General features: G+C 41.2%; 1 protein-coding gene across 1 annotated transcript; it reads right to left on the reverse strand.

Annotated features, from left to right (window-relative positions):
* Window positions 1-27,897: 27,897 nt before the first annotated feature.
* On the reverse strand, window positions 27,898-37,052 carry LOC118902018 (60S ribosomal protein L4-like). Its single transcript, XM_036865880.1, has 2 exons — window positions 36,140-37,052; window positions 27,898-27,908 (listed from the first exon to the last, which is right to left on the reverse strand). Exons 1-2 carry the CDS (start codon window positions 36,606-36,608, stop codon window positions 27,898-27,900), a joined length of 480 nt encoding a protein of 159 aa, XP_036721775.1. The 5' UTR covers window positions 36,609-37,052.
* Between the last annotated feature and the right edge of the window lie 35,037 nt (window positions 37,053-72,089).

Raw genomic sequence — 72,089 nt, forward strand, 5'->3', positions numbered from 1 at the left:
AAGGATCATTCACAGTGTGCCTGTCATTCAGCTCACAGCCTCAAGTCGCCCCCTAGTAAACGTAGGACTCCATTGAGTCTATGACGCAAAAACCTCCCTTCTAACCGCCAAGGCACTCTGCCATGCCTGAAATCCTACCAGTGGAAGTGAAACACAAGTGCACTTCATGAGAAGGATTTAGTTAAAGGGCTGGTCTCCACTCACACTTAGAAGTCCCTGAGAGACCCAACCTTTTTTTTAACAGGCCCTTCAGCCTCCGCTAAAATACAATTTCTAGATTTCTCCAACTACTATCTGCAGTCCCCTATACACTTTAAGCAGTGCTGGAATACAGTAGATCTCAATCAATGTTAGCTATTATTTATAGACATAAGAATCAGAGTGTTTAGAAATGTGCTTTTGTAAGTAAGGCCCAAGGGTCTTTCTTAGCAAAAATCCCAGGCATTCCCCCAGACTACTGGGGTTTGTTTGCGGGGGTAGAAGGCATTGAAATCTTAATGACTTCTTGGCTGAGTGGCAGACAGAAAATTGAAAAATGATGGCGGCTTGAGAGAGGGATGGGCAGAGATAGGGACACTGCTTAACTCATGAAGCTTTTAAATCGCTCTATTGTCTGTTCAGTCTATATTCAGATAAGATTTACACTTAGCGTAACCTTTACTCCGAAAGTTCTCTATTTGAAATGAATTGTCATCAACTGGAAAAGAAAAGGAAATTGTTAACCCCTTTTTTGACACCACATCCATCGACCCTACGGAGACATGAAGGAGCTTGTCCTCTTTAGGGAAGCCCAGAAAGCAGGTCCCAGAGATCAGATCAGGTCAGACCTTGGGGCTGGAGCTATGTTGGTGTTCAACCAGTTGTAATTCCTGGCGTTCTGGGAAATGCTTCAACTTTCCTCAAGTTTCAGTGAACTTTTGGCTAAGTTTACTTCACCTCAGAGAACAAAGCAGCAAAAGTATCCCCAAATGTGTAAATTACTATAGGACTTTCCTATGTAAAGAACTATAAATAAGGAAGGGGAGGCAGGGAGGAACTTCTGCATTTCTGAAGAGAAGAATCCTCACCTGTGACCTCAGTGGCTTCTTCCTTAGAGCTCAGGGTGTTTAATTCCACATTAGTAGGCAATTCTAGGAAAACAAAATGGAGATCGGGAATTGTCACAGACATATGCTGGGAATCAAGTACACTGGACAAAAGCAGGCTTTCCCTCAGAAATGTAAAAGAGGGAGCCTACCAATTGCTGCCCAGGCCTCCTCTGAGGACAGATCCCTCACTTACCAAAAGTCCGTGTGTTCTCCAGATACATGTCAGTTGTTGTTTCTGCATCTTCAGTGAAGTCATGGTGCGTGGTCAAGTCTGACAGGTCAGTGGTCGACTCTAGGCCAGTGGTCGACTCTGGGTCAGTGGTCAACTCTGGGTCAGTGGTTGACTCTGGGTCAATGGTCGACTCTAGGCCAGTGGTCAACTCTGGGTCAGTGGTTGACTCTATGCCAGTGGCCAACTGTAGGCCAGTGGTCGACTCTGGGTCAGCAGTCGACTCTAAGCCAGTGGTCAGTTCTGGGTCAGTGGTCGACTCTAGGCCAGTGGTTGACTCTGGGTCAGCGGTCGACTCTGGGTCATCGGTCGACTCTAGGCCAGTGGTCAATCCTGGGTCAGTGGTCGACTCTAGGCCAGTGGTCGACTCTGGGTCAGTGGTCGACTCTAGGCCAGTGGTCAACTCTGGGTCAGCAGTCGACTCTAAGCTAGTGGTCATTTCTGGGTCAGTGGTCGACTCTAGGCTAGTGGTCAACTCTGGGTCAGTGGTTGACTCTGGGTCAGTGGTTGACTCTGAGCCAGTGGTCAATTCTGGGTCAGTGGTCGACTCTGGGTCAATGGTCGACTCTGGGTCAGTGGTTGACTCTATGCCAGTGGCCAACTGTAGGCCAGTGGTCGACTCTGGGTCAGCAGTCAACTGTAAGCCAGTGGTCAGTTCTGGGTCAGCAGTCGACTCTAAGCCAGTGGTCAATTCTGGGTCAGTGGTCGACTCTAGGCCAGTGGTCGACTCTGGGTCAGTGGTTGACTCTAGGCCAGTGGTCATTTCTGGGTCAGTGGTCGACTCTAGGCCCGTGGTTGACTCTGGGTCAGCGGTCAACTCTAAGCCAGTGGTCAAGTCTGACAGGTCAGTGGTCGACTCTAGGCTAGTGGTCAACTCTGGGTCAGTGGTTGACTCTGGGTCAGTGGTTGACTCTGAGCCAGTGGTCGACTCTAGGCCCGTGGTTGACTCTGGGTCAGCGGTCAACTCTAAGCCAGTGGTCAAGTCTGACAGGTCAGTGGTCGACTCTAGGCTAGTGGTCAACTCTGGGTCAGTGGTTGACTCTGGGTCAGTGGTTGACTCTGAGCCAGTGGTCAATTCTGGGTCAGCGGTCGACTCTAGGCCAGTGGTCGACTCTGGGTCAGCAGTCGACTCTAAGCCAGTGGTCAATTCTGGGTCAGTGGTCGACTCTAGGCCAGTGGTCGACTCTGGGTCAGTGGTCGACTCTAAGCCAGTGGTCAGTTCTGGGTCAGTGGTCGACTCTAGGCTAGTGGTCAACTGTGGGTCAGTGGTTGACTCTGGGTCAGTGGTTGACTCTGAGCCAGTAGTCGACTCTAGGCCAGTGGTCGACTCTAGGCCAGTGATCGACTCTAGGCCAGTGGTCGACTCTAGGCCAGTGATCGACTCTAGGCCAGTGGTCGACTCTGGGTCAGTGGTCAGCTCTAAGCCAGTGGTCAACTCTAGGCCAGTGGTCAAATCTAGGCCAGTGGTCAACTCTGGGTCAGTGGTCGACTCTAGGCCAGTGGTTGACTCTAGGTCAATGGTTGACTGTAAGTCAGTGATGAATTCTAGAGGAACCAAAAAGAAAAAAAATAGCTCAAGTACTTTCTTGTGAGAATGTTTTCACCATCTCCACACCCTTCCATTCCCAGCTAGATCTTTTTCCAGGGAAAACATGGAACAGCAAAGGGTATATTGAATCAAACTGGTCTCCCCACAAGTTTCTCTTCTACCAAGTGCTAGAATGTCCAGAAGACCAACTGCCACCTAGGAATGTGCTCACTGTCCCCTACTCCACCCTCCTTTGAGGGGTCGGTTTAGGAAGGAGCATTTGATGTTGTGCCTCTATATGTGAATCAGTCAGACTGCAATGGAATGAAATTTCAAAAACTCCCCTATGTAATTCTTTCAGTTTCCTGAAAACTAAAAATATAAGTGGGGGAAAGGAGCAAGGAAAACAGCTATTTCCAAGGTGCATAAGCAAGAATGAAATGGACTCTAAAATGGGGACTCCTACCATTTTCATTTAATGGGCTACAGCTCTTCAATTTCCAGTCTGTCCCAGAGAATGCACAATCCAGACATTTTGGGTCTTGTGAACCATAAAAGCATCATAACCATGAAGGCCTGATGAGCCTACAACCTGGGTCTGCTTGGGGTGCAGTGAAAGACCTACAGTCCTCGTGGCTGCCTAGTCCAGCAGGTTGTGGGCACCCTGCCAATGAGGTCAAAATCATTAGCTTTCTAATTTAGTCATTTGCTTTATCATTCATTCATATGCAGTAGAGAACCCAAACCCAGCAGCGGATAAATTGAGAGCTACCAGAGGGAGAGCTGGGAGGAAGTGGAGGGTAAGGTCACCATTTTAATGCAAGTGAATGAATACCCCTCCTCTTGAGAAACTGATCTGAGTTCAGGAAGGACTAGAAGAGAAAGAGCCTTGCGGGGAAAGAGCCGCCTTCTGGTTCAGGAGACACGGATTCCTTCCTCTCTCAATATGACTCACAAGTTTCTGCTCCAGACCCACTGACTCCCACTGCATGTGACCCAGCCAGCGGCTAAAGCACTTTGAATCTTACTCTCCAGTAAAGTGAGAGTACACCCAAGGACTTTTTAACCTGAGTCAAATAGAGTAAAGCCTCTTTAGCACCTGATAGTTAAGGGGACCGCAGGGAAACCTCAAGAGCCCTCTCATCACCAACCCTAATTCCATTTGACCCAGCCTGACTACCTATATGAGGTGGATTCAAAACACAGCCTTAACCAAAAAAAAAAAAACAAACACAGCCTTAATCTTAGCCAAGCCACTCAACTTGCCCAAGGCCTCAGAGCTCAACCGCCCAGCCCCACCTCACTTTACACGGCCTCAGTCTCTGTCCCTCTGTGTGCCCACACACACACGCACGCACACACACACACACACACACACACACACACACACACACACACACACACACACACGGTGAATGGACTTTAGCCCTCTTCTCCAGAAGACCTCCCGACGTGCACTCACCCTGAAGCAGTGCGGGGTAAGTCACCGCCAGGGCGAAGCAGGCGGAGAGGAGCAGGGCCTTCTCGAGCATGACGCCGATGCCGGGGCAGGGAGCGCGGGAGGCTAGCGGAGGTGGGGAGGCCCCAGGGTGCTGGACCGCAGCTCTGCTGGGCATTTATTACAACCTCAGGCCCAGGTCCCTGAAGGAGGCATTCCCAGGGGGTTGGGAAGAAAAGAGCCTCGCCCACAAGCGATGAGACTGCCCTGAAGCAAAGGAGGGGAAAGGGGAGTGGGGCGAGGGGGTGGGCGGCGGGAGGGAGAAGTAGTAAGGAAGAGTTCCGAGGAAACCATCAGTGAGGTCCTGGGCGACCTTAGGGTCCTTTGCCCCATTACCACTAGGGGCAGGGCTTCTAGTTCCACCGGATCGCAGCACTGCCCTCCTGACCCAAGGCTGCAAGTTTGTCCTCTAGGCTGGAGCCAAAGAATGCTTTACTGAGCCCCCGAAATGCCACTGTGTGTCAGGTGCGGGACTAGGAATAGTAGTGGGGTCTGCTGGTGACGTTGACGCTGAGGGAGAGCCCTAATGCGAACAGTCTTCTAACTCTAGCGGGTCCCTGGAAGAGAATCGTCGATCAAAATGATAATAACTGGTGCAACTATTATAATAACAGAAATACCTAAAATTGTAAGATTTCACATGTGCCACTATCTTATTGGATTCTCACCACGGTCCTGTGCAGGAGTCGTTATTGTCCTCATTTTTCTGGTGAGGAGCCTAGAGGCTGAGAGACTCAGTGACTCAGATTCACCTGAAGAGACTCACGCTCCGCGGCGATGCCTTGAACACGCAGGACCTCTTGGCTGTGAGGACCTGGCTCCTGCAGATGACCTTCCCAGCCCGCTAGGGGGCGGTATGAAGCTGCGATGCGTCCTTGGCTGAGCACTGACTAACCCTCCCCGTAGATGCAAAGCAGGCCGAGAAGACCCAAGGTTGTGGGGCTGGCTCACCTAAGTAGGCCTCAGAGCCCAGTGAAGTCACCACCATTACCTGGAGAGGAGGCCTTTACACATACGCACAACTCCCATCACAGGGTCAAACCCCATGGGGCCTTTTGGTTTCAGTTTTCTTTACTTAAAAGGTCACAGCTGATTCCTGCTCCTCAGAAACCACAGGGCTGACAGTACCACTGAGGGAAACCTCTCAGTAATAGTAATAATAACAGCTAATATTTATCGGGTGCTTAACTATTGCCATAGGCATGTGTTACTTTAGCCTAACACCAAACCTCAGGCAATCTTATTATTCGCCTTTTCCAGATTAAGTAACCGTGCACAAAGAGGTTAAGGAACTTATGAAAGGTCACACAGTAAATGTTATAGAATCAGGAAGCAAACCTGTGGGCACTCTGATGCTGGGGCCTCTGCTCTCAACCAACTCTACCGTTTGTGCCCCTGGCCCCGTTATCTCCCTGAGCTCATAGTTTTGTCCTGGGAAGTGTGACAACTTTACAGTCTTCTCCTTAAAGGCAGAGGGAACACACACACACACACACGAACACACACACATTTTGTTTTTCTGGAAACTAAATTTCCTTGGCAAGGCCTGTGCAATGAAGTGTAACCAAATACGATAGGAGCTTGGGAAGCAAGAAGCTCACGAAAAACTTGCAGGCAAATAACACCAGCAAACAATGAACTCAAATCAGACAATAATGCAGCAGGTCGCCAGCCAGTGGATGAAGGGGAGATTTTATCTGCATCAGCCACAATATGAGAATATTTCCTACCCTAGAAAACTGGAAGAATCGATTTTCCTATGTGCAAGGTAGAATCTCTGGTCACTTTGAGGAGAGCTGGACTTAGACCTTAGTACTGAGGGGACAGAAATGACCAACTTCCTCTAGAAGGTTTGTTTCACAACTACCTAAAAATATAGACACTGCTTTAGATGTTCTTCCAAAGATACTGGTACCATTTTTGTGTGCCTCAGTTTCCCCCAGAGTCAGTGGAAGAGCAGCTTCTTGGTGACTACCACATTGAAATATGGGAGCAATTTGGTCTCCCTTCATGAAGATGTGTTATTATTTCTCATCACTTGAATATACTTAGGTCATTAACACAGTGGGTCCCAGAGAGGTCTCTGCTAAGGTGAGATCCAATAAAATTGTCAAGTTATAATTATAAGGTCTTTTTTATTAATATGGGATTGTAGTTCTGTTTTACAGTATTAAAATATTTTGGCTTTCTTAACTTTTTCCATTGCTATCAAATTTTATAGAATTATATAACATCAAGGCTTGAAGGTATATTAAATTGTACCCAGCTCAATCAGATATCCAATGTCTTTTTTTAAAACATAAGAGTAATTTTTCCTTAATATCCCTGGTAATGGGGAACTCACTACATTGAGGAGAATAGTTCATCTTTGGACAATTATTCCTTCCAATAGAGAAAATATGTCTTCCTGTAATTTCAACTTATTTGCCCCAGTTTTGTTCTCTGGGGCCATATATATAAAATTAGGTCCTTTTTCCTCTCTTCAGATGTCAAAAGTGGCTATCATTTTACTTTCAAATTTCTTCACCATTCTAAAAAAAGTATAAGTTTTTTCCTGTCTTATTCCCTCAGATTTCTCCAAAACCTAGCAAAGTGTCTGGCACATCAGAGGTGATAAAAATATTTATTGATAAATTAATGATAGATGACTCCTGGTCCTTAGACTCTGATCGCATTAGTCTATGGTCTTTTGAAAAGGAAACACTGTAATTGAAACAAATTATCACAGATTTGATCTAATTAGAGAAGGAAAAAAAACTATCACCATCCTTCCTTCTGGAAAATATGATTATATTAAATTGATTTGTGCATTAAATGCCAAATTAAGTGCTAAAAGGTAAGTCTGGCAGAAAGTGTGGAAAGTTTCCTGAAAGCATTAAAGAAATCCAAAAGCCTCTGCATCTACTTTCTCTAGAATGAGATAAGTTTCTGGCAAGTGGGTTGAGCTGGGAGTGAGTGACATCCTGCAGATGTGTCTCTGTCCCTTCCTAATTCCCACCCTCAACAGACAGAAGCCCTGAAGCACCTGGGAGCATGGAGCCAGGAATTTGACCCAGAGCAAGTGCTTCTTCCATTCTCCATTCCAAACCCCCACAGTCATGCTTCCCTTAGGGGGAAATTTCCAGAGAGCAAGACAAGTTTCTCCCTTGAGGAACAGGGCGCTTCTTCCATTCTCCATTCCAAACCCCCACAGTCATGCTTCCCTTAGGGGGAAATTTCCAGAGAGCAAGACAAGTTTCTCCCTTGAGGAACAGGGCGCCCAGGGCGCCACCTGACCTTGCAGATTAGATACTGATAAGGGCTAGCCTAGTATTTTAGGGCCTAGTCAAGCATTTTTCTGGCATCTGGTCAGAGACCTAGCAATTACACTAAGTATCTTGAGCAATTCAAAAGAAATCTCAAAATTGATTCCTTCTTAAAAGCTTTAACCATGGAGTAAGTTTATTTATTTATTTATTTATTTATTTATTTTTATATTTATATTACGAAGGCAGCTTATAACAGGATACTAAGAACTCTAATCCAGTGCCAGAGATACAAAAAAGTTATTTACTTAACAAATGTTTACAGAGTGACTGAGAAATGCAATGACTAAAGCAGAAGAGGCACTAGACAAGAGGTCAAAATCACAGACTCTGGGGTCCAGCATCCTGGACTAGATCCAGTATATCCTGGCTCTGCCAGTAATAATTAAGCAACCATGGGCAAGTTACTTAACTCATAGTACCTTAGTTTTTTCTTTTCATAATGGACATAAAAATAGTTTTTACTTTGTTGGATTGCTGTAAGGGTTAAATTAATGTATTCGTGTCAAATGCCTCAAATAAGGAAAACCATAATAAAAATTAGCTATTATTATTATTAGGTGCTGAAGATGAAAAAGGCCCAGGTCTCCAAAGAGTTGATAATATTATTTTAGGGTGGGAACATAAAGGAACATCCCCCTGGAAAGTTTCATGGGGAAGATGGGACAGTTAGGGTAAGATTCACCTGAATTTAATAAACATATTTCTGGGTTTATAGAGAGAAAGAAGGTAAATGGAGGGACTCTAGGCAAAAGAATAATGTGCATGAATAGTAATGTTCCAGTTGTCCGTCATGTGAGCTATAATCAATTTGGGCACATAGAGGAAAACTATGTTAATTGCTAGATTCTAAACCACTGAAGGCTGGAACCATCCTAATCAACTTAGCATTACCCACTCCTACAGAGTCTGTGATGGTTGCATAGCGATTGCCAAATAAATGATGATTCATCTGTATTGAACTGTAACGTAGGGTAGGTGGGAAGGCATCATCAAATCCATCATTTGAGCAATAAAATAGTGGCTAAAAACTTGAGTTCTGGACTGTGAATCCAGGTCTTTGTGAACACTTGGGCTTGCCCAAGTTACTTTATCCTTCAAAATGCAGGTGATGATAGTAATTATTTCACAGGGTCATTATGAAAATTAAATGAACTCATGCATGTAAACTTGTAACTAGCTTATAATAAATGATCGATGATTGGCAGCTATCATTATTATAACTTGAAATGGACCTTGAAGAATAATTAAAACTGTAAGAGTAACTATTCTCATTCAAGAGAAGTTCCTGACTGGAGAACATAAGGGAGAGTATGAGAGGAAAAGAGGGTAGAAGGAAAGAAGTTTGTGAAAAACAGTCTGAAATGACATTTGGGACCAGACCAAGGAACGCTTCAAAAGCTGAAGAGATGAGTCATTATTCTGCCAGCAGAAGTTCTGGTAGAGTCATGCTTTAGGAAGACTAACCAAACCTGCACAAGAAAGTAGGTCGGCTATGACACAGCACAAGCAAGAGTTACTCCAGATTGAGTAGAGTGGTGACCCTAGGCATGAAAGGAAGGATGCAGATACTAAAGACATTACAAAGGTGAAATTAAAGGGGCTTGGTGGCTGATTGGATTGGCGGGGAGGGGCAAGTCATCCCCACCATAAGTTATGTATATGCTCCCAAGAGTTGGCTTTAATTCCTCTAGGACATGAATTCCCAGAGTCAAAACGCCTATGCTAAAAATAAAAGGAGACAGAAGAGGAGGATGAGGAGAAGGATAAGTCCTGAGATTCAGCTGAGAGTCTTGCCTGGTGGTGAGTGAACAAGTAAGAAAACACACTGTGGTGTAGCAGTAATGGATCTCACTGGGTTAGAATAAAGTTTTAGGGCCCATGTTTTCTCTGGTGCTAGTACACATCCTTATGGGAAATTCTGGGACTGACTACAGTGTCTTTATCTGTTAAATATTTTGCCTCAAGATTGGACCCTTTTAATTCATGGTGGGGGGGGGGGTGGTCCATAGCTAATTGATAAGAAATAAAATAGTTATAACAATGAGATTTCACCTCAAACACATTAGTATTATCAGAAATACAAACAAACAAAATAATGAGTGTTGGCAAGGACGTGGAGAAATGGGAACTCTTATGCACTGTCGTGGGAATGTAAAAGGGTGCAGCCATAATGGAAACAGTATGGCAGGTCCTCAAAATATTAAAAATGTAATTGCCTTACGAACCAGCAATCCCATTTCTGGTGTATATCCAAAAGAATTCAAAGCAGGATCTCAAAGAGACATTTGCATACCCATGTTCATAGCAGTATTATTCACAATAGGTAAGAAGTTGAGGCAAACGTCCAGCAATAGATGAATGGATAAAGAAAATGTGGTTTACAAATACAACAGAATATTATTCAGCCTTAAAAAAGGAAGGAAATCCTGTTGCATGCTATGAACAAGGTCACATGGATGAACAAGCAAGGTCGTATGGATGAACCTTGACGATATTATGCAAAATGAAATAAGCCAGTGACAAAAAGGCCAATACTGAATGATTCCACTTACATGAGGTATCTAAAGAAGCCAAACTCAGAGAAACAAAGTAAAATGGTAGTTGACAGGGGCTGGGAATAGGGAGAAATGGGAATTGTTGTACAATGGATATACGGTTTCAGTTTTGCAACATGAAAAACTTCTAGAGATCTGTTGCACAATAATGTGAATATACTTAACACTATTGAACTGTACACTTAAAAACAGTTAAATGACAAATTGTATGTTATGAGTTTTTTACTGCAATTAAAATTTCTAAAAATAGTTATAAGTTAATAATGGCTAAATGACAATGATCGTGTACCAGACACAATTCAAACTATTTTCCAAATTCTAGGTACTTTACAAATATCATTTTAATCCTCATAACAATCCTAAATTATTATCACTGCATCCAGTTTACAGATGAGGAAACTGTGGCTCAAAGAATTTAAGTAGCTTGCCCAAAGTCACAAAGCTAGTAAGAGGTTGAAGCAGTATTCAATCCAAGCAGTGTGGCTCAGAGTCAATTTCCACCTTTTCTCTATACAAGCTCATCTCTACTCATCATCTAAGTGTCAAGGGTAATTACTCATTACTCTGTTAGTTCAGGTTTAATTCCTTCCTTCCATCTCTGACCCAACTATACTGAAAGGTTCAGACAGCAGGGGCCAGACTTGTACAACTTTATGACATGTTCCCTAATAGTACCTAGCTAGGCGCTTTGCCCATTATTGTTGGACCAAATGAGCTCAGACATTTTAACAGACATTGAAGCTTAGCAGAATCCCATCCATGTAAGATTTGAACCAGGAGATTTCATCCAGGCTCCTCACTGACCCAGTTCTAAATAGATGCTTCCTAGTAGATACATGTATATGTATAACTGAATCACTCTGCTGTACACCTGAAACTAACACAACATTGTTATACAACCATGCGCCAATATAAAATTTTTTTTAAATGTTTTTTAAATAAATACATAGCTGCTTCTTTCCTGACACCAGATTGAGGTAGGTACCCCTGTGAGAGGCTGGAGAAGGTAAATGAAAGAACTTCAATTTCCCCAGTCACATTTTGAGTTACATAGGGAAAAAGCAGGAAAAGGTTTGAGTGTCTTTTGCTGACCTCTCCAAGAGATTTAATAGAAATACACCATGGAATTTTATTCACCACTCTTTTCCTTACAAATGAACCTCCTCTTAACCACCCCAGCACTCATTTAGGTAAAGCGGAATGAAGGGTAAAGGGTGGATAAAGAATGAAAGCGCCCGTTATTAGATTTGATAAATGCTGAAGGCAATCTGAAACAAAGTCACCTCATCTTCTATATACAAATTTTCTTTTCTCTTTTGATCCCTGGAATTTCCTCCAAGCAGTATTGCCTCCTACTCTTTCCCTTTGAAAAGCACATTAAGAGACTCTCTCTTAAGAACATGAGGCTCACTGCTCTGTCAGGAAGAGTCTGAACTGATCGCTCCTCCCAGCAGTGCTCCAGTCCCATTGACCACCTGACCTATCCCCCACTCCTCCCTTAGAGAATCACACCACCACCACTCCACCATCCCTACCTCCACCACTCCACCATCCCTACCATTGCCCAGACAATTCTGTTGAACCAACATTTAATTGAGCGAATATTAAGTGCCAGAAAATGTCCTGGGCGCACAGAGTTTAAAGGACCTTGTCTCCAAGAATCACACAGCCTAGTGGGGGGTGGAAAGGTTATAGAATATAATCTCAAAATAATTCTCAGCACCCGTTTTTTTTAAGTCCTTTTAAAATTTTTTATTTTTGTAATTAACGTGTTTATTCAATGAACTTATGGTTATCGGGGGGAGGGAGGAGGGGGATAGATTGGGAGTTTGGGATTGACATGTACACACTGCTATATTTAAAACAGATAACCAACAAGGACCTACTGTAAAAAAAAAAACAAAAAAACTATGAGGGATGTAATGTACATGATAAATATAATTAACACTGCTGTATGTTATATACGAAAATTGTGTAGAGAGTAAATCCTAAGAGTTCTCATCATGAGGAAAAAATATCTCCTTTCTAATTTCTTTAATTTTGTATCTATATAAGATGATGGATGTTCACTAAACTTATTGTGGTCATCATAAGTCAAGTCAGATCATTGTGCTGTACACCTTAATTAAATTTATACAGTGCTATATGTCAATTATATCTCAATAAAATTAGAAGAAAAAAATAAAAATAAAATAACATATTCAAATAAAAATGAACACAGTACATGATAAAAATTTCAAACAATGCTTAAAAGTATAAAATTGAAAAGGAAAAATACCTCTGCTTCCTAACCCTGAACCCATGATTAACATTTTCTTCTGTATATTTCTTGAAAAAAAATTTATGCATTATTCTTGCTGCTCAGTACTTAAGGAGGATTATAGTCCATTCACTTTATGAGATATTCTAAATTTTATTCTTGGATTCACACATTTAACATGTATTTGATTCTTACTTTATTCCAGACACTGCTTAGTTTTTTTTTTTAATAGAGTGAAAGATCCTTTAAATTCTATAGTGCTTTACAATTTTCAAAAGTTTCACACTCATGATTTCATATAATCCCATAATAACCCTTTCTCCCCCCCTCTACTCCTATATTGTCCCTCTCCTCTTCCCTCTCCCCACTGGTAACTACTAGTTTGTTCTCTACATCTTCGAGTCTACTTCTTTTCTGTTATATTCACTAGTTTATTGTATTTTTTAGATGCCACATCTAAGTGACATCATACAGTATATGTCTTTCTCTGTCTCACTTATTTCACTTAGCATAATGCTCTCCAAGTCCATCCGTGTTACTGCAAATAGCAAAATTTCATTCTTTTTTATTGCTGAGTAGTATTCCACTTTATATACATATACCACAACTTCTTTATCCATTTATCTGTTGCTTCTGTATCTTGGCAATTGTAAATAATGCTGCTATGAACATTGGAGTGCATGTATGTTTCTGAATTAGGGTTTTTGTTTCTTTCGGATATATACCCAGGAGTGGAATTGCTGTATCTTATGGTAGTTCTATTTTCAGTTTTTTGAGAAACCTCCATGCTGTTTTCCATAGTGGCTACATCAATTTACATTCCCACCAACAGTGTAGGAGGGTTCCCTTTTCTCCTTAGGGCCAGTTTTAACCATTTGAGCAAATTTTCTGATTAATAACCCAGCACCCTCCCTACTTTAATGCCTCCTAGAGTTCATTCATTTAATTTATACTGATGAATCATCTGTTCTTTGCAAAATTCTTTACTATCCCAAGGGCTCAAAGCTATGGATACAAATAAATGAAGTAAAAGATGTAATATGACAAGAGCCCTAAGAGAAGTACAGGGTATTCTGGTGATCCAGAGGAGACAGAGATTACACTCAACTAATGATGGCTCATTAAGTCAACAGTTGTTGAGCAACTCAATGAGTCAAGAACTATGCTAGACACTAGTGACATAAAGACATAAAGACCGTCCCTGACTCTGAAGGTATTCGTGGCTAATAGTTCAGAAACCTTCATAAAGGATGTTACATTTTAACTGGATCTTAAAAGATGGATAAGATCTCATCAGGGGAAATGATGGGTAAAACAGGAAGGATTATCAGGAAGAAGTAATACTCCAAGTAGATACACATAGCAGCAGAGATAGGAGAGTAGAGGACCCATTCAGGTAGCAGCAATTAGTCTAATTTGTCTTAAAGGGATGTTGCAGAAAACATAGGAATTTGAGACCATGGAGTGGAATGCCTACCTTAGAATAGTAGACCAAAGAGACTTGACTCACTGATAGATAACAGCCTGTTACTGAAGGCTTTTTAGTAGATTAAGCTGATGCGACTCATATTATATGAAGACAGGCAGTGAAAAAAAAATGTAAAGGAAAGACGAGAAGAGGGGCATCACAATAGCACAGGCAAGACATCGAGTAGCAAGAGTACTATATGATCAGCAAGTTATGTTTACATGGCCAACGTGAGAAGTGAGGGTCCAGGGAGGGGAAAAGACTCCCAAGTTGTAAAGGGTGAATTATTCCAGTGACATACACAGGGGGTCAAACCAGGACCCAGTTTCTGAATGGTGTTAGGAGGAGAAGGGGTTGGTGAAGAGAGGATTTTCAGGTGGGGGCAAGATGAGTTTGGCTAGTGGAAATTGTGTTGCTTTAAGAGAATCTTGATGGAAATATCCCATAAGCAGCAGAAAACATGAGGCTGAAGTCCATGAGATTTTGGTTTATGATGGTGATTTTGCTTTATGCATAGAGATGTGTTATTCATCTGCTCTGAAGTGATGACTGTAACCAAACAGTAGATATGATTCCAAGACAGATGGGGAAAGAAAGGACTAGGAAGGAGCTTGGTCTAGGAAGTTCTTTTATTTAGGACAATGGAGGAAAAGCCAGCAAAGGAGACATAGAAGCAGAAAACCAGAGTGTTACACGGACACAGAAGACAAGGAAGGAGAGTATTTCAAGGAGATAGTAAACAGCATCAAATACAGCCAAGACAGGTCAAGAATAAAGGTGTTAAAAAAAAAAAAGTTATTATAAAAAAATTAAAATAAAAATAAATAAATAAAATTGCCTTACAGTTTAAAAAAAAAGAATAAAGAAAATTAAGGAAGTAAGAGGAGCAAAAAGATCAAGAGAAAGTGAGGTGGGGTTTTTTTTGGGGGGGGGAGCAGTTATTTTGGGGTTAGGTAAAGAGTGTTAAAAAACAAAACAACAAGCCCCAAAAGAGGTCGTTTATGCTAATCCCCACATCACCAGACTGAGACTTAATTAGCTTCAGCTCTCCTGGAAATGGAATCTTAAACCAGGCAGTCAGGATTCTCCTGATCAGCACTAGCTAAGAAATGTGCCTTTAAGTCCCTTGCCGTCTTCTGAAGGAAAGCAGCCTTGCCATGACCAACCTGCTTTTTTGCCCAGTATAACTCTTTTGTTCCTGCTTCCTTCTGCCTATAAAAAGCCTTTCATTTTGTACAGGTCCTCGGAGCTCTTTTCTATCTGCTAGATTGAATGCTGCCCGATTCATGAATCGTTGAATAAAGCCAATAAGATCTTTGAAATTCACTTGGTTGAATTTTGTTTTTTAACAGTTGACAAGAGCATAGGCAGAGGGAAAGGAGAAAAAAGAAAGTAAGAGAATGAAAGTGTTAGACTGTAAAAGTGTTGGGGTAAATGATGGCACGGAGTTGCAAAAAATATGCGTAATTACCTATTTTACTTTGGTTTTCTCCCATTAAAGTAAGCAGCTTTTAGGAAAGGACCAAGAACTGTTCATGTTTGCACCCCAGACAGAGATTGCTTCTTACCCCTGATACGCATTCTTCTCTTCTGTCGCAGAGTAATAAAATCCCTGATGCTTAACGGGGCATATGACAGCCCAACATGAAGACTGCACTTCCCGGAGGATATAAGCAGAAGTAGTATTTGAAACCTCTAGGTTTTGTTCTTAAAGGGAAATGCATATCCTTCACTTCTACTTTTCTCCTTTCTGCTGTATGGGTTGTGGGTGTAGTGATGGTTCATCTTGAACCATCTGGATGAGGGCAACATCGTAGGGATGGCAGAGAAGATATAAAGGAAGGATCCTGCATTCTTCTCAAAGTTGCAGAACACAGCCATCTTACCAGGTCAGAGAAATAAACCTCTGTCCTGTTTAAAGCCTTGATAGTGTAGTGTGAGGTGGGATATACTGTCAGAGTACCCAAAGTATCCCAAACTAATCTGCATCCCAGCACATTGCATAGCTCCTATTAGCTGCTTCATAGAGATGCAAGGAAAGGAGGGAAAAGATGTCTAAGGAGACATTTTAGATGTTGGCAGGACTCTAGGAAGTGAAAGAAATTTTGCTTTAAGTGAGTCATGAACACACAGGTTTGGTTCCTTGTGTTTCCATCTCTTTGTACCAAATCAGGCTACGACAAAAATCTCCAGTTTGATCTTGCTTCACTTTGCTATTAATTTAGTGAAAGGCTTTCTTATTATAAGTCTAGTCTTAAATGAGGCAAGGATTTCCTTCTTTGATGTATAGCCTTTTGTTCTGAGATGCGTGAGGTGTATAAATGTTTCAAAGGGCTTTCAAATCCAAATTTACTCTGATACCAATTCTGAGAGATTGGCAGAATGCATATTAATATCTTTCTACAAGTGAACACCCAGCGTATTGTTGCCTCCATAAATAGTTAAATATTGAGTGCTAACCAAGGAGATAGCAATCCAAGATGGTAAGTGACTTGTTCAAGGTCACAGCTCTTTAGTGCAATGCCAAGAGGTGGAACCAAGACATCTAGAATTCATCTAATCATAACAGACTTAGTGGACAGTAGCCTCTGAAGAACGTAAGCCATGTCGTCCAGAATAAGGTTTCTCTTGAAACACCAGGAAGTATCCAATTCCTCACCCTTTCTGTTTGAAACCCAAAATGTCTCGTGATTGGCATTTATTTCACCATCAGTTACGGGGAAATAAATACAAGCACATTTTCCTAATTTATTTTATACCTAAGGTGGGAAATAGTGAAAGGCAAGGAAAATTCTAATTCATTTCCAGGTAACTATGATCAGTACTTTCTCAACTTATTCCAGTCTTTGCTTCCATGAAAAGCAGCCCTTCCCATCAGAGAAGCACCTTGTTCATCTTCATTCTCTATCTGTAGCTGGAAGCACTACCAAGAGCATGTAAGCTTGCGTGTTCTCTTGCTTAAAGCCAAAACATATTTGACGGTTTAACCAATAAATATATCTTCTGAGACCTACAGCAAGAATCCATGGAATCTTAATCAGGGGGAAAATTCTGGGAGGAGAGCCAGACAGATATTTTGCCTTCCAGGCCCCTGTGACTTATGATTAAGGTGCCTCATCCGGATGGCCTCGTGTGGGCATTACTCAATATCAATGATAAGGAAAACTTGCTGTGTTTCCTCCAACCGCCCTGGCCAGCAAAGAGCCCCACTATGCCCAGAGAAATCAATTCCTTTTTTTTTTTTTTATATCCTCAACCGTGTTCTTCATATGGTGAGAGATCAATAAAATAAATACTCATTGAAAGAATAAGCGAATAAATGAAGAAACTGACCTTTGCAAACCAACTTTTTATATATTCTCTGTTCTCAATTCAGTGGGCCATCCTATGACAGCCCTTCTGTGTGATCCAGTGGGTGCTCCAAAACAAGAAGAGTGTGTGTAACACAAGCCCAAAGATCCAGGAAGCCAGAAAAAAGTCCAGGAAATTCTGAAATGTATCCTGCTTTTCGATGCAAGAAAATACAGGTGGGTGATATGGATAGGGATGAGGAGCCTGGGATCAAGCAGAATTCTAAAGTCACGATGCAAGCCGCATTTTCGATGAAATCTGCAGGAATTTTGCCCTGCCTGCACTTTCTGTTTTTAACTAGTTAGGGAAATTTAATGGAAAATGGAGCAGCGTTGTGCCCCTGGGACTCTGGCTAGTGACTAAGCATCCTAGGGGTCTGTTTACAGAGGTTTTGTCTTAACCCTAGAAAAGCAAAAATAAGGCTGGAGTAGCTTACCCTTTAATCAGCATGGATACTAATCTGAGCAGGCAGAATGTGTGTTCAAGCTTCCTGAATGCACCATGCATAGAAATCAGATGGGAAAACTACCCAGTTTCTGATCTGTGAATCAGTATTATATGGCAATACCAATAGCTCCTGCGTTTATATAGAATTTGACAAGTTACAGAACAGTTCCCACGCATTATCTTATTTGAGTATCACAACAGCTTTGTGTTGAGTGTTATTCCAATTTTATTGAATATCTTCAGGACTTGATACTCGTTCTTCAGAGGTAAGAAAAATCGGTCAATCCATGCTTCCTTTTAAGGAACAGATATTGGCTCCTTTGTCTCAATTGATGCCAACTTCATGCCCTAAAAAACAGCAACCAAAACCTAAATAACAGGGAGTGAAAAGGAAAGTTCTTGCAGTCCTGATAAAGGCAGCTATCCAGGCCATCCAACCTTAATTTTTATAATTACTACATGAAACCAAGCCATCCTGCACTTGTCATAGTGGGCTGCCCATCTGTAAAACTTGACAGACCCGGAGGGTTTTAGAACAGAAATAAACTCAGCGATTTATGGCCCAATACCTTCATTTTAGTGAGGAGGAAGTGGAGGTTCAGAAAGATTAGGTAAGATTGTCTGGCTTCCAGTTGCAACACCGCCTCTTGGCAAATTCCTTAACATATCTATGCCTCAGTTTTCCCATATGTAATATGGGAATAATAATACCTATCTCATGGGGTTGTGTGAGAATTAGGATAGTGCCTATACTTAGTAAGTACTGAATATTTAGTAAGTACTAAAAAAATACTGTAGCCAGTACTACAATCATCATCATCTACCAAGCGCACATAGAAAAGTTGGGACTAAAATCTGATTCTAAATCCAGTGTTCTTTCCACCACAGGACATTATCTAATTCTGTGGGAGGAGCTCTTCTGCCCCCTTTGAGGTGCCAAAGGCATTAAAAGTAAATTCTTGTTTTCCACATCTAAATGCATAGTAGAAACTGGATTCGGAGAAAATGGATTCAGAGGCAATGGGCATCTAAGAAATTTGGTATTAGATAGATATCCACCATCACCTCAAAGAAAGGCACGACTAGTTATCTGGAATCTGTATTTGGATGGAGAGTTTCAGACAAACAAGCTACAGAAAAATAAAACATGGTAACTTCAGTAATAGGGTCAAAGAATATATAATTCTCCCTCCTCATTTCTAGTGGCTGATTTCCCTTGTCCTTTATGTGAAGAGGAAGTGGGAGGGAGTATTTTTTAAAAATTAGAAAGTCTGATATTCAAGAGTTATTGCAGACCAAAAAAATAAATAAATAAACTTACCCATGGGTTAGAGGGAAGGGAGAGAGGCACAGGCAGAGCCCAGAGGGGTTTTAAGGCAAGGAAACCACTCTCTACGACACTATAATGGTGGACATGTGTCATTATAAATTTGTCCAAATCCATAGAATGTACAACACCAAGAGTGAACCCTAATATAGACTGTGGACTTTGGATGATGGTGTGTCAATGTAGGTTCATCAATTATAACAAAGGTACTGCTCTGGTAGGAGGTGTTGATCACAGGGCAGGCTATGCATACGCAGGAGTAGGGGGTTATGGGAAATTCTGTACCTTTTGCTCAGTATTGCTGTGAACCTAAAACTGCTTTAAACAATAAAGTCTATTTACAGAGAAAGACAAATACTGTATGATATCACTCATAGGGGAAATCTAAAAAAACACAACAAACTACTGCATATAACAGAAAAGATGCAGACTCACAGCTGTAGAGGACAAACTAGTGGTTACCAGTGGGGAGAGGGTGTGGGGAGAGGCAACACAGGAGTAATGGGGAAAAAAGGGTTATTATGGCCTTATATGAAATCATGTGTGTGAAACTTTTGAAAATTGTAAAGCACTATAGCATTTAAAGAATCTTTCATTCAATAGAAATTTTTAAAATTTTTTTAAAAATAGAGTCTATTTAAATAAATAAGCAAACTTACTTGTCAAAGTACAGAACGGGCTGATTCCATCCCAAGGTCAAATGTCCCTGGAATAATACATGTAACAAGATACAGTTGTTTCACTTCAAGGGAGCCGGAGCAGTTAGACCCATTACTAGAGAGAGTCTCATCAGAGGGGAAACCAGTCACGGCACTCCAGAAATAACTTTGCTACAGGCGCATGTGGAATAGAGTCACAGAATGTTAGACTATAAGAACCTAGAGAAGAAGGTCTGTCTAAATCCTCTTTCTGTTCCCCAGAGCCTAGCCATAGGCCTGGAACAGCGTAGGTTTTCAAAGCTTGAGAAAGAACAGGGAGAAACTCTCTGGGACAGAATATTCATGAGATTAATATTGGTGTGATCATAAGACCCCATCTGTCCGCTGTGGCACTGGGGTCCCCTATGACTAGATGGTCCAAGAGAATGAAATCAGATCCTGGAGCCTCCTGATCACATCTTCGCTTTAACAGATCCCAGTCACCCCCACCTGCCCCGTGAAGTACAGGGCCTTGGTTTCCACAGTGCTGGCAGAGGCGCCCTTCCCCACATCCTGGGACTGCAAGAGGTAGCAGGATAAAGGTCACATTTCCACCTGTCCTCTGATACTCTCCTGAAGAGCAGAGTATCACCGAGGCCAGAGCCCCAAGGGCACAATGCTGCTGCTGTAATCCTACTAAAGCCCATGAAGGACATCTTAAAATCTTACTGGAAGTAGAGGAAGAGCCCTAGACTCCTAAAACAGTATTCAAAAGACGAATTTACTTGTAAGTTTTTCTGTCGTTATTTTTTCCACCTCCTTATCCATTGGATTCCCAAGCAGGCTGTTGGTCGTGCTCCCAGTTATGCTCAATCAGGATTGCCTTTCCACCTGTATTCCTCACTGGAGTTAACTCGAGGCTGTTCTGACTGCTTCTCTTTGGATTTCTCAGTGGGTTCTTTCCTGGATTCTTCACTAAATGGTTCAAATGACTCTTCAGTGAATTCCTAACTGAAATCCTGTTCCCAAACGTCACTGAATTCTCCACCGGTGTGTCTCAATCTGTGGGCATTGTTTCATGCAGAAGACATTAAATAAAAGGCAGTCGAGCAAATACAAGCAAGAGACCGAACGTTTCAGCAAAGTCTACGGTAAGTCTCTCTCCCACCTCCCTCACTCTGAGACAGGAGCAGAGGGCACGTCCGTGGCTCTCCACCATCTGGAAATGCTCTCTGCGCTGTCCAGTACCTTAGCCATTAGTCACAGGTGGCTATTGAGTGCTTGCATTTTTAATTTTATTTAATTTTAATTATTTTAATTTATATAGTTATCTGCTGCTCGCAGCTACCATACAGGACAGTACAGCCTTTGCTGCATTGCTTGTGTGACAGAGAGACTTAATTCTTCTCAGTTAAGGAACTGATGCCTTTTCCCTGCTACTTGTCCAGTCTAATTTCCCTTGTCAAGAATGAGAATTTCCTCAGAAAAAAAATTTGGAAATAACTGAGAGGTTTGGACTTCACTAGCACAAACACACTCTGAATCACTCCCATAAAACCATTCTTATGGTCCTGCTGTATCCAGTGACAAACCTGATTGCCATTGTCCAATTTATCCTTATTATTGTTGATATTAAAAAGAACACTGTGGAAGTGCTCCTGCCTAGTACTGGAACAGAACATTTAACTTTGTTCTGTTTCCAGATACTCTCACCTTGCCATCTCATTTAGACGAACTACCATTCATTAAAAACTATTAAGAGTGGCAGAGGAGGGACGCAAGTGAGATGTCTGAGGAAACTCAAGAAGAGTGGGCGAGGCTCGTTAGTAAAATTCCCACAACAGCTTTACCTACATCACAGCTGGCTCCGGCTTGAAGCTCTCCTTCACCGTCCAAGGCCAAAAGCCAGAGACTTTCACACGCAAGAGTCAGGAACTCACCAACAACCAGAATAAATTTAGGACTTGGACTCCAGCCCTGATTTTACCACTTACTATGACCCTGAACTCATTTCCGCAGAGGAGAAGAAGCCTCATGATACTGTCCCCCTTAAGAACTGTTATGCTGATCTCTAGAAAAAAAGATGCAAATGTTACTTTTCATTATTATTATTTTTCAGGGCTCCAAACAGCCTTACTTTGGAAGGCAAAAAAATCCTCACAGCTTCCCCTACTGCAGCTTTGATGACAGATTCAACGGTAATGTTTTTTACCCCACTCTCTTCTTCCAAGACTTTTTCTTTGTAACTCACCCAACGTGGTCCTGGCAGGCTTTGTTTAATGAGTCTGTGTCTAAGACATTACAGATGCTCAAAAAACATTTCTTTTAGGAATGAAATAATTAACGGGGTGGGAAACAAATCAAAATTTGAGCCAGACCCAGGTGAGGTGGGATTCATGGAGATTTCCTTAAGGCCAGTGAGAAAGCTAGCAACCAGGAAACTGGGCTGTGCCTGGGATTTCCTGTGAACTTGATTCAAACACTTTGGAAATAAATACCAAGTGTTACTGAAATGTTTAAAGTTGGTAGTAAGCTGACTAGCAGAGGGAACAGTGAGTGGGAAGGCAGAGTTTGCAGGGCCCAGAGGAGCTGAGTTACTTGGGGTTGGCACTGGACTCCCTTGGAGCAGAAGCAGCAGGTGTAAGACGGCCAAGGTCGCCCTCCTCATGGTGGGTCTCGGTGGGGAAAAAAAGTACTGGGAACCAAAGCGGGGAAGTACACAGACGTCAGCTGTGCTAAGGTAAGGCAAAACCCAGGCCCGGGCCATTCCCCCACTTTCCAGTCTCCTTACGGTAGAAAGAGAATTGATAGACGATCCACTAAAATTCACTGGGCTAGTCACCAGGGGCTGAATGAGTGGGAGTCATTGGATATAAGGGACCAAATCAAAGATTTCAAAGCAAGTCAAGGGTAACAAAAAGTGTTGACTGAAAGAAAAACACACAACCTAAAAGTTGCAAGTTGAGTTTTATTTGGGGATCTTCCTGAGGACTATAGCCCAGAAGACAGCCTCTCAGATAGCTCTGAGGAACTGCTCCGAAGAGGAAAGGAAGGAGCCAGGATATATATGAATTTTTCGCTGGGGAAAAAACCCCACAAAACTTGTAATTGAGCATCAGAAGAGTACTGCTGATCACAAAGAACAGACATCTCAAGTTAATGACATTAGTGCTTTTCTCTGTATGAGAAGATGCAAGAATCTTGGGGTCATTGAAATTATTCCGCAGAGATGCATCCTAACTATCACAGGCCAGTATATCCAAAGAAGAGAATGCTTCCTGTTTTTTTCCAACCTGAATTCCCCTCAGGGTGCGTTATCCTGAGCGACTGCAGCGACTGGCTGATGGCTTGATCCTTATAGAACTGGAATGGCGAGCAACATTCCTTTGTTTACAAAAGGCAAAAGGGGAAAGTTATTAGAATCATTAAATGCAGCTGTCACTTTCAAATAAAAATGTATGCAATATGAAGTATCAACACCTACTGGGAATTGAGCAGAGATAACCAGTTTAGTAAATCAATGGGAGGATTTGTAAGAAACGCTAGTATAAAGCATCAGAGATCAATCCAAATCATTATGACGGCGTCCTCTTACTTGAAATAATCAGAATAAATAAAGCTAAAAGAACAAGGGAACTCAGAAAAAACCCACAGATATGGAAAAACATGAAATATATTCTGTAACTGCAAAGTATACTCTGGAAACATATGAGTGTTAGCAAAATCCAACTAGCTGTTTAAGTTATGTTTTGGCTTTAAAATTAGTTTTCCTCCATTGAAGAAATAAATTGAGGGATGGGGAAGGGGGAGATGAGAGGAAGATTGGAATTCAGTAAAATCTATTAGAAGGAAAGGAAGAAGGTAAAAGGGAAAATCAGTGATAAGCTAGATCTCAGGGGCAAGATAAGAGGATGAAAAGAAGTTACCGAGTTTGAAGAAACTCAGAGAAGTAACAGGACAAAGGAAGTCTTCACGTGTCCCTCTGCGACCCAGGCAGGATGCGGGAGCTAAGGCACAGAGAGGTTAAGTAACATCCAGAAACACGGAGCTAGTTAATGGCAATTTCAAGGGCTGGTGAAACATCCAGAACAACTTGGTTGTGTATTGTTTTGATAACGATTTCAATCCAGTTGTTTATGACTTAAGTGGTTTCAATCCCCTTGTTTATGGCAAAGACAAAAACAAAAAAAAGGAGTTGATTTTAGGAGTAAAGTTGTTTTGCTGTAAGAGTGAAGTAAGCTGTATCAGGATGTCACCATCTCATCTGTTCTTGATAAGCACTCAGGCTCAGCTGCTAAGGGGCTGCCCTGGAGGCTTATCAATAAAAACAGATGAAGCAACTAAGAGGAGGGGACATTTAGGCTATAAATACCCAGAGTTTGTGAGGACTACGTGAGAGTTTCCATCTTGGCAAAGCTACCCTTTGCTGATCTAGTCTCCAAAGACCTTGGTGCTTTAGCTCCTGCCTTGGTGAAGGTGACCCTTTTACTGGCAGTGGCCAAAGCCAAGCAGCAGCCTGAGAAGAAGCTCACCTTGGCCACCAACACCCATGTGCCCTCATTCTCTAGCAACTGCTCTAACAACATGGGACTTTTCACTTGAGTTTCACCACTGCTGGAAACCAGCTTGTGGTCGGTTAAGCCAACTCTCCCGAAAACCAACCTCATTAAAAAATGTACACCTCATATGAATGCAGACTTTATTTCTGTCCCCTCCCTTTACCTGGGAACAATAGTGTAATTAATCTATCATTTGTTAGGAGTATGTCATTTCTTTATTGGCTTATTGAGACGTTAGCCTATATGCTATAGGCTTGTGAAATTATTGTAATCCCTGCCGTGAACCTGTGCTCAATTAACTATTGGCAAAGACTATTTCAGTCTGAGCATAATTTACCGCTCTCCAAAACAAAACATATGTCAACAGATGGATTCATCAAAAGCTGATTCACAGCATATAAACAAGACCTGAGCCTAGCTCTCAACCTTCCAACAATTTTTCTTTACCCCAAATTCTTCCAGCCAGTACTAAGGGGTCTTTTTTTGTTTTGAAGTGCTTGCTCTGACCGCAATAAATTTATTTCCATCCAGTTTTCATTTGTTAAAGATGAAGACAACATATTCATTTAAAGGCAGAGCTATGAAATTTAAGCTCATACAGAATCAGTACTAAGGGGTCTTAATGATGAATTTTCAAGAAAGAAAGAAGAAAAGCCTCACATAAACAAGCACACGATGCTGCTGATAAGAAGCAAGTCAGGGTCTTTGATCACTCTCCATTCTGTTTCCACAAATGCAGCAGAGAGCAGGAGCGAGGAAAAGGAAAAGGAAGTGGAAGAAATGTCAGGATTGCGGGCTTGTTCCAGGGTCCTGGGCCAGGAGCCTTCAGGAACATCACCTTCCTAAACTGAGCCAGGCTAGATGCTGCCGTCTTCTTATTCACTGGAAGTGAACCAAACAAACGTGTGGAATTAAAAAAAAAAAAAAAGAGGAGAAAGACTCCAGGAGAAGAGAATGTCAGGGTCAAGTGAGAACTAGGTGATTCCCTGAAAAAGCAACCATGACGTAAAATGCATGCGACCTGAAACTGGAAAGCACATTTAAATAACAAGAGCTTCTGGATGTTATCGCCCACATGCACCACACCTGAGTCATTAGGAAAGCAGGCTTGGAATGGATGATGGAAAGCTGAGATCAACCCCTGCTCCCACAGATTATACTGTTCACTGCGCATGCCCCAAGCCTCTTGGGAAAAACTGGTACCTCATCATGGTTTTCACGGCCCAGGTCTCACCTGACAGGCCCTTTGCTCCTGGACCTTGGCTCAGAGGCTCAGAACCCTCCACAAGGGCTCCAGGAGAGACTTGCAATCCTTCCTTTAGGTTTTGCACAGCGACAGAGCACTCCCACCAGTTAAGGGAATCCGGGCAGTCAGCGTGGCCCTGGCCTCCTGTTCCAGCTGCCTCACCGAGCCCCTCAGTCCTCCTCTCCTCCTGTCCCTTCAGCTGTTCCACGCTGAGCTGAAGCACTCCCCAAGGGGTTCCCAAGCCTCTCCTGGTGTAACCTGAGCCTGGGCTGCTCGCTTAGCACCTGCTGGTCACAGAGCCAGCCCCTGAGAGCAGCATGTAGCTCAGCTCTGGGCCCTGGGCCTCACCTCCCCAGGTCCCCTGTGCCCCCTTCCCTTTGTCTAAGGTCTAAACATCAGTCGAGTCTCAAGAAGCTGTTTCCAACCAGTCAAACCGAGAATCTGTTCTTCCTAGAGACCCTGGGGTTGGCATCATGAATTTGGCCCTTAGCTTGTCATTTATCTTTTTTTATTGTTGTTATGTGTTTCTTTCTAAGACTAAATTCATAATCTCTATCAGGGAAGGGCCACACTGTTACCCCTGTTTGTATGTCCAGGGCAATAAAGAATATATTGATGATGATAAAGAGAAGGAGGAGAAGGTGGAGGAAGAGGAAGAAGATGTGTTCCTTAGGATTTCTGGATACATTCCCACACCGCCGCCTGAGTCAGGCAGTGTCCTAAGTACCAAAGAGACAAGATTCTCCTCTTTATCCTCAATGAGCTTCTGATCAAAAGGGCAAGACTAATGTGTGGAAGAGGAGGAAAGCACTTTAAGCAAGGACAGGCTAGGATATGAGATCCTGCATGGTCTTCCATTCATTTGTTCAACAGAAAGCACCTGTGCGCCACAGTCCGGGCCCTGTGGTAAGCGTCGAGCATACAGTGGTGCATAAGACATGATCACTGCCACTAGGGAGTTTACAATCTAGAGGGGAAGAGAGCAAGCAGGCAGCAAATAGCAGTGCTGTTTGTTGAAGGGGGAGTGTGCACAAGGGACACCCTCTCGGATCTTGGAAGGATGCAAGGAAGGCATGAAGTCACGGCAGCCCAAGGATGAGTGTTGCCCTGTGAAGGGGGTGGGTGTTGTAGGGAGAAGTTCCTGGTAGAAGAAAAAGAAGGAAATCCTTCTTTCTCAGTCTTTTTTCTAGAACTGTCATCTCTCCCTTGCAGTTCAGGGATAAAATAGAATTTAAGTTCATGAAGGAATGGCAGAGAAGACAGAGAAAATAAAGAATTTTTAAATTGTGCTTTGAGGTTGCATTGGCAATACACCATCCTGATTTTAAAAGCCACATGGGCAACAACTATAATAGAATAATCTGTAATGGGGGCGGGGAGGGGAGGAGGAAAGCAAATGCAAAACTATATATACCATTTGCCTATAACTGAATAAAAAGAAAAAAGCAGGGCATAATAGACACCTATGAAAGGCTGTGAAGGAAATGCTACCAAATTACCTCTTGTGTGATTCTACGTGTATAATAAGATTTTGGATATTTCTCATTTATTTTAATAATAATAATTTCATTGAGTGAGCATGATTCGCTTTTATTATAAGGGGTAAATTATTTTTTAAAGAAAATGTAAATGCTGCCATCCTTTTTACATGTTCTGACATGTATATTAACTCATTTAACAAATACATATTGAGTGTCAGACATTGTTCTGAGTATTAGTAGAACATGAAATAGGCCTAGTTCCTGACATCATGGTGAAGAGAGACATCAATAAATAAGCAAGTAAATATAAATAAGCTGGATGAGATTAATAGTGTGGGAAAAAAATCATCGAGGAAGGGTTACAGATAGTGCTGGGGTGGCAAAAGTCTGGAGGAAGTTAGTGGCTATGCTATTTTACATAGGGCTCTGAGAAAGTCTCCCTGAGAAAGGCTTTTAACAGAGTGACGGAGACAGCTATATGCTATCTGGAGAAAGAGTGTTCTCGGCTGCAGGAACATTAAGCGCAAAGGCCCTGAGGTGACATGGGAACGGGCTTGGTTAATTTTCTTCACACACTGTTGCCTGGTCTTCTCCCAATATAGTATGAGTAAAATTAAGAGCCACCAGAGAGAAATTTTCAAAACATAGATATATATACCAGACTTAATTTATTCAACAAATATTCATTGAGTGCCTGTAAGATACCAAGCACTGTTCTAGGTGCGAGGGACCAAGCAAAGTCCAAAACAAAGTTCCTGGCCGTAATGAAGCATGACCTTGTGGAGGAAGCAACTGACAAGTTAAAGAAGTGAAATATATATACACTTCATACACCATACAGTACAAGTGGTAAGAAGGAAAGCAAGGCAGAAAATAGAGACAGGGCTCTGTGTGTTGGGGGAAGAGCCACAGACCTAGATGGATTCTGAAAGGGACATAGACAAGTCAAAAAGATGAAGGGACACATAGCTAATTTTCCTATTCAGGAATTGGTGCTTCAATATGGCTTTATAGTGATGAATAAAGATCATATTTTCAAAACAGCAACAACATTCTTCAAATCAATTTAAGACCATGTTCTGTGTTATTCCCTCATTTTTCACAGAGCAACTGGCATGGACTTGAGGAATGTCACTGCTTAAGTTTAGCTTAAGCAAAACAGAATTAAGGAATCAAGTCTGCTAGAATAACAGCTAACATCTATTGAACACTTTACAGTGCCAATCACTGTTCCAAGGGCTAGATATATGTATATTTAATCTATATAAACAAAACATATTTATCTGCACAGCAATTCTGTGAAGTGGTTACTATTATTCCCAATGTATGAGCACAATGAATGAACAAAATGAAAAGTTAAACTACTTGTTTCAGGCCACACAGTTAGTGAGTGGCTGAGCCTGGAACACAAATCCATGGTACCTGCCATCCAGGGGCAAGCTTGAACCACTGTAACATACGTACCGCTTCCATGGCCAGAACAAAGGAAACCCATACATAATGGATCTCCCAGTAAAATAGGGATGACTTAGAATCACACAGTGTTAGGTCTTGAAATTAATTCAGAAATCTTGTCACACACCCTGATCTTAGAGACCCAGAAGGAATGACCCAAACCCAGATGTCAAGTGTTCAAATTCCCAAGCTGTCCTTTCTTCAGTATAATGTGTTTGTGTTAGCTGTTGTTTGTGGCTGTATATCTAGATCTATAAATCACACCTTTGCTTAAAGAGCACTAATAAATAAAATTCCCAGCAGGGTGTGCCTGGCCTTTAGGACTTAGGAAGCCAGATTTCTATAGAATGCATACTCACATAGACCCATACGTGTTAACTGTTCTAATCTGGTGGACTGTTCTGATACCGTGGATGGTGTCATTCCTCACAAAGATCCTGTCGTCCAGGCCATTTGTGGCAGGAATCATCCCCATCTGACACTTTTTCAAGTACAGATTTCCACTGGCTCACTACTAGCTCTTGCTGGTAACACATTCCTTGGTTTGGTAAATCTCCATACTGCTTCTAGTCAAGACGGTAATGACGAAACCATTAATATTGATAGTGCTCTACAGTTTGGTTCAGTAGTAACAAGTCCTACTTGAGAAAATGATAAGTCATTCCTGAGGCTGGAAGCAGGGAAATACAACAGTAAACACTGCTTATCATTTTTTTTCCCCCAACAAACATTTATCAGGCACTTACATGCAAAATTAAGAAGAAAGAGTAATCTCTCCTCTTACCCTCTCCCATCCTCATTGGAGAGGAGAACTGGGAAGGGAAGAGCATAGGACCCTAGGCCTCGATTTTGCAATCTAGTTTAGGAGGCAGATACCTTATCGAAGCAAGTAAACAAGGAAAAGAACAATGCTGAGAGTTTAGAAGGACAAGTGATTGAAATCAGGGATTGAGAAATTTGTATCGGAGACCGGAGACCGTAGCATTTGGTATGAATGTTGGCGATTGGGAAATTAGAGTAGGGAAAGGACACTCTGAACCTGAAGCCCTGTTGCACCAGACGTTAATGTCAACCACTAAGAAAAGATAAGCAAGTAGCCTTTGGGTGGGAGGTGGTCCGCTGACGAGAGGTTTTACCCGAAGGGATTCCACCTAAAGGATAAGAAGTCCTTATTCTTCCTTGAGGTCATAAGACAGGACTCCTTTATGTAATTGCTCCCATTTATAGAGAAAGGAAAAGGTCCATTCTGGTTCTCCTGTCCACAGTAATGAAATGAGATTTCTTTTATCACTGCTGACTCCAGGTCCACCCCTCCCCCACCCCAAAATCCTCGCTCATCAATCTTTCACTGAGCACCTAGTAATGCCTCCTAGGATGCTGAACAATGCTCAGAAAAAGATGAAAATTACACGAGTTCTCCCTGTCAGGATTTCAGAGACTCACGAAAGAGAGAGGCATACAAAGAAATAATGGCACCTAAGATAAGACTAGCAAGAATGCAGGTCTGAATAAAATCCAAGGAGATAAAGTATAAAAGTTCAGGAACTGTGGCGTTGGGGGAAGGAAGATCTTGAGAAGAGCCTGGCCTGAGACACCTTACAGGGCATTTGCCAGTAAGGGGTGGAATAAATGTTGAAGAGTGATGGAGGGAACGCTTGAACCAGATTAAAAGCCAAGTGGGTTTAAAACAAAGTGGTGAGTTTGGTGAGTAGAGTGCATACATTTCAGGACTGGAGACTTGCTCGGAAGCCAGAGATGAAGGGCCCTGAGTGTCATGTTAGGGAGCCTGGGCTCCACCCTGTAACTCAGTGGGCAGATACCCCTCGCTTCATATCCACAGGGTGACTTGCTGAAAATAGGAATTTCTGCGCCCTACTTCAGAGTGTAGGACCTAGGAATCTACATTTTTAACCGCCTCTCCAGGTGATTCTTAAATAAATTGTGATAACAGTGGCCAGAGTAAGGGGATCTTTGAAAAATTTTAAGCATGGAAGAAAAGTAAACAAATTGACATTTAAAAAATATTACATATGTTCATACTATATATGTGTGTATGTGTGTGTTTCATATCTAACCTTTGAACTAGTTCAAAACTATTTTCCATGTATGGGCATCTCATTTCCCCCATTAGGAGAGAAAGACCATGCTTACCTCAACGTGCCTCATCAACTAATTACTCCTCCTCCGACCACAGCCAACGGTGCTTCAGGGTCTTCAAACATAGGTGGCAGGAGTCCCCACGCAGGGGAAAGGCCACACCTAAGACCTCCTTCCGAGATCCATACTGGCCCCAGCATCTTCAGCACCTCATCCAATGTTGCAGTGTTGAAGGGCTGCTACCTTATCTGCCATAAGTCTGATAATATCTAATCATGGCACTACCCCTCCTTAATGGCTTTGCATTGTCCACAGGAATAAGGCCAAGTGCCAAGGTAAAGCATTAAAAAAAATCTCAATCCAGTCCCTACCTACTTTTCCCAATTTATTTCTTACAGATATCACTGGTGCACTTGAGGGACCAACCACATGGAACCACTTATCATTCCGAGGTATGTGACATACATTTCCATCTCTGTACCTTTGCACATGCTGTATTTTCTGTGAAATACTGACTGTCCTGACTCCACATTAGTGCCTGCCTGGGAAACTCCTGCTCATGCTTCAAGATCCAGCTTAGATGTCACCTCCTCTGTGAAGCCTTCCTTGATTCCCTCTGAGAGAAATACTTTAATTACTCCACCTCTTTCAATTATTATCTGGCTGTTTTGATTCTGGCAAAGAAGAGTCCTAACAGCTCCTTTCTCTATCACCTATCCTGTCTTTTGCAGCCCTTCATATATTTAGCATATTTCGTTAATACTAAATTACAAAAATAACAACCACATAAATGACAAATTAATAGAATTTTTCTCCCAATGGATTGAGCGATTTCCAATGGGATATGGTGTTCTTGTTTGCCTTTGTTTTAATATTTGCAGAATAGAAGCTCTACTCAACAAGTTTTAAAATTTCTTTCTTCCTTTCATTCTTTCTTTTTTTCTTTACTACTGTTTATGCTCTTGAACTCTTGTTTGCAGAAAAATCATTATATTTCTTTCCAAAGAATACTATGACAAAGTACCACAAACTGGGTGGCTTAGAACAACAGAAGTTTATTCTCACAGTTCTGGAAGCCTAGGTCCAAAATAAGTGTCCGTGGGGCTGTGCTCTCTGTGACGGTTCTAGAGGGAGAATCCTTCCTTGCTTCTTCCTGCTTCTGGGGGCTCCAGGTACCCCTTGGCTTGTGGCAGCATCACTCCAGTCTTTGCCTCATCTTCATATGGTCTTCTCCCTTCGAGATCCTTACCTTAATTACACCTACAACGGCCCTTTTATCAAATAAGTCCACGTTCCAGATTCCAGAGATGAGGACGTCGGCGTATCTTTTGGGGCGCTACCAGTCAGCCCACTACAATGATCTTCTTGCTTGTAAACTATGTGTCGATAGTGTTTTCATTATGTCACAAACGCTAATAAAACGTTTTTGACATTTTGGCGTAATTTAGGAAGTGCCTAGGACACAATCTCACCAAGTGTCATTCTTATAGATGACAGAAGGTGATATAGCAGGAAAATTGGATAATTGATCATTCATTCAGATTTGCTTTGGATGTTAACATAACTTAAACTCTTGACCTAGGAAACCACTAAAAGAGCAGCTGACTTCAACTATCTTTAAAAATGCTTGGTTGCAACCAATTAGTCTCCTTCCCCTGATAGATTACCTTGTCCTCTTTGGTGAATTTGAACAGTGTAATAGTTGGGAATCAAGCTCTCATGGAATTAAACTGAGATTTACCCTGTTTTAATTACCAAAGCAGAAAACAAAGAAATGTTACTACTCAAGAAATCCTATTAATTCTAAATTAAATTACACAGAAGCACACACCGAAGGAAGAGTGTAACATTGAATAACTTATATCTAAAAACTTTGTTTGCAGTTTAAATCAGGGTTTCTCAACCTTGGCATTATTGGCATTTGGGGCTAGATAATTCTTTGCTGTGGGGCTCCTGTGATTAGAGGGTGTAGCCTTCTTGGCCTCTACCAGTTGGATGCCAGCAGCCCCTCCCTAAATTGTGATGACCAAAAATGTTTCCAGACATTGACAGATGTCCCTGTGGGACAAAACTGCCCCTGAATGAGAACCACTAGTTTAAATGGGAAAACTCATATTTTAAAAATTGAAAAGTAAAAATTTCTTTGTTGATTTGTGTAGAAGGGAAAGTGATCCTGATAGTTGTGATATTACAGATTTGCTCCTAAAAACATAGAAGAATTTTTGTGAGGAGCTAAAATAGAAAGCAATTATATGTTTCAAACTTATTGTTACTTATGCTTTCTGAATTTATTTCCCCATATTAAAAAATGGAAATTATAATACCTCTTGGAACACTATGAGATCAAGTAAAATAACAAAATATAATACAAAATAAAATAACAAATACAAAATACAAAATATAATACAAAGTAAAATAACAAAATATCAGAGGGCTGAGCACATAGCAGGTGCACAAAAAAGTTAATTTTTTTCTTTCCTCATGGACCTATGGAGGCCTTTCTGTTGTTTCCTTTGGTTGTCTTATTATATTTTTTTCTTGTGTGTTTCAGCATAACTTTGGTTCCAGAGGATTGTATTAAGACTTTGTAAAGTGATATTCTTGTCTAAAGCAAACCAGAATCTAGATTTGGCTGTTTGTGGAACTTTCTTGCTTTTAATTTTAAGGGAGAGAGAGAAGGGGAAGGGGCGAGGGCACACTAGAAAAAAGGAAAGAATATCTCTCTCCTGCAGCCACCCTAACAGATATTGTTTTAGAGATAGAAAAGAAGTTAGAGGAACCACAATCAGAAGAGATTGTAAAAGACTCAGAGTATAAGCAATGCTAAACTTACCCCATAGGTTGCGTTTTCCAAAAAGATCTTGTGATCCACTCCATTGGTAGAGGGACCTCTCTACATGCAATGTTATTGAGTGTAGATTTCCCACTGGGACACTACTGGCCTTCACTGGTAACCCATTCCTGGGTACAGTAAGTTTTCATAGCTCTCCCACCTAAAATATTAATAACTAAACATTAACGATAAAAGGGCCCCAGTGTATGAGGAAAAGGGTTTGGTTCAGTAACAAGATCATGCTATAATGGAGCTTTTATATCTTTAGATCAAATCAGTCTTCAAACCCCAGATTTACATATTTAACTAACGGATTTTCTACGAGGGCCTCAAATTAAATAAGTTCAAAACAGGGCTCCTCTTCTCTCCCCAGAACCTGTTCCCCTCTTGTGTCACCCATCTCAGTGATGTCACTAACCTCTCCTACTCCCTACTCATCTCTGCTGACCTCTGCTCTGGCCCTAAACTTGTCAGATGTGACCTTCTCCCTTTCTCCCTTATCCCACAGATCTAATGAACTAAATCCTGTCGATTCAGTTTCTTAAGTAGCTTTTAAATCTGTGCCTTCCTTCCATTGCTCTTCGAATGCCATCATGTTTTATTGGCAACAACCTCCTAGCTGTTCTCCCTGACTTCAGTCCTGCCCCCTCCAATTTAGTGAACACAGTATAGATTTTTCTTCTAAAGAGCAAACCTTTTTGCCTCCTTGTCCCACTTAAAACCTTTCACTGGTTCCCTCATTGCTTTCTGGATAAAGTCCAAACTTTTAATACAGAGGCTTTGGCTACTTCCCAAAGTTCATTTCTTGGCACTAACCAGCCCTCTAGCACTGTGGTCACTGCACCACCACCCATAAACACTCAGTGTAAACCGTGGTCTCACCGAAGTACTTTAAGTTTCCCAAAACACACTCTCCTTGCTTCTGCTCCTCCCACCCCTAACCCCTAACCTTCTTTCAGCTTATTTTATCCTGCTCCATCAGTTTCGGTTTAGACATCATTCCTTCAGGGAGGATTTCCTTGGTCTGCCAAGAGAGGGTCACGTGTCGTCCTCTGGGGTTCAGTTTCATGTTGACTTACACTCACAAGGCAGGAAGCTGCTTCTTGTTCCACAGTTTCATCCCCAGCTCCTAGTCCATAGTGTGCTGTTAATAATAGTTGTTACATAATTGAAATACCTGGCAAATGATAATAAGATTTCAGTTGTCTTGACTGTGATCCTTATATTTATCTCAGTATCTCATATTACATACTTATTTATTTATTGAATAAAGAGGTATGCTTTTTCTATCACACATAGATCTTTCAGTCTGTACCCAAGCCCACTGCCGTTATTATCTATATTCAATACAGAGAACTTTCTCCTAAGCCAGGCCCAAGTTTGGTTTATTAGTTTGTTTTTCTGTTACGTTGTTTTAAAGAATTGCCAAAAGTGTAGTTTGCATTTTAAGTGTTCTTTTAAAATATTTAAACAATATTTTTAAGACATCAATGATGTAATCTGATTTTTTCACATATTTCCTTTTTAGAAAAATTACGGTAAAAAAAGTACATAACAAAATTTACCATCTTATCCTTTTTAATTACAAGATAGATAACATGTGCTTATCTAACATGTTTTTTTATTATATCACTGAAACTAAAGCAAAATACCCTGTTCATTGGGTTAAAATAGCCTGCAATATGTGTGTACACTTCAGTACAATTAGTAAAAAAAAAGTCTAGAATTCACTCTGTCTTTCGTATTCTAATGACACACTGCACATGAAGATGTATACATCTTCTCCTCTGTTTTTTTCATATCAGGGTGCCACGCCCATGGTCTAAAACAAGACCTCTGATTAAGCTTGTGTCATTCTCAGATTAACATTTCATCTCCATGATCTCAACAGTGAAGAGTTTGTTAACTTAAAACAGTAAAACAGCCAGTTATTTTACCAGTAAAGTGGGTTTATTAGGGAGCAGCAAAAAATTGCAACTTGGGGACATGCAACCGTGGTGAACCCCATGCAAGTCCAGTAAAACAAAAGAGAAGAAATTATTTTATAGAGAAGGGAAATTTGGGAGCTATAAAAACACAAAGTTCATTGGAGGAAACTGGGAGTTCAAAGTATAGTAGCTTTTCATTAGCTGAGTTTTGAGAGTCTTTCTTTCGTTGGCTGAGCTGTTGCCAGGCGAGAAGAAAATCTTTCTTCCCCCTATTGACAGCAGTAGTGTCACATCCTGCCAGAAATGTGAGGTACACCTCTTTCCATTGGAATCTGTATTGATGTCAAATGGTACGTGCCTGAGAGCTCTCTCTTCTAGCCTCCTGACTTCATCTTTTTTTTTTTTTTCATGATTCTCACTGCGTCTTTGGTCAGGTCTTTATTCAAAATTAGCTGTCCAAAATGCTATGACCTTTACTGAATAAATAAATATGCAGCAGCCTTCTTTTCCTCTGTGGTGGGTTTCTTTTCTGTGGGCTTCTTTTTTTTTTTTTTAATTTTTATTTATTATTTACTTATTATGTTTATTTTTGGCTGTGTTGGGTCTTCGTTTCTGTGCGAGGGCTTTCTCTAGCTGCGGCGAGTGGGGGTCCACTCTTCATCGCGGTGCGCGGGCCTCTCACCATCGCGGCCTCTCTTGTTGCGGAGCACAGGCTCCAGACGCGCAGGCTCAGTAGTTGTGGCTCACGGGCCCAGTTACTCCGCGGCATGTGGGATCTTCCCAGACCAGGGCTCGAACCCGTGTCCCCTGCATTGGCAGGCAGATTCTCAACCACTGCGCCACCAGGGAAGCCCCTGGGCTTCTTTTTAGCAGGCTTCTTTTCAGCTGCCGGTTTCTTGGTCACTGCAGCCTTTTTTCCCACCAAAGGCTTCTTTGGCTTCTTCAGCTTCCTAACGCAAACAGCCTCCTTTCCCTTCTTTCCCACCGCAGGCTTCTTGCCTGGAATCCCCTTCTCATCTGATTTGACTTCTAGCGCTGCTGCTGCCCTGTCCATCCGGATTTTGTGGTTCTTGGCCTGGCGAAGAATGGTGTTCCGGCGCATGGTCTTTGCATATGGGTTTAGCTTCAACGTGATTCTCAGGTTTTTCAGTGGATTCTTCTTCAGGACTCTGCGATGAATCTTCTTGCGTGGTGCTCGGAGGGCCCTTTGGATCTCTGGGCTTTTCAAGATTCTGCTAAGGTCTGTATTGAGCATCTTGCGCATGGGGAGGTAGTAGTTACTCGAGGGAGGCAGCTTTACGCCAAGTGCCATACAGCTCCTCTAACTTGCGGAAAGCACTTTCAGTCCAAATGCAGAAACGTCCCACATGCCCACCAGGAGCAAGTTTCAAAATGTTCAGTTTGCTTACATTAAGCAGAGTAATTCCAGGGATGTTTCTGAAGGCCTTGATGATACCATTGTCCTCATTATAAATGATGCAGGGTCCCCTGCGCTGGATACGGCGACGGTTTCTCATTTTGCCTTTGCCAGCTCTCATTCACTGCGAAGCGTAGACCTTTTTGATATCATTCCAAGCCTTAAGTTTCTTCAGGAGCAAAACAGCCTCCTTGGTCTTCTTGTAGCCTTCAACTTTATCTTCAACCACCAAAGGAAGTTCAGGAACTTCCTCTATACGATGACCTTTAGACATGACCAGCGCTGGTAAAGCCGAGGCAGCCAACGCAGAGCAGATGGCATGTCGCTTCTGTGTTGTATTCACTCTGCGGTGCTAACGTCGCCAGGTCTTGGTTCTTGCAAACATGCGGCCCCCACGACACATATTTCCAAAAGCACCCTGGCCAGAACGGTGAGTGCCGCCACCTTGAACCCTGGGAATTCGAGCCACAGCTCTGCCAGTACCCCAAGACTCAGCACTGGTTTGATGACCTGCTAATTCACTGACAGCATAGGGCTGTCTGTTGTTTCTGCGTAAGTTGGTGTGAACAAAGTTCACAATATCTGGTCGAATGGGAGCCTTGAACACAGCAGGCAAAGTGACATTTTTGCCAGATGACTCCCCCTTTTCAGAGTACACTGATATCAGTGGACGAGCACATGCCGTGGCGGGGAGAGGAGAAGGCCACACTCCTCTCAACCCGGCGGCTCCCACAGGAAAAAGGCTGACTTCATCTTAATGAGGTTTCCCTTTATTAGTTTTCACAAGGTCAGTAGGTTCTTCTTACTTTTTAATGGCCTAAAAGGGGTCCACAATAGCCTCTGTTAAGACATCATCAACTTCAGCATGAATTTTAGTATGTACAGGTGTTCTGGCCCCATCTACAAGTGTTTCCCTGTCCATCTCTTCGCTACCCTAGACTTGTTCCAAACACTGTAGTGCCTTTTCCTCTGCAGCTGTCAATCCTCCTGTTATTCTTCTGGGATGAAGACCCTAATAATAAACACACAAACACAAAACCATCCCAGCACTGGAATTCTTCAATTAGCTGCAACTGTAGTTCATGGTTAAGTAAAATATTTTTTTGAAGGGGTATTCTGGATCATTCACACCGTTTAATACAGTTAAGTTAATATAATGTGCTGACTTTCTGAATACATTTAAGAGGCTAAATAGTCCGTTAAATGCATAGGAAAAGAACAGACTGCTTTAGCACAGTGTCAAAGCGAAAGAAACTATAAAGCCATCTTAACCATTTTTAAGCATAGAGTTAAGTAGTGTTAAGTATATTCACATTGTTGTGCTACGGATCTCTAGAACTTTTTCATCCTGCGGCACTGAAACTGTCTATCCACTAAACATTCATCTCTCTCCTCTCTCCAGCCCTTGGCAACCACCTTTCTATTTTCTTTTTCTATGAGTTTGACTACTTTACATACTTCATATAAGTGAAATCATACAGCATTTGTCCTTTTGTGAATGGCTCATTTCACTTAGCATAATATCCTCAAGGTTCATCCATACTGTACCATGTGACAGGATTTTCTTCTTTTTTAAGGTGGCATAATACTCCATTGTATGTTTATACCACATTTTCTTTATCCCTTCATCTGTCAATAGACCTTTGGGTTGCTTCTATGTCTTGGTTATTGTGAATAGTGCAGCAATGAACATGGGCGTGCAAATATCTCTTTGAGATCCAACTTTGGTTTCTTTTAGATAGTGAAGGAGTTCAGAATATGCTGGTTTTCAGCTTCATATATGTATTTGTTGAGCTTGCTCTTTTCACTTAACATTTTGTTGGTGAGATACAACCATACTGTTTCATGTAGCTTCAGATCATTCAATTTCGTTGCTATATGCTATATGATATTTTATAATTTTACCGAAATTTATTTTTCTATTCTAGTATTATAGGTATATGATCTTTTTCTGGTTTGGGACTATTACAAACAGTTCAGCTAAGTACCTTCTTATTCAGTTATCTTAGTGAATATGTACTAGAGTTTCTCGAAGATAGATACCCTAAAGTAGAATTGCTAGGCCATCGGTATGCATATATTCAACTGCACTAAATAATTAAAACTTATTTTTCAAAAATATTGTACCAATTTAAAGTCTTATAAGCATATAAGAGTTTTGCAGTGTTCCACATCCTCCCCAGTATTTGGTGTGACCCCATGTTAAATTTTTCTGACCTCATGGGTGTGTGATAGTAACTTATTTTTCATTGTCCGTTTTGCCTAGGAATCTCACAGGTCAAGAGAGGCCATCAGTCGCTTCCATCTTTTGAGGTGCCTATGATATTTTAAAAAAATAAGAAATGCCAAAGCACAAAAATATTGTATTATTGTGCTATTTATAAGATAACTACAATTTTAAAAAAATAATTCTTTTTAATTTGTAAATTAATTGTAATTCACATTACAAGCAGTGTGATCCTCCAGGAATGGAATGCAAGTTTAAAGTCTTACAATGAACATCTTCCATCCCATTAATGTATACCTATAACTGTGTGTACAACTCTCATTTAGAGATAACATCAAAAAGTCCTGTTGAAGGAACTTTTCAAATAGAAGTCCTGAGCTAAATGGTCATACTGACTTCATCTATCTACCCCCTGCCTCCCCCTCCATCCTGCCACCCCGCCCCCATCTCTACTGCCAACTCTTGCATTTGAGAAAACCGTCTTTGATGTCTGCTGGACCTATTGGTTCCACCCTAATTTTGTTAATGAAATACTTGAAAATGAACATTGAGGGAAAAACTTCAAAAATAATTCACAAAAGAATAGTCTGGTGGATATGTCAAGAGAAGATGAAGGGATCTTTCCTCCTGCTTTGCTTTGTGAAGGTTCTTTACTCAACAAGCATTGATTAAGTACTATCACATTCAAGGAAGTGTGCTTATTAGCACTTTGAAGGAAATAAGAGTAAAACCAGGTGCCTGCATTCCCTGAAGCTCATCTGCTAGTTGGGGAACTAGGCATGAAAACAACCAATAATCAGAAGGCAGTATGATCAGTGCAATAGAAGCAGAAAGAACAAAGGGATTAATGGAGATGACCTTTGAGCTAGAACTTGAAACATGAGGAGTTTACCTGTTGGTCAAGAAGTAGGTTTCCCAGAAAATTAATAGCATAGATAAGTGGTCACTGCATTGGGGAAGTGCTTGGTAGTGTGGGAGAACACATACCAGTGCAGTGTGGACCGTCTGAAGGTTTGCTTTGGAGATACAGGTAAGAGCAAGTAGTAAAATGTAACACGGGGGCCAGATCCTGAGTGCCTTGAGTGTCACGACAAACACAAACTGTTAATAATAAATTATCAACAGTTCAACACCAAGCAGTGATATGATCTTATTTGCACTGCCACAGAGATAATTCTTGTGGCAGTGCAAAGGATGGCTTGGGAGAGGAGAAAGAGGAGTAGACTCTCTAGTCTAGACAATAAAATGGGGACATTCACAGAGGAACACCGGGATGAGTCAGGGTAGGGGGGCGAAATGGCACAGGCAGACACGTTATGGGCTGTGTCCCTGCAAGACCCAGATCTTTTCTATTACCACCTGCTGCTTTCCTGAGTCACTTGCCCTGTAAATCACTGCCCTGGAACCACCACCCAAATGGGTCTCAGTGCAGTCGTCTGTTTCCGGGGGCAATCAGTGGATCCTTGGGACAACCGTGGGCTATGCCGGTTCCACAGAATGGGAGGACTGTATTGCTAAAAGGCACCCTAGAATCTAATCCAGTACTTACCTGAGGAAATTTAGGTCCAGAGAAGTTAAGTAACTCACCCAAGGCCATAACAGCTAATCACTGGCTGAGTCAGGACTCAAACCTGTCCCAGGATCCTGGGGTTCCAAGTTTGTCACAGAACAGAACCAGAACTCCAGGTCCCTGTTTCCTGCTTCTGTTGTTTCTCTCTGATGAGTCACACTGAAAGTTACTAGCAGCGATGTGTATAAGATCCCTTGTGGACACTGTTGGGTAAGGTGCTAGTACATTTAGTTTTCTCACAATGGCGAAGGCACAGCACCAAGCTCTGAAACACACAAACTAAATACAGTTTTTCCCTGTGGGCGTCTGCTCACCTGGGCAGTTCTGTCTGGGCTCCCCTTTATTCTTTTCTGCATAACATGAGAGGAGGTCCAAGAATTTGTAGACAAGCCTTAGTGAATGCACAGCACCAATCATGGTGGGGAAAACAAGGTCATTAAGTAGCAATAGAAGAGGAACAGTAGATTATGTGGTTTTCAGAGCAGCTGACTTGAAGAAAGGAAATTCAGTAGAGGATAGGTGCACTTTCTGATTTAATACTTGAAATGAGATAGTTGTAACCTGTCTGATGCAGAATTAGGTAGGTAGCCAGTGTGGGGTGTGAGATGAAATAGCCCTGACCAAAACCACATACTTATCACATTTCCCAAGTTGCCAAAATTTGCCACCATTATAAACAGTTTTTTGAGTGATAAACCATTATCTCTAGAAACTCTGACCTTCCCCTTCTATCCCTATTAAAATGATGGGATGCACTAATTAATTCATTAATATTAATTGCTGTAATGCCTAGTAATATGTGGTTGCTGTGTGTTTAAGGTAAATGACCATAAATGCAAAGGTTGGTGTAAGAACTTTTATCATATACTTTATCTCTTTTGATCCCCAAATCAGCCCTTGTACCTAGGTAACATTTTCCTCATTTTAGGATGAGAAAACTGAGGCTCAGAGAGGTTAAGGGGAAAGCCCCAAGTCACACAGCCAGGAAGTGGCAGAACTGTGATTTTACTCCATGTCTTCTGATCTCAAATACCATATTCTTTCCATTACATCTGTTTGGTATATCAGCGGAAACCTCTAAGACAAATGGGGCTCACATCTCAAAAAAGAGACTAATACAAGACATAACAGAGTATGGGGTAAATAGCAAACCCAGATTTAAAATAACTATTTGAAAAAAACTCATATCAACAGCTGACTAAATGTTACTGAGTGCACACTGTGCCTATGGATTAAACACTGTAGCTAGGAAATACAAACCCATGGCTCCATTTTTTTAATATATTAGTTTCAAATGTACAGCATAGTGATTCAATATTTTATGCATTGTGATATGATCATCACTATGAGTCTAGTTACCATCTATCACCATACAAAGTTATTACAGTATTATTGACTCTTCCTTATGCTGTACATTACATCCCTGTGACTTACTTATTTTATAACGAAGTTTGTACCTCTTAATCCCCTTCACCTATTTCACTCATCCCCCTCACTGCCCTCCCCTCTGGCAACCATCACTTTGTTCTCTGTATCTATGAGTCTTTTTTCTGTTTTGTTACATTTGTTAATTTGTTTTGTTTTTTTAGATTCCACATGTAAGTGAAATCATATTTCTCTGTCTGACTTATTTCATTTAGCGTAATATCCCCTAGGTCCATCCACATTTTCACAAAAGGCAAGGTTTTTTTCATGGCTGAGTAATAATATATATATCACATCTTCTTTATCCATTAATCTATCAGTGGACACCTAGGCTTCTTCCATATCTTGGCTACTGTGAATAATGCTGCAGTGAACATTGGGGTACATATACCTTTCTGAACTAGTGTTTTTGTTCTTTCCTGATAAATACCCAAAAGTAGAATTGCTGGATCATATGGCAATTCTATTTTTAATTTTTTGAGGAACCTCCATACTGTTTTCCATAGTGGCTGCACTGTTTACATTCCCACCAACAAGTGTTCCCTTTTCTCTACATCCTCACCAACACTTGTTATTTCTTGTCTTTTTGATGATAGCCATTCTGACAGATGTGAAGTGACATTGGGGTTTTGATTTGCATTCCCCTGAGGATTAGTGATGTTGAGCATTTTTTCACGTGCCTGTTGACTGTGGCTCCTGATATACCATGCATCCATTGTTTCATAGGTCTCTCCTAGGAAACACTGGCAGGGTTTTTTAAAAAAATATTTAAATGAATTCAACAGGTATGTTTCCTCAAATACTCAAAAACCCCACCCATTATCTGAAGGTAGGTCTGTCTAAAAAAATCTGAAGAATTTCCTAATGAAGCAGAGGCTTGAATCCAAATCTTCCTTCTATTCTGTTGGTTTTCATACAAATTAGATAAACTTCAACTAATAATAAAAGAAAAAAGAAACTGTTCTTTAAAGTTTAAACTTTGAGTCTGCACTCATTCTTTAGAAGAGAATGAGGTAATGCCCTGAGAACAACACACATCCGACTTCATTGTCTGGAGGAAGCACAGAATCACCAGGACATCGTGTCAAAGTGCAGGTGCTGATTCTATGGGATTAGGATGGAGCCCGAGGTGCTGCATTTTAACAAACTCTACATTTTGAGTAGCAAAACCCTAGACAACACCTGAATGCTCAGGTTTGTATATATTGACAAATGCTGGCTCCCCTCAATTACCAATGAAACAAATTAATGAGGCAAAGTTGAGTTGCTTGCTCACCACCATAAAGGTGCAGCAGCTCAAAGCTGGAGGGCAGGGTTGAGATATTTATGACGTTTTGGGGTTTGGTTTAAGATGAGTCTCTCAATGCAAAGACTTGATTAGGATTTGGTAAAGATTATGATATGATAACAAAGATTGGTGGACAGCAAGGGTTTGGAAGAGTTTCGGGGAGTAAACAGCTGTTTGATGTCACCTACTGGAAAGTTGAAGAGTCTGATTTTGCAACTTTTATCTTCCTGGGCAAGAGTTTCCTAGCATAGCAAAGACTTGGTGAAGACAATAATAAATAGTACACAGTACACAGTACATAGTAAATAATACAAATAGTGGAGTCTTACTAGTAGTAAACTGTGTGGATGTAGATGGTTTGTTTCTAACAGAGGTGCACTTGGTGTATGATGGTAACACTGTATCCAAGGTTTCCTGCAGGGAGCCAGGCTGGGTGGGAGTAAAGGGAGCCAGGAGGGGCCCAATGGGCAAGAAGGGCTTTTGCGGCAGAGAGCGCCACCTGCTGGCTCCTGTGAGTTTATGAAAACAATCTAGGAGTGCAGTGGTTGGTTTTAATAGAATGATTAGGCTGCCACCTACTGATTTATTTTTAAACTTTGCAAATGTTTTACAGAAAGTTTACTTTCAGGTAAGACATGTATATCAAGCACCAACTATATAAAAGATGCTAGAAATAGAAAAATAGATAACACAAGATGGGGAAGGCAGTCATGAAGACAGATGAGCACACAGAAGAGATCCTGGTGAGGTTAAGAAGAGTGCAGTGTGCAGCCCGAAGGACAGTTGGCCGTCAAATAGGGGTGACCAGAGTAGGGGGCAGTTAAGAAAACTTCATGGAGGCAAGGAACCCCAAGGCATCTCTCGAATGAAAATTGACAAGCAAGTATGAGGAGGGGCTAGGAGTCCTAAGCAGAAGGATAGGTGAGGTGCAGACACTGCCTGCCAAGTGATTAGTATGGCTGAACTGAGAAGTGTAGAGACAGGACCAAGAGAGAAAGCCGGGGAGGGAGGCTGGGCCAGATCCTGGAAGGCTTCACATGCCACACTTTGGAGGTTGTCCTGCCAGAAATGACTGAAGAACCCCTGACGGGTATTAAGCAGGGAAAATGCAGGATAAGACCACTGTTTACAAATACAACACAGGCAGCAGTGCCTTTTCTTTAGAAGAAAGTGAAATTGGGATTCAGTGCATCAATTTGGAATTTTGATTTTTGTTTCAAGTCACATAAACCTATTCTACTCACTTAAATGAAAAGGGAGAATTTATTGGAAGGCTATCATGAGTTCACCAAATTATCAAGAGGCTAGAAGAGCCGGCTTGGAAACCACAGGAGCAAAGGCAGTTTGGAGGAGGCATAGTAGTTGTCTCGGAGTTGGACCAGTTTGACCAAGAAGATTCGGTGGCAGTAGGACATCGCTGTCACTGCCAATCTGAATTAGCCCCCTTCACCCCAGTGGAAACACAGGATGGTCATCCCTCCACCATCTGCCCACACCTTGGTTGCTAGGTCACTGTGAGGGATAACTGGCCTCTTAAGACTGCAGCAACAGAGTATTAATTAGGGGATCTGTTTGGCTGAAGTAACAAAGACCAAATCTAACGATGACTTAAACAAGGCTGACGTTTCTTTTTTTTTTTTAATTATTTTCTTTATTTTATTTTGAACATTTTATTTATTTATTTATTTATTTATGGCTGTGTTGGGTCTTCGTTTCTGTGCGAGGGCTTTCTCTAGTTGCGGCGAGCGGGGGCCACTCTTCATCGCGGTGCGCAGGCCTCTCACTATGGCGGCCTCTCTGTTGCGGAGCACAGGCTCCAGACGCGCGGGCTCAGCAATTGTGGCTCACGGGCCTAGTCGCTCCGCGGCATGTGGGATCTTCCCAGACCAGGGCTCAAACCCGTGTCCCCTGCATTGGCAGGCAGACTCTCAACCACTGTGCCACCAGGGAAGCCCAAGGCTGACGTTTCTTTCTCCTTCATGTAAAGGTCCATGTTGGTTTCTCTGTGAAGCCAGCACTGGCCCAACCTCCCTCTGTGTTTTTACTTTGTAGTCCTTCACACATAGCTTCCGTTTCGTGGTCCGAGATAGCTGCTCCAGTTCCTGCCATCACTTTTCCATTCCAACTGCTGGAGGAAGGGGGAAAAAATGAGATGACATGCTTTTTCTTTTCAGAGCACAACACAGAAGTCGTGTATCTCACTTCTACTTCTAAGCCATTGTCCAGAACTTGATGACATAGCCACATCTAGTTGCAGGAAAAGCTGACAAATGTCATCAGCATTCTGTTTGGCCACATGGTCAGTAATTCCCAAAATAGGAAGAAAGGAGCTAGATTGTGGAAAGGTCAAAATATAAAAGTCAAATGTCCGGTACAGACAGGTAGATTAGGTGGAAGGACATGTATTAATCATCTGTGTAAGATATAATTAGAACCAGGAACAAGGAAATGTAACTGAGGGTGAGAGTAAACGTTTTAACACATGAAGGATTAGATTCTTTAGGATTTGGAAACTGACTGAATGTAGGGTAAAAAAGAATGGGAGGAGCAACAGATGCATCTCAATTTTCTAACTAACTCTGAGGATGGTGTTGATCTTTGAACCATCACTCAAATAATGACTATAATAGGAAGTATACATATTACATTAGGGTCTGTGTGACATCCCAGCAGAGATGCCAGTAGTTGATCAGGTTTATGGTTCTTGACCCAAGAGAGATGAATGTGATCATTAGCATATTGGTAGTAGTTGAAGCTGTGGAAGAGAATTACATCACCAGGGGAAATCATGAAGCTTGAGACTAAAAGATGGCTAGGGACTTCCCTAGTGGTCTAGTGGTGAAGAATCCACCTTTCAATGCAGGGGACACGGGTTCAATCCCTGGTTGGGGAATTAAGATCTCACGTGCCACAGGGCAACTAAACCCATGCGCCACAACTAGAGAGGCTATGTGCTACAACTACAGAGCCTGCACGCTCTGGAGCCCATGCACCACAACTAGAGAGAAGCCTGCGTGCCACAACGAAGAGCCCGCACGCTGCAGTGAAAGATCCCGCATGCCACAACTAAAACCCGACGCAGCCAAAAATAAATAATTAATTTTAAAATATTCTTTTAATAAAAAAATCAAAGATGGCTAAAGATAAAGCCTTAAATTAACCTATGAGCGCAGATCCAAAATTAACCAAACTTATTAACCAACCCCAGAGCTACAAGGAAAGCTGTCAAATCACAGTGCCCATGACAACAGCTAGATGAGGCACCTTCCAGTACACCCCTGCCTCCTAACCCATCTTTTGTAAGCTGAAACATTTAACAATCACTCACTGGATAGAAATCCAAAACGTTCTCTAAATGATGCCTGGCGTGAGTGCATGAGCAGAGTAGATTATCATGGACATAAAGCAATTCAAGGGGTCACTGGGGAGCCTGCTTCAGGCCATTTTTTTTCCACTGAAGTGACAAACCATTATTAACTAGAAACTTATTGGTGTTAAGTATTTCCTCCTTTGGGGGGCCCAACTTCTTTTTTTATTGAAGTATAGTTGATTTACAATGTGTTAGTTTCAGATGTACAGCAAAGTGATTCAGTTATATATACATATATATTCTTTTTCAGATTCTTTTCCATTATAGGTTATTATAAGATACTGAATATAGTAGGATTATAAGATACTCAATATAGTTGTTTATCTATTTTGTATATAGTAGTGTGTATCTATTAATCCCAAACTCCTAATTTATCCCTCCCCCTATTTCCCTTTGGGAACCATAAGTTTGTTTTCAATGTCTGTGAATGTCTGTTTTGTAAATAAATTCATTTGTATCATTTTTTTTTAAGATTCTACGTATAAGTGATATGACATTTTTCTTTCTCTGTCTCACTTCACTTAGTATGATAATTTCTAAGTCCACCCATGTTGCTGCAAATGGCATTATTTCATTCTTTTTTTATGGCTGAGTAATATTCCACTGTATATATATACCACATCTTCTTTATCCATTCCTCTGTCGATGGACACTTAGGTTTCTTTCATGTCATGGCTATTGTAAACAGCACTGCTATGAAGTGGGGAGCCCACCTTCTTAGAGGAATACCCCATGAAGCTCCAATATTTCAGTGGGTGTGTTCTCCAAATCCTTTTCCTATCTGAGAGGAAAGGAAGAGAGAGCCCTGAAGGAGAGATGAGTGTTATAGATAAAGACTATCTTGTAAGAATTCACTGCCTTACAATTTACAGTTTATTCAGCTACTTCTGTCTAATATTCTCTGTGGAATCTGAAAAACTTGTATACAGTGGTCACCACAGCAAACTGGATCAATTTTGCTTCATAAATATATAGTCAGCAACATGTGGGGTCCTCATAAGTTTCACCATCATGAAGGTTGTTCAGGTCAGAGTCCTTTGTGTGAGTAAAATAAACTGTTCTCATTTTTTTTTAATTAATTAATTTATATTTATATTTGGCTGTGTTGGGTCTTCGTTTCTGCGCGAGGGCTTTCTCCAGTTGCGGCGAGCGGGGGCCACTCTTCATCGCGGTGCGCGGGCCTCTCTCCGTCGCGGCCTCTCCCGTTGCGGAGCACAGGCTCCAGACGCGCAGGCTCAGCAGCTGTGGCTCACGGGCGTAGCCGCTCCGCGGCATGTGGGATCTTCCCAGACCAGGGCGCGAACCCGTGTCCCCTGCATTGGCAGGCAGACTCCCAACCACTGCGCCACCAGGGAAGCCCTCATTTTTTAATCCCAGATATCCAGCCTGGGAGTACTTCTCATCTTTTCTCCCTGCTTCCTTTTCCTCACCATGTAAAATTATAGCTGTGGTCTCAGTGAAATACTATAGGCAGACATGAATAGGTTTTAGCCTATTCATAAAGAATAATTAGCTCATAAATTAACTGTCCCAGTAATGTTTTTGGGAGAATACAGAATTTCTGTGCTCTGATCCACTTTATTCATTAATTTTTAAAGTCAGGTTTATTGAATTATAATTTCTATATAGTAACATTTACCTTTTTAAAGTGTACAGCCTGATGAGTTCTGACACTTGAATACAGTTGTTTAATCACCATCACAATTAAGATATAGAAAAATTTTATCACCCCAAAGAGTTCCCTTGTCTTCAAAGTCAATCCCCACCACCCGTTCCCAGCTGCTGTCTCCCATTAATCTGATTTCTGTTTTTATGGTTTTGCCTTTTCCAGAATGTCATAGGAATGGAATCACATCATACTTAGTTTCTGTGTCTGACTGTTTTCACTTAACGAAATGCTCTTGAGATTTATTCACGAAATGCTCTCTAGATTTACTCATGTTGTTGCAGGGATCTGTAGATGTTCCTTTTTATTACTGAGTACTGTGCCATTGTATGGATGTACAAGTTGTTTATCCTTTGATCAGTTGATGGACATTTAGGTTGTTTTGGGTTTGAGGCTATTATGAATGAATCTGCTGTAAACATTTTCATGGGAGCCTTGAGATACATCTGTTTTATCTCCCCTGGGAGTAGGATTGATATGAACAGTTTTATGCTTAACATAAAGTGACGACAAAACTGTTTTCCAAAGTAGCTCTACCATTTTGTATTCTCCCCAGAAATTCATAAGAGCTCCAGTTTCTCCACTTCCTCAACAGCACTTGGTATTGTCCTCTTAATTTTAGATCCTGTAGTGAGTGACTCATTAAGTGAGTATGTAATGGTATCCCCTTGTGGCTTTAACTTTTATTTCCTTGGTGACTAATAATGTTGAATATCTTTTCATGTACTTGTTTATGACCTTTAAGTGTCTGTTCAAATTTTTTCCCCATTTTTTAATTGATTGTCTTATTAAGTTATAAGAGTTCTTCATATATTTTGGATAGTAGCCCTTTTTTTTTCAGATATGGGTTTTACAAATATTTTCTCTTGATCTCTAACTTACCTTTTCATTGTCTCAAAGTTTTTTTATTTTGATAAAGTCTAATTTATCTTACCTTTTTTTCTTTTGTAGTTCATGTTTTTTGTATCCTATTTAAGAATTTAAAGAAAGACTTAAATTCCTTGTGTTTGTTGTTAAATAAAATAAAGCTATAGTAATTAATATAGTATAATATTGACATGAATGTAAAAATATAGATCAATGGAACAAAATAAAGTCCATTTGATTTTTGCTGTTATAACACCTAGACTATTAATACTTGCTTAGTCTCATTAAGTAGTCGGTGTTCACATTTCTCTGATTCTCTTAAAATAGCTTTTCCACTTGTTTGTTTGAATTGTGATCAAAATAAGACCCAAACTTTATGATGAATTGACATATCTCCTAAGTCTCTCTTTATCTATAGCCCCCCTTTCATCTGTTTTTTCTTGCTTTTTTATTTTAATTGAAGAAACTGATTGTTCTGTAGAATTCCCCCACAATCTAGATTTTGCTGAGCTGCATACTGGAAAGACCATTTAATGCATTCTTCTGTTCCATTTCCTGTGAATTGGTAGTTATATCCAGGGGCTTGATTAGATTCCTGGTCAATTTCTTTTGTTTTGCAAGACTACACCATAGGCAGTGGTGTGTTCTGCTTCAGGAGGCACTTAATGTCTGATTTGCTCTCTGTTTCGGTGTTATCAGTTGTTGAGAACCATGGCCTGGACCCCTAAGGGTACACTTTCATGCCAGTCCCTTCATTGTGCTTGCTCACTAGACCATCATGCAGTAATGAGCACCTACCATATAGGTGGGAGTTGGAGATGTGGAAATAAGTAATGTAGGGATTGGCCCAGAAGTAGTTTGCAATCAGCTGGGGAGCAAACTAGGGTGGGAGACACAGGAAAGCTATTATGGTGCCACTTAAGTGTTGAAATTGAAGAATCTCAATGTAATTTGAAACTACGGATGGAGGGGATCACTAGCAGTCTTCACCTGGCCACTCATTAGCACAAGAAAGCCTTTGACATTATTTCACGTTCATGATGTTTTACAGTAAGTCAACAGAGCAAACAAACACCAAATGAGCCACTAAAACATCTCAGCTCCATATAGTTTGGTTGCAATATGGCTTAGTAGAAGGATGTGAAGAAAAGATAGGAACATTTTAGCAGCCAACAAATTCGATATTGTCAATAATCAACAACATTTTACCTCCCATACCCTTCTCCTGCCCCAACAGCTAATGTAATCCTAGGCTATCTTAGCAGAATTACCATGTCTAGACTCTAAAAGATAATGATTCTGCTCTATTCTGCACTGGTCAAGCTATTCCATGAGAACTACAAGAGGAAGGTGTACAAAGAATCATACAGGGACTTCCCTGGTGGCGCAGTGGTTAGGAATCTGCCTGCCAATGCAGGAGACACGGGTTCGAGCCCTGGTCTGGGAGGATCCCACATGCTGCGGAGCAACTAAGCCCGTGCGCCACAACTACTGAGCCTGCGCTCTAGAGCCCGTGAGCCACGACTACTGAAGCCTGTGTGCCACAACCACTGAAGCCTGCGTGCTTAGAGCCCATGCTCTGCAACAAGGGAAGCCACTGCAATGAGAAGCCCGCGCACTGCAACAAAGAGTAGCCCCCGCTCGTTGCAACTAGAGGAAGCCCACATGCAGCAACGAAGACCCAAAGCGCCATAAAATATATATAAAAAAAAAAAAATTTAAGAATCATACAATCTGAGGAGAGAAACAGGAATAAAGGCTGGACATGAAATAATTGAGGAATCGTCGGAAAGACTAGGGACGCCAACCTCGGAGAAGAGTTGGTGGCAATAGCTCGGCATCATCCAGCATTTCAAGGGCTCCCGTGTTGAAGGTGGACACAGCCTCCCCCAGAGCACAAACAGACAAAGGGGGGAATTGCAGAAAAGAAGAACAGTCTGAGCTGGCCAAAATGTGAAGGGATGGTACAGGGATAACAATTTCCTGTCAATTGGCAGGCACGTCGCAGAGGGGATCAAAGCATCAAATTTAGTGTTTGATCTGTCTCTTCTATTTCTACAGTTTTAAGACTGTGAGTTTGAAGCAGCCAGAGCCTCAGATTTTGTTTGCCCCTGACTGATTGACTACTGAAATTCCCACCCCAGTTGTTACAATTTTACTTCAATCTCCTCAATCAGCCAGTCTTATCCCTCCCTGATACTCAACAGATGACAATGCTGTCTTTTTCTTTTAATCGAGATATAATTGATTTATAACGTTATATTAGTTTTAGGTGTACAACACAGTGATCCGATATATGTGTGTATCATGAAATGATCACCACAATAAGTCTAGTTAACATCCATCACCACACACAGTTACAGATTTTTTTTTCTTGTGATGAGAACTTTTAAGATTTACTCTCTCAGAAACTTTCAAATATACAATACACTATTATTAGCTATAGACACCGTGCTGTACATTATATACCCAGGACTTATTTATTTTACAACTGGAAGTTTGTACCTTTTGACCCCCTTCACCTGTTTTACCCACCCCCTACCACCCTCGCCTGGCAAACACCTGTTCTCTGTTTCTATGAGTTGTTTTCTTAGATTCCATATGTAAGTGAGACCATACAGTATTTGTTCCTGTCTGATTTATCTCACTTAGCATAACACCCTCAAGGTCCAGCCATGTTGTTACAAGTGGCAGGACATCCACCACTACCTTCTTTCTTGACCACGTGCACCTTCCAACTCCAAGTCCCTGGAAGTCCCTCCCTTCCACCTCAAACCTTCCCCATGTGTTTCCCCATATTTTCCTTCCTTTTTATCTTTTTAAGAACAAAATCTTCCTCTGCTTCTGGCTCTTTCCTCTCTTCAGCCCCCTGTAATCTGCTTTTCACATATTCCTACTCTATTAAAAATGCTCTGCAAAAAGTTCACTCTTGACTTTCCTAATCATCTGGAAGTTGTTCAGCTAAAGTAGAACCTTTGTAGCCCTTGAAGCACAGGGAAAGTAAGTGATGAGCACTGAGACAAGAGAAAGAAGAGGCAGAGGCCTGGTCCATGGCTTCAAAGTGAAGTCCATTGGCCACTTGAATCAGAAACACCTGGGGGCTTGAGAAAAATGTACAGCCTTAGGCCCCACTCCAGACCAATGTATCTAAAACTTGGGGACTGGGGCTTATAAATCAGTATTTTAATTATATATTTTTGTTGATAATTACACAGAAAATCTGAGAAGCACTGGGCTACATCATAAAGATTTAGCCAGTGGGTGCGCATTCAAGCTGGCTTCATGTTCTTTTGCCATTTTATCATTGTTTGTTGTTGTTATTGTCTTTTGTTTGAATATTTCCTTGTTTGGGGGCACAACAAGATGTTCTCCGCTCATCTTGTACTTTCTCTACCCAGCCTGACTTGGAATAGGCTTCAAGGAGTCCTGGTGTCTTTTACTGGAAAATGGCCTTTAGAAGTGAAGATCGGGACATGAGATGGGACTCATTGCTACTGGGCTGTTACTGCTCTCAGGCCTTTTCAGTGAACAGAGCTAAGGAACACACACACACACACAATACACATATGCACAAAATCATACACACAATCACATTTACATCTATGTCTATACCTATCTGTCTATCTACCTATCTGTCTGTCTGTCTACCTATGTATCTACATATGGAAAACCATGAATTGACTGATCCCAACCTAACACTATGGATCACTGGAATCATTCTAGTTCCTTCTTTTTGTGTGTAATTTCCATCTCAGACAGTGAAAAACCTGGCTTCTAGTATATTTACCTATTTAACCAGTGTATGTAACTTTTCTCCCATCTTCACTGCCAGTTCCTCCCCGCTCCAGCCCTGAGCCTGCATTCTAGGCCATCCTCCCTTAGGGTGTCTTCCTTAACCTGCCTGGGCTTGGACACCTCACATCAGGCCACACTCCTGCCCCACATGAACAGGCTTCACCTGGTTCAGGCTCAGAAACCCAGCTGGGCCACTGAAGTCCCCACCTCCTCCCACACTGCAGGTGGTTTAGGACTGAATTTTTCAGGAAGAGATAAGAAAGGAAGGTGAGGAGAAGTGAGAAGAAGGATAAAAAGAGAGGAAATGGGAAAAGAAATAGGAAGGAGACATAATACATTGAATAGGGAAGCGAAGTAGATGAGAGTGGGTTAGAAACACCAGTTAGGAATCTTACATTCCAAGTCGGGGATGATGACAGTTTTATAGGAGTGTGACAGTGAGACGGAGAGAAGTGGGTCAATATGAGAGATATTTAGGAGGTAAAAGGGATAGAATTTGACGATAGATTAAATACAAGAGGAGAGGGCAGATAGCAGAAGCAAGAAGAGCTACAATTCTGCAGGCTGTGGAACGAAAACCACGTTCACAGAAAGATAGACAAAATGAAAAGGCAGAGGACTATGTACCAGACGAAGGAACAAGATAAAAACCCAAGAAAAACAACTAAATGAAGTGGAGATAGGCAGCCTTCCAGAAAAGGAATTCAGAATAATGATAGTGAAGATGATCCAGGACCCTGGAAAAAGAATGGAGGCAAAGATAGAGAAGATGCAACAAATGTTTAACAAAGACCTAGAAGAATTAAAGAACAAACACCTAGAAAAATTAAAGAGCAAACAAACAGAGATGAACAATACAATAACTGAAATGAAAACCACACTAGAAGGAATCAGTAGCAGAATAACTGAGGCAGAAGAACGGATAAGTGACCTAGAAGACAGAATGGTGGAATTCACTGCCACGGAACACAATAAAGAAAAAAAAATGAAAAGAAATGACAGCCTAAGAGACCTCTGGGACAACATTAAAAGCAACAACATTCTCATTATAGGTGTCCCAGAAGGAGAAGAGAGAGAGAAAGGACCTGAGGAAATATTTGAAGAGATTATAGTTGAAAACTTCCCTAACATGGGAAAAGAAATAGCCACCAAATTCCAGGAAGCACAGAGAGTCCCAGGCAGGATAAACCCAAGGAGAAACACACTGAGACACATAGTAATCAAATTGACAAAAATTAAAGACAAAGAAAAATTATTAAAAGCAACAAAGGAAAAATGACAAATAACATACAAGGGGAACTCCCATAAGGTTAACATCTGATTTCTCAGCAGACACTCTACAAGCCAGAAGTGGGTGGCATGATATATTTAAAGTGATGAAAGGGAAGAACCTACAACCAAGATTACTCTACCCAGCAAGAATTGCTTTCAAATTCGACAGAAAAATCAAAAGTTTTACAGACAAGCAAAAGCTAAGAGAATTCAGCACTACCAAACTGGCTCTACAACAAATGCTAAAGGAACTTCTCTAAATGGGAAACACAAGAGAGGAAAAGGACCTGCAAAAACAAACCCAAAACATTAAGAAAATGGTAACAGGAACATACATATTGATAATTACCTTAAATGTGAATGGATTAAATGCTCCAACCAAAAGACACAGGCTCACTGAATGGATACTAAAACAAGACCCATATATATGCTGTCTACAAGAGACCCACTTCAGACCTAGGGACTGAAAGTGAGGGGATGGAAAAAGATATTCCATGCAAATGGAAATCAGATGACAGCTGGAGTAGCAATACTCATATCAGATAAAATAGGCTTTACAATAAAGGATGTTAAAAGAGACAAGGAAAGACACTACATACTGATCAAGGGATCAGTCCAAGAAGAAGATACAACAATTTTAAATATATATGCACCAATATAGGAGCACCTGAATACATAAGGCAAATGCTAACAGCTATAAAAGAGGAAATTGACAGTAACGCAATAATAGTGGGGGACTTTTAACACCTCACTTACACTAATGGACAGATCATCCAGACAAAAAATTAATAAGGAAACACAAGCTTTAAATGACACAATAGACCAGACAGATTTAATTGATATTGATAGGACATTCCATCTGAAAACAGCAGATTACAATTTCTTCTCGAGTGCACATGGAACATTCTCCAGGATAGATCACACCTTGGGTCACAAATCAAGCCTCGGTAAATTTAAGAAAATTGAAATCATATCCAGCATCTTTTCCGACCACAATGCTATGAGATTAGAAATCAATTACAGGGGAAAAAAACGTAAAAAACAAAACACATGGAGGCTAAACAGTATGTTACTAAATAACCAAGAGATCACTGAAGGAATCAAAGGGGAAATCAAAAAATACCTAGAGACAAATGACAACGAAAACACAGTGATCCAAAACCAATGGGATGCTGCAAAAGCAGTTCTAAGAGGGAAGTTTATTGCAATACAATCCTACCTCAAGAAACAAGAAAAATCTCAAATAAACAATCTAACCTTAAACCTAAAGGAACTAGAGAAAGAAGAACAAACAAAACCCAAAGTTAGTAGAAGGAAAGAAATCATAAAGATCAGAGCAGAAATAAATGAAATAGAAACAAAGAAAACAATAGGAAAGATGAATAAAACTAAAAGCTGGTTCATTGAGAAGATAAACAAAATTGATAAATCTTTAGACAGACTCATCAAGAAAAAGAGGGAGAGGACTCAAATCAATCGAATTAGAAATGAAAAAGGAGAAGTTACAATGGACAGCGCAGAAATACAAAGCATCCTGAGACTACTACAGGCAACTCTATCCCAATAAAATGGACAACCTGGAAGAAATGGACAAATTCTTAGAAAGGTATAACCTTCCATGTCTGAACCAGGAAGAAATAGAAAATATGAACAGACCAATCACAAATAATGAAATTGAAACTGTGATTAAAAATCTTCCAGATTTTCCAAACAAAAGTCCAGGACCAGATGGCTTCATAGGTGAATTCTATCAAACATTTAGAGAAGAGCTAATACCTATCCTTCTCAAACTCTTCCAAAAAATTGCACAGGAAGGAACACTCCCAAACTCATTCTATGAGGCCACCATCATCCTGATACCAAAACCAGTCAGAGATACTACAAAAAAAGAAAATTACAGACCAATATCACTGATGAATATAGATGCAGAGCTCCTCAACAAAATACTAGCAAACAGAATCCAACAACACATTAAAAGGATCATACACCATGATCAAGTGGGATTTATCCCAGTGATACAAGGATTGTTCAATATATGCAAATCAATCAGTATGATACACCATATTAACAAATTGAAGAATAAAAACCATATGATTATCTCAATAGATGCAGAGAAAGCTTTTAACAAAATTCAACACCCATTTATGATAAAAACTCTCCAGAAAGTGGGCATAGAGGGAAACTACCTCAACATAATAAAAGCCATATATGACAAACCCATGGCAAACATCATTCTCAATGGTGAAAAACTGAAAGCATTTCCTCTAAGATCAGGAACAAGACAAGGATGTCCACTCTCGCCACTATTTTTTTTTTTTTATATGAGAACAGTTGTTTATTCATTGAAGGAATAGTGAATGTATAAGGAAGCATGATGACAGTTTGATAGTTCCAAGAATGTCTTTCAATTCTCCAAATGTTAAGATCTATGAAGTATCACTTTGCTGTACACTGGAAACTAACACAACATTGTAAATCAACTATATTTCAATAAAAAAAAATGGAGTAAGAATGATATAACCAAACGGAAACAAAACCAGCAAACAAACAACGTTTTTGTTTATGTGTTTTGTTTTAGAAGATCCTAAACTTTCAATTTCCAATCTTATGATAGATGATTGTGAAACACAGTAAATAACAAAGAAATTCAGATGAAGGAGCGATTGGGTGACTGGCTTACGTGAGACGTAACTAGAAGTGGACTCAAGCTGGTAGGTTTGGGATAAACGGAATCAAGGTGCATTTCAGGATGTGCACTAAACTAGTTTAGTTGAAGTTGGAGTCACCAGGCACTCTCACCACTGTTATTCAACATAGTTTTGGAAGTCCTAGTCATGGCAATCAGAGAAGAAAAAGAAATAAAAGTAATACAAATTGGAAAAGAAGAAGTAAAACTGTCACTGTTTGAAGATGACATGACACTATTCATAGAGAATCCTAAAGATACGACCAGAAAACTTTTGGAGCTAATCAATGAACTTGGTAAAGTTGCAGGATACAAAATTAATGCACAGGGGCTTCCCTGGTGGCGCAGTGGTTGAGAATCTGCCTGCCAATGCAGGGGACACGGGTTCGAGCCCTGGTCTGGGAAGATCCCACATGCCGCGGAGCAACTGGGCCCGTGAGCCACAATTACTGAGCCTGCGCGTCTGGAGCCTGTGCTCCGCAACAAGAGAGGCCGCGATAATGAGAGGCCCGCGCACCGCGATGAAGAGGGGCCCCCACTTGCCACAACTGGAGAAAGCCCTAGCACAGAAACGAAGACCCAACACAGCCAAAAATAAATAAATAAATAAATAAATAAATAAATAATTAAAAAAAAAAAAAAAAATTAACGCACAGAAATCTCTTGCATTCCTATACACTAACAACGAAAGATCAGAAAGAGAAATTCAGGAAACAATCCCATTCACCATTGCAACAAAAAGAATAAAATACCTAGGAATAAACATACCTAAGGAGGTAAAAGACTTGTACTCAGAAAACTATAAGACACTGATGAAAGTAATCAAAGATGATACAAATGGATGGAGAGATATACCATGTTCTTGGGTTGGAAGAATCAATATTGTGAAAATGGCTATACTACCCAAAGCAATCTACAGATTCAGTGCAATCCCTATCAAATTACCAATGGCATTTTTTACAGAACTAGAACAAAAAATGTTAAAATTTGTATGGAAACACAAAAGACCCCAAATAGCCAAAACAATCTTGAGGGGAAAAAACGGAGCTAGAGGAATCAGACTCCCTGACTTCAGACTATACTACAAAGCTACAGTAATCAAGACAGTATGGTACTGGCACAAAAACAGAATTATAGATCGATGGAACAGGATAGAAAGCCCAGAGATAAACCCATGCACATCTGGTCACCTTACCTTTGATAAAGGAGGCCAGAATATACAATGGAGAAAAGACAGCCTCTTCAATAAGTGGTGTTGGGAAAACTGGACAGCTACATGTAAAAGAATGAAATTAGAACACTTCCTAACACCATACACAAAAATAAACTGAAAATGGATTAAAGACCTAAATGTAAGATGGGACACTATAAAATTCTTAGAGGAAAACATAGGAAGAACACTCTTTGACATAAATGACAGCAAGATCTTTTTTGACCCACCTCCTAGAGTAATGGAAATAAAAATAAACAAATGGGACCTAATGAAACTTAAAAGCTTTTGTATGGCAAAGGAAACTATAAACAAGACGAAAAGACAACCCTCAGGATGGGAGAAAATATTTTCAAACGAATCAATGGACAAAGGATTAATCTCCAAAATATATAAACAGCTCATGCAGCTCAATATTAAAAAAACAAACAACCCAATCCAAAAATGGGCAGAAGACCTAAATAGACATTTCTCCAAAGAAGACATACAGATGGCCAAGAGGCACATGAAAAGCTGCTCAACATCACTAATTATTAGAGAAATGTAAATCAGAACTAAGTGAGGTATCACCTCACACCAGTTAGAATGGGCATCATCAGAAAATCTACAAACAACGAATGCTGGGGAGGGTGTGGAGAAAAGGGAACCTTCTTGCACTGTTGGTGGGAATGTAAATTGATACAGCCACTATGGAGAACAGTATGGAGATTCCTTAAAAAAACTAAAAATAGAACTACCATACGACCCAGCAATCCCACTACTGGGCATATATCTGGATAAAACCATAATTCGAAAAGATACATGCACCCCGATGTTCATTGCAGGACTGTTTACAATAGCCAGGACATGGAAGTAACCGAAATGTCCATCAACAGAGGAATGGATAAAGAAGATGTGGTACATTTATACAGTGGAGTATTACTCAGCCATGAAAAGGAACGAAATTGGGTCATTTGTAGAGACATGGGTGGACCTAGAGACTGTCATACAGAGTGAAATAAATCAGAAAGAGAAAAACAAATATCGTATATTAATGCATATATGTGGAATCTAGAAAAATGGTACAGATGAACCAGTTTGCAAGGCAGAAATAGAGACACAGATGTAGAGAACAAATGTATTGACACCAAGGGGAGAAAGTGGGACAGGGTGGTGGTGGTGGGATGAATTGGGAGATTGGGATTGACATATATACACTAATATGGATAACTAATAAAAGCCTGCTGTATAAAAAATAAATAAAATAAAATTCAAAAAATAAATAAATACAAGGGTCAAGGGAAAGGGAGAGATTTGTATTAAGGATGAGTCCAAGGTCTCTGACTTCATAATTGTGTAGATAATGATGCCATTGCTGGGAAGAACCCTGGAAGAGGATCAAATGCTGCATATCTACACATTTGTACTTATATAGCATTACATATCTGCCTTTTATTATAGTTATTTATGTGCATGTAAGATTTTGAAATCAAAGCTTTTCAGAGATTGGCACACTAAGGACCACAGGACACATGAAGCGTGTTTTTGTACAGCCCACAAGGTTTTTACATTTTTAAGCATTGTTAAGAAAAAAGAAGACATAAACAAAGATGGATATGCAACAAAGACTGTATGGGGCCTGCAAAATCTAAAATATTTACTCTCTGGCCCTTTATTGAAAAAGTGTGTGGACCTCTGCTTTACACAGTTCATCTTGCTTTATGAGATAATGAATACATGTTTATAAAATTAAATTTTATACTTAAAACATTCTCCAAGGAATTTAAACTTGTAAAGTAAAAATAATACATAAGGAAGCATAAGTTTCATACACAGAAAAGTAGAGATATAAAAATGCATATTTTGAAACTTCAGATAAAATGGAGAATTTCCTGTTGACTTAGTCAATGAAAATTCATGGGGAAGAAGAATTTGTAAGAGCTTGAAAGTTCACCTTGGGTGATCTAACTGAAAGAATCTAAGCAATCTTGAATTCTTGTGGCAAAATGAACATTTTTAATCTTGCAAAATTGTATGCTGTGAATGATAAATTATATTCTCCTAAACATCAAGTGTTACTGCTCATAAATTTCTCAGGTTCACCATTACTTCCATTTATGGAACTAGAGAAAAATACTCTTTAAACTGAATGTTAGTAGTTGAGCAGATAATGGCTCAACAATTTAGTAAATGCGAAGCCATATTCCATTATCTTGCTAACGATTACAGTTGCGTTTGTACAGAACCCAGTAATTTCTCCATGTAAAAACAATTGCTTCCTCTTCGACAGACCCCCACCAGAGTTTACATTGTGCCATGTTCTGTAATCTTTACCTAGAATTAGGGCTTGGATATTTTTGCAGTTGATTTCCTTTGGTAATTAACTTCATTTTTCTAGTTTTCTTAAGAGGCAGGGTTACAGGAATTGCCACGTAAATGAATATGCAATTTGGTAACTTGAGCTTAGCCAGGGACACTATGTTTTTACGAGGACAGCAGCCAAGTTGATCTGTTTACATATGGGTGGTTATAAGCAAAACATATTAGTCATGGAGAAGAAAGGGGAAAAAAGGGAGAAAAAAGGCAGAGACCCTGCCCTGTACCCTCCATCCAAGGAATTTGGCTTTAAACACTCAGTTTAATGGAGAATTCCTTTATGAGGCATTTCCTTACCCCTCTGCCGTCTGTTTGTGAAGTTAGAATTATTACTTCTTTTCTTATACCCCATCCCATTATACCCAGTTCAAGTGTCTATTCTATAATGATTCCAGGCAATTGGTTTACATGTCTGCTTCTATCTGCCAGACTGTAAACTCCTTAGGGAAAGGACTTTACCTCATCTGTCTTTCTGGTCCCCTTGCCAAATACGGTGCTGACTACAGAGCATTTTCCACAAACCTTTGTAGATGAGTAAATACACGAATGATTTGGAGTTCTTGGGAAATGGCAGTGTCTTGTGAGAGTGGAGTCTTCTAGGACAAGAGAGAATAAAGAGAAATAAGGGTGCTGGGTATTGGAGGTCCTAGGACTCACCCCTCTTCCCTTATGGTTTCTCACTATAGAGAGAACATATCCAAGGCTCACTAGCCAAATGGAGATAGTAGCAGAGATGGCTTTCTGTTCCCAATATCCATTCTCCCCTCCTTCCAAGGTAGTGTAATCCTCAATTTTTTGCCTGGATCCATGGCCACCTGGAAGGGAGTCTACAATGCCCAGCCTCCCTTGCAGTTGGGTGTGGTCATGTGACCAATGTCTGGCCAATGGGGTGCAGCACAGTGTGGCAGTTCCCAAGCCTCTTCCTGGTTTTCCCTCCTCATTATATGGCTTGGATCAACAGGGTGAGGGTTACAGCCTGGGGATGGTGGGGCAAGTAGGCCAAGGAGCTTGAGATCCTGAGGACTTGCTGGCTCAGAGCTGCCACAAGAGCCTTAGACTATAAACCTGGACTATTGCCTGAGGAAGAAATAAAGTTCTGTTTTTTAAAGCCACTGTTACTTTAGGTTTTCTCTAGCAGTCTCACCCAAACCTATTCCTAAGCAATACAGGGCTCAGTATTGATAGTCTAAAGAGCTTAATCTCCTGCAGGGATTCCAATAAACTGACTTAAAAACAAACAATGCAGAGCTATAAGCACTTCTGCCTCTTCTCCAACCCAGACCTAGGCTTCAGGAGTCGCTGAGTAAAGCTGGGTCTGCAACGTTCATTATGAGGAAACTTTCCCAGTTTTCTAGAAGAACAATAGGAGAGAAAGTTGGGGGGTGGGGGGAGTAGGGAGAGAGGAAAGAGAGAAGACAAAACAGAGAGACTGAAAATAATAATGATTAATATTAGGCCTCTCCCCTCTCCCTCCCCTCTCCCCTAGCATGAGAGCCAAATGCAAAGAAGAGAAAGCTGAGACTTCCACCCTAACTGAGGAAAACTGCAAAATATTAGAGCTCGAAGGGACAATAAGGAATAGAGAGGCCAATTCTGTCATTTTACAGATGAAGTGAGGTCTGGGGAGAAGAAATTACTTTATTCAGATCACACAGCTATAAGAATCAAAGGCAATAGTGGATCCTAAGACACTAATTACTGTTCTATAGTGTGTTTTCTTGTTAATCACGGATTGTTAAAGATGGAAGAATGCTTAGTCCAACCTTCTCATTTTAAAAGTGAGGAAAGATGTATTGAGAGAGGACAAATAATTTGCCCATGGTCACATAGCTAGCTTTTTACTAACTCAAGCTTTTCTTCCCGAGTCTTTGCATACATGTACAACAAGTGTTGGATAATCTCAAATATCAGTCCAGAGTAAATGTGCATATGCAGAGGAGCAGTGGGGTAAGAAACATAATAGCAAATATCAAAACACCCTCAATTTATGTGGGTCCATGAACAGTTAACAGTTTTTAACATCTAGCACTTTTCTTCATTCTCTAGCAGCCAAAGTTATTTTGCAAAACTATGTCTCCAAGTCCACAGAGGGATATATGTGTAATTATGTTTTAAATTTGCAAATGTTTTGTCTTTGAACTCCTAAATGGTAGCAGCATTAATCTTTGTCTTTAAACTGCTCTGTTAAGTTAGTTATGGTATGTTTCTACATACCTCCCTCTCTTTCTGTGACTACACAGAACTTCTGTGAGCAGGTCATATGGCTCCTACAACTGAATCCATCAAGGAACTATCACTTTCCCTATGAAAATAACATTGGCTTTCAACCTTGATGGAAACAGGGTAGGAGGAACCGAGATAAAGGAGAAATTAATTTGGAAAGGATGAAGCCATCCTAACTCTGTGAATAAAATACACATGAAAGTTTCAGTAACGTGTAGGGGCACGAGGGGGAGTCACAGAGTCCCCCGAAGGGCGCTCATAGGAGAGGTGGCAGAAGTGGCACGCGGGAGTGAGACGGGGTGTGGGTGGCACCAGGATGCTAAAGGGCATTCTGGGAAGTGCTGGGGACAAGGCCGCGTTGTGACTCGGGGTCTGCCTTTACTGGGAAGAAGCCTGGGGTGTGTTTGCCTGGCGGCTGCCCTCTGTCCAAGCAGCGCCCGTTGATGCCCTCGCAGACGTTCCCATTTGCCCACTTCATTCTTAATGAGGCCAAATTGGTCGTGCAGCTCACAGAAAAGGGGCCTGTCTGTAGCTCTGGACACAGTCACAAACTCACTGTACTTTGCACAGGAAGCTCGGCACTGATGCTCAAATGTCATGCTCTGGAGGTCAACTCCGAGTACACAGAAGCAGGCTAGGAACACAGACAGCTGAGCTGAGCACTCGCACAGAAAACAGGAAAGCCAGACAGTGGTTTCCCTGTACCCTGAGCAGGGACAGGGGCAGGCTGGACTCACCAGCCTCGGCCCTGGGCAGACTGCCCTTTGGAAAGAAAAGCAGTCCCTCCAGACTTTCCTGTTGGAAGTAGGGCCTGGGATTAAGGAGAGTAAAGGAGGTCGAAGGAAGCCTTCCTGCTGCAGCCAAACTAAACCAGGCTGAGCCCTGAGATCCTTTACCCCGCCATGTGCCTTTTTCTCCAGGCGCCAGGGAGCGCTCATAATCCCCCAGCATGCCTCTCTGATCCCAAAGTCGTCTCTTTGCCTGGAGCATCCTTGTCCATCCCACCCACACCCACAAAAATCAGCAGGAAAGAATTTGAATGGATTTAGAGATCATGTGCTCCAACCCCTTCTGTCTACCCATCAAAGTCCACTTCAAACACCACCTCCTCCATAAAGACTTTGTGGTCCCTCTGTCTCTGAATACATTGGCACTTTGGCGCTCCCTTATGGTATCCATCACATGCTGTCTTGTGTTAGAGTTATTCCTGTGCATATTTTTCACACCCACTACAGAGACATGTTGAAAACTACAAATCTTTTTTTTTTTATGGTAGATTTATGTTTTTATGCAGATTCACTCTTTTTTTTTTTAATTTATTTTTGGCTGCATTGGGTCTTCGTTGCTGCATGTGGGGTTTCTCTAGTTGCGGTGAGCAGGGGCTACTCTTTTGTTATGGTGCACGGGCTTCTTATTGTGGTGGCTTCTCTTGTTGCGGAGCACGGGCTCTAGGCACGCGGGTTCAGTAGTTGTGGCACGCAGGCTCAGTAGTTGTGGCTCGTGGGCTCTAGAGCGCAGGCTCAGTAGTTGTGGCGCACGGGCTTAGTTGCTCCGCAGCATGTGGGATCTTCCCGGACCAGGGCTCGAACCCGTGTCCCCTGCATTGGCAGGCGGATTCTTAACCACTGCGTCACCAGGGAAGCCTGAAAACTACAAATCTTAAAAATATTTTGCTTTCCTAAAAATTAAACAATAACATGCATAGTTTCTACAATTAGAGCTTTTATGCTTTGGGAGGAAAACATATTCTTTTAAGCAAAACAAAACTTTGTTTCTCTGCTTTTCTAGTTTCCCAAGTGTCTGTTTTGTATGTTTAATGGGTATTTACTCAGCCAACCTTGATCCCAAGCACATGGCAGCCTGTGAGCATTTTCAGGACAGAGGCAGCCCTGCTCCTCTCTGTGAGCTCCCAAAGATTAAGCAGGAAGCCCAGAACACAGTAAGAACACAGAAAATGTATGATGAGATGACTAGACCTAGCATTAACTCAACGATGATTAAAAAGTCCCAGCCAAGTCTTCTTCATGCTCCATGGAGACCACACAGCTCCCTTAACACAGGAAACAGCACGACTCTTGATAAGCCTGCAGTACAAAATGCATAGCTTCCTACCCTTCCCCTCCCACTGGCTCAGTGCCCTTGCTGGGGAGCCACCTGCCTCCAGCCTTCTTTGCAAAAGTATTCACAGGACAATGGCATTAACATTGCACAGACTGGGCTTCCCTGGTGATGCAGTGGTTAAGAATCCGCCTGCCAATGCAGGGGACACGGGTTCGAGCCCTAGTCCGGGAAGATCCCACATGCTGCGGAGCAACTAAGCCCGTGCGCCACAACTACTGAGCCTGCGCTCTAGAGCCCACGAGCCACAACTACTGAGCCTGCGTGCCACAACTACTGAACCCACGTGCCTAGAGCCCGTGCTCCGCAACAAGAGAAGCCACCACAATAAGAAGCCCGTGCACCATAACAAAAGAGTAGCCGCTGCTCGCCGCAACTAGAGAAAGCCCACGGGCAGCAACGAAGAACCGAGGCAGCCAAAAATAAATAAATAAAATAAATAAATTTATTTTAAAAAATTGCACAGACTAACACGTCTTTGGATTTTTCTGGGGGCCACTTAGCAAATGTCTTGGGAATGCAGTTTCTCAAATGTCTTAGAAGCTTCTCTACTTTTGATCCCTGCAGCATCACTTTCCACATCCTCAATCAGAAATCAGAAGGTACCCACGCTGTTTCCTGTGTTCACGATAGCAGTAAGTGCACAGAGCAGTAGACTCCTGGGTGGCTGCCAGGTTGGGGGGGTGGGGGGGCCGCGGGCAGAGAGGACACAGAGCAGCAGCGGCACTGAGTCTGCTTAGTTTTTAAAGTCAGTATTAGGAGGACCAGATCAAAATAGAGACCTGCGTCTTCTAGTCAACAGTTTTCAAAATATGATCCATGGCTGCCCTGAATTCCTCGAAGGTATCTGAAGAATGGAGGTCTCTGGGGGATGCCAGCGAAGGGGGAGGTGCAGACAGTCGTGAGAGAGAATGGAGTGGGCAAAGCTTCAGACACTGACAGCAGCCTTTCTCTGCGTGTCTTACTTTATAAAATGGATTTTAAATTGTATTTTATTATTTATTTTTTACTATTAAAATTGCCAAAAATACGTGAAAATAGGGAGAACCCAAAACACCCCGACTTTAAATGAAATAACCCTGAGTGTTTTGCCTTACCTGTTTCTGTTTTATTTTTCTTATAAGCATCTATTTGAAATAATACTTCTGTCACTAATTTTTAAAAAAATACTGGGTTAGATAACTCACTTCCAATATAGATTACAGTTTGCTGGCTCCAATTGCTGCATCATGAATTTAATCTATTGAAAGGAAAGTGTCAGGTCCAGGTGCCAGACTTCATATTTGCAGAGATTCCATTGTTTTTGACCCAAGGTAATTCTCTCTTCAAGATATTGCAATGAGTTCTCATTGCATTATTTTCTCACATTTGAAATCCTCCTCCTCATGGGAATTCCCTGGCGTTCCAGCGGTTAGGACTTGGCGCGTTCACTGCCGGGGGCCCGGTTTCGATCCCTGGTCAGGAAACTAACATCCCACAAGCTGTGTGGCGTAGCCAAAAAAACACCTCCTCCTCAGAAATTCACTGCCTTTTATTATGATACTCAAAAGGATCTAACATCTCCCCATAGTAGACCATTACTTTGATTCCCCCAATGAGCCACTCTCTGTGTGATGCCCTTGTGTGGTCCCCTCTCAAGTTGACATCGCTTGCCAAATGCAATGGATTCTTGATAAGCTTTTGTATGGGACTTGTCTCCTTGGAATGCTCCTTGTTGAAACCAAGCCCTCATGCTGGGAGCAAGCCCAAGCAGCCACATGAAGAGGCCCTTGTTGAAGAAGATTGAGATGCCTGACTGACAGCGTCAGCTGAGTGGAGCGACAAGCCAGCAACAAGCACCAACACCCAGCCAGAGAAGCGAGGCCGTTAACATCTTCCAGCCACCCCAGTGCCCCAGCCGATGCCACACGAGGCGGAACTGCCCAGTCAACCCCCAGAATCATGTGAAGTAATAAACTTCATGTGATGTGAAACTGTGTTAAGCCACTACATTTTAAGGTGTTTTGTTATGCAGGTGTTTAGTTATGATAACTAAAGCACATCATTTTCTCCACTCTTGCTAGACCAAAAAAACAAAACTTCTCTTTCAGTTCTATAAGCATATAGTAAGTGTATAGCACACAGCAGAAACTATGCTAGATACTGGAACCACAATGGCAAATGAGTCTATTCCTGGTCACCTGGTAGGACAAACAGACACATAAACAAATAAAAATAGTGGAGAGTCACACATGCAATAATAAACGTGTGTACAAGAAATAGGACTAGTAGAAAGGAGTAATTAACTATTGAGAAAGGGTGCCAAGGAAAGTTTCTTAGAGGCAGAAGCACCTGAGCCGGGTTTATAAGGGTGAATTGGGGAAAGCAGCTGGGGCATGCTGCAGAAATGATAGTAATGGAACATGGTGTGTGCAAACAACTGCGAAAATTCATCTCTACTGAAAGGACGAGGGAGGGAGAGGCAAACATGAGAATGGAGGTGCGGACAGGGACCAGGTCATGGTAACGTAGGAGAGCTTCACTTAACTCTGTGGGCAATGAGGAGAGTTTAAAGGAGAGGAATACCAGACATAGTCATGTTTTGAAAGATCATGTGGACTGCTGTTTGCAGGATAGATCTTCAGGAGCAAAACCAGAAATAATAGCACTTGTTAAAGGCTTGAAGTTGGGCAGTGGAAGTAGAACTGAGGGAAGAGAATGGATTTGAGTAATATTGAAAAGAGAAAAATGGGCAAAGAGTGAAAATTTTGTGTTTCACCATCCCCTCTTCAGAGCTGGTGCACTAGGGCTAGGGACAAGACGGGCACAGCCGGGAGAATGGCTTCATGCAAGAGGATTAAGCAAGTAAGTAAATATATGGGGGATAGCAGGGCAGTTTCTCACTGTTGGAGAAAGGCATTACAAATGTGGAAAGGAGAAACTGTGGTATTGGATTGGAATTGAAGATATCAGTTTGAAGTCATGGTTTAAGATAGATGACATGATAGATGATAGGTAGGTAGGTAGATAGGTAGGTAGGTAGATAGATAGATAGATATGGAAATAGATATGAACAGATAGGTGTGTTATATTTCCTAGCTGTGGGCACCAAGAGGGCTTAGAAGCAATGACACCCCAGTTGCGCTGAAATCCCAGCATCCAAATCTCAGTTTCTGGCTTCTTGGAGAAATGTCTGATTCCAGGGCTAGGGCAGGAAGAGAACAAGATGATGAGTCTGGAAATGTTCCAGAAAGTAAAGAAGCACTCAGAGAACTATGAGGACATGCCCAAAGGACACAGGAGCTAGTCTAACGGGACTCCCACTGGCCAAAGCTGGGATGATTTGAACCCCAAAATAAATAATGATACTGATTATAATCCATCAGGGAAAAAAATCAAAATTCATGAGTTCATATTGATATAAATACACAAATAAATAAATATGAGGGAGAAGAGAAACCTCCACCTTATAGCAGAATGCCAACCAATAAGTATAGAAAAAATGATGGAATTAGAAAATCATTACTCGGCAACCATCACAGTAATAACTAATTTAGGTAGAATCATCATTGGGTGCTAAAACAGGGAGCATTTGATGAGGATATGGACATAGTCTCAAAACAGATCTCGCAAATATTTACCTGATCATTTAAAAGTACAAAATACTTACTAATTAACTTTAAAGTGGGCAAACTTAGCCAGCACCATCTTAACTGATTAAAAAAAGGTTATCAGTGACAGGATAAATTGACATTAAGTTACTCCTGATAAACTGAGAAAACACAGCATTACTTCCATGAAATTCCTGCCAAAAATGCATGACTCGAATCTAGTAATGAGAAAACATCAGATCAACCCGAGATGAGGGACATTCTACAAAGTAATTAGCCTTCTCTCTTTAAAAAATGTCGAAGTTGTAAAAAACAAGGGAAGAATGAGGAAATATTCCAGATTGAAGGAGACTAAAAAAGACTTAATGACTAAATACAACACATGATCCTAGGTTGGATTCTGAAATTATAAAGCACATTATTGAGACGATTGTAGAAATTTGAATGGGGCCTATAGAAAAGATGGCAGTATTACAGCAATATTTATTTCCTGGTCTCGATGGTTTCACTCTGGTTAAATAGGTGTCCTTGTTTTAAGGAAATACATACTGAAGTAATAAAGGGTGATGGGACATCATGTCTGCAACTGCTCTCAACTGGTTCAGAAAAAAGTAACAATACTATGTATTAGTATACAGGTGGAACAATAAGACAAATGAGGTAAAATGTTAACAACTGGGGAGTTTGAATGAAGGATATATGGAAGTTCTCATGCTATTCTTGCAATTTTTCTATAAATTTGCAATTATTTAAAAAAAATTTTTAATGTATTAATATTCTAGAAAGTGCAAACTCATCTATAGTGACAGAAAGCAGATCACTGGTTGTCTGAGTGGGGAGGGGCCAGAGGAAAGAATTAGAATTACACAGGGACACAAGGAAACTTTGGGGGGTAACAGATATGTTCATTGTCTTGATTGTGGTAATGACTTCCGTGGTGTAAGCATATGTCAAAACTTACACTGCGCCCATTAAAACTCTATTAATAAATAAAATAGAAAAAATTATTTTAAAAATTCCTGATTCCTGCCTTGGGAATCCAACCAGCTTTTTTTGGTCATGCTCTTCCAATATTCCTGGAATGTCCTATCCCAGGAATTTCCTCCATCTTATCCACTCCTCCATAATCAAGATGCTAATGGAATTCCATCTCCTCCATTGACTCTTCCTTCACTGAAATCTGCTGTCTTTCATTGATTCAACAAATCTTGTCGTCGAATTTTAAAGCATAGTAATCTTTACAATTCATACAATGGAAATATACAGTCTTTTCTATTGCGATACTTATAATCATTTCAAATATTCATTTTTATGTTTCCGGCTTATTTTTACATCAGCACTGAACGTCAGATGTTTAAGTTCCTGGAGAATACATACTGTTAAGCAGTACTGTACGACGCCTACCTCGGTGCATCAGGGGAGGAGGGACGGACAGGAGGGGAGCACAGGGAATGTGGCTGGGGTCGGGGTGGGGTTCCGGCCCCAGTGCCACCGCTAACCAGCTGTCCGCTGTGTGCCAAGAATGCCTTGCCTCCACCTGAAACTAACACAACATAGTACATCAGCTATACTTCAATTAAAAAAAAAAATGCAGCATTTAGCAAGATTCATCTAACAGTTGATGACATTTTACAGTTATAAATGGCAGCACTTTTTTTTCCTTAGTGATGTTTAAAATGAAGGTGTAAAGTGTTGAACACTTCCTGTGGTTAATTCACTACTGCACGGGTACAGAATGGTTGTAAATGTATGGATTGTTTACCTTCGTGATCATGTGGCCGACTGGGAGCTGCTGCTGGCCAGCATTATGAGAGATTATTGTACCATGTATTGCTAGCCCAGGAAAAAACTTAACATTCAAAATTTGAAGCAAATAAATGTAGGTGCATCTTAAATGACTAAAAAAGGGGGAACTAGTCTGGATTAAAGGAGATTAAAGAGAAATGACAACCAAAAAAATAAAAATAAAAGAGAATGTTTTGCTTCACCTCTTTAGGTCTAGATTTCCCATATGCCAAAACAAGGGGTGGATTAAATGTCATTCATCGACCGACAGAATGTTCTCAACTTTTAGATGATTTGAGGTGTGACCACTAGATGGAGCCCATGAACCCATGTCCATGCTTAGGCTTTACAAGGAGAGGTGGTGAGAGGGCAGGAAGCTCAAAAAGCATGGGTGCAGGTGTCCCTGTGCTTGAGGCAGCCTGGCTGGCGCTGGGAAAGAACGAGAAGTTGTCCCCCTCAGACAATGGTGTTCCTGTGTCTTTAACATCTGGGTTAGGAAATTGGAGATCAGAGGAGGGCAGGCTAAAGTGAAAGTCACAAGTATTTTTTATTCTCTTTACTAAATTCCAAGGCCCTTTGACATGAAGTATGCAAATCCTGTGTGATTTTCTGTGTTATCTGAAGTGAAACTTATTTAGAGTTTCACATGTTTTTAGCCAGATGTGTTCAAATGAATATTGTTTTGAGAGAAAGGGGATGTTAGTCACTTATGTCAAAGGCATTCAAGGATGTTAAAGAGAAATGGTTTTTTAGAATTTGAAAATAAAGTTTCTATGAGAGTGATCAAAATGGATGAGAATTAAAAAAACACATCAAGCTATAAGCAGATAGAAAAACTTTTGTGTCATTTTTGTATGCTAATACAAAATGTTCTGTTCTATGTTCTGTTAACACTTGAACATAGAAGTATCAAATGCTATAGTATAACTGATTCCTTACTGAGTGTTCATAAGTCACACGTATAAGAAGTGACATACTGTGTGCTCCCTGAATAATCCCTTTCTTTTATCACTGACCTTTCCTAATGAATATTTCAAAACTCTTTGTAAACTGACTTCAGCATCTCTGCTGGGGGGTATTCCCTGCCACTGTGCACCTTTAGTGGTCAGATACTCTGTCTTTGGGAAGAACATATCCAGATACTTAACAATGATAATTGACGATGGTGGGATTCAGGCAATATCCTTCAGATTCAACAAGCACTTAATGAGAAAATGGTATTTGGCAGGAATTTTAATTCCTTTATTTCTCACAATACCTTTGTTGATAGCCATTTTTAATGACATTTTATAGAGAGTGAAACGGAATTTTAGAGATGTTAAGTAATTTGTGCTAATAACACAAGTGGCAAAGCCAGGATGCACACCACGGTCTCTTGATGTCAAGCCCAGTTCTTTCCAATATCCCGAGGTGGAGAGGATGACTGATTACCTAAGTCTTAACACAGAAGGCAGAGCCCTCACAGGTGAGTAAGCATGAAGCTATGGAAGAGTTTCCTCCATCCTTGTTAGAGCTGCTCTCCCATTTACAATTACTACTCCAAGAGGAAGCCAAGGGGACAGAGCACACACGGTTGCTTGTAATCAACAGCACAATGCTGCATAACCTCAAGAGTCAGCAGCAAACAAGGGAAAATCGTGTAAAAGCGCTGACTGACAAATAGCAATTAAAGGAACACCCTACTGCTTCTGATCGGTCACCTCCATTGTCCCCAACCCAAGCCAGAGAAGGAAAAAGTGCCTGTGGGACTCGGGCTGAAGCTCACCACAGTACCAGAGACCTGGTTTTCTTGTTGTTGATGATGACGATGATGATGTTTTAAAGGGATGGTGCAGACAGTGAATTCTCTGAGCTACACGGGAGAGGATTTTCTCTAAGTGTTTTCTTCTTGCCCACAAGCTAGTGCAGGATGTCCAGTTCAGCCAATCC

The sequence above is a fragment of the Balaenoptera musculus genome, chromosome 10 (genome assembly GCF_009873245.2).
Source record: "Balaenoptera musculus isolate JJ_BM4_2016_0621 chromosome 10, mBalMus1.pri.v3, whole genome shotgun sequence".
Lineage (NCBI taxonomy): Eukaryota > Metazoa > Chordata > Mammalia > Artiodactyla > Balaenopteridae > Balaenoptera > Balaenoptera musculus.

Coding starts and splice junctions, on each gene's coding strand:
- LOC118902018 (XM_036865880.1), bottom strand. CDS start 36,608: ATGGCACTTGGCGTAAAGCTGCCTCCCTCGAGTAACTACTACCTCCCC.